The sequence below is a fragment of the Papaver somniferum genome, chromosome 7, assembly GCF_003573695.1.
Source record: "Papaver somniferum cultivar HN1 chromosome 7, ASM357369v1, whole genome shotgun sequence".
In the NCBI taxonomy this organism is placed as follows: Eukaryota; Viridiplantae; Streptophyta; class Magnoliopsida; order Ranunculales; family Papaveraceae; genus Papaver; species Papaver somniferum.
This window is the reverse complement of record NC_039364.1, coordinates 212,651,912-212,724,000: the sequence shown is the minus strand read 5'-3', so window position 1 is coordinate 212,724,000 and position 72,089 is coordinate 212,651,912. Positions and strand designations below refer to the sequence as shown.

The following is a 72,089-nucleotide window of genomic DNA, read 5'->3' as shown; positions in this document are numbered from 1 at the left end:
GAGTTCGCGGACTAAACACGCAAACGAGTTTTTGGAAAATCCCAGCAGAAATTCTCGGCAAGAGAACTTCCGTCAGTTCGCGGACTTGGCAAAGCCAATTCCTCCGGTTTCTCTCAATCAACAAAGTTCGAAAACTTCGTATTAAGGAATACATGGTTATGTAATCTAAACTCTCATTCCAATCATTGAGACATTCTCATAGGACGTTATATAGTCGTTATTCACAGACCGTTTCACGTCAGAGCAATTCTCAAAGTAATTGAAACTTTTCATGACTTTCGTCACTAGGTGAAGATAAACTTGATCAAAGCGAAACGCTTAACCAACACACGATTTCGAGAAAAAGACAAGTAGTGAATACTCAGCTCGACATGTCAAATGTGTATGATCCAGTCTATATAGCATACGACTTTTTATCTCATAAGAAGTAGGAGATATAATAGATAGACTTTTGAGTGATAGATAAGTTCAAGTCTCCACATATCTTTTTTTTGATGAAGTTCCTCGGTTCCTTGAGTAGATCTTCGTCGTTGTATGATGAATCTCCATGAAGTCCTTGAGCTCAACTACACTTTTGTATCCTAGTCCGAGACTTAGCTATAATATACTAGAAATCAAGACTCATAGTTTTGATCACTAACATTGACAAACATGCTTGATATAGCAACGCATGCGAGGTCGACCGAGCTATGCTCTAACAATATCCTAATCCGAGACTTAGCTATAAGTAGATTAGAAATTAAGACTTATATTTTTGGCAACTAAACTTGACAAACAAGCTTGAGATAGCAACGCTTTCGAGTTCGACCGAGCAATGCTCTAACATAAATTTCTTCTTTGTAAATCTACTCGAAGTCATACGGCATAGTCTCATAAGATAGAATGGTAATATCGTAAGTAAATAGAATGGTTCAGTCTTCACATACCTGAATTGATGAAGTTCTTCAAATACCTTCGTCGACCTTCAGTCTTCGAGGGTGATGTCTGATACTCAAAAACTGAATTCTAACCTAGTCCAAGACTTGACTTTGTAGACTAGGAAATAGTTTTGATCATTTAACATTAAAAACAAGACTAAAATAACAAAATTTGTGGGTTCAGTGACGAGGTGTCAAACTCGCAAAATATATATTCTTTACTTCTCTTTAAACTTACTGGTAGTGTTCGAATGAGAAGGTTCGTTCCTAAGGGAGAGTTGAGCTAGAGTTGTCAATTCAATTTATGAATAAGAATAATGCAAGACTATGGACACAAATATTAATGAAAATATGTGGGTGAGAATGATCAAGGACTTTTTCTCAGCCACTGAAAAAAAATCTTATTGACATAGCTATATTTCTGCAATTACCCATTACTAATAATCCTAAAATATTCCGCAATCTTATTAGCACTCATCTAGTAGTGACATTCAATACATATGAATACTTAGCAAAATCCCATCGTCAATACCCACATATTACTACTTGTACTCGAAACATCTAGACAATTTCGGGTCGAAGAGTTCTCGAATTAGCATGAGAATTATCAGTTAGCATCCAATCCGCGACTTAAACGATTCATAAACAATTCACATCAACAATATTGGCACAATATAGAATGAACAATAACAAGATAATTGCAAGAAAACTGGCTTTTTAAATATCAATTCATGCCCGGACGTCGAAATCGTCCCTAATCAAAATGCAATTAGCTACTGGAGTTCATGGCAAACAAAGAAGCAAATGGAAAACAAGAATACAAAACCAAACAATTGTAGGTGGAGTTGAATGTGGATAGATGTTGGCGAATGGTTTGGCCTGGTGATAACAGAATGGTGGTAGGGAAGTAGTAATGCTTCTAGCTTGGTATTGTATTTCCGAGCTCCCTACTGCCTGCATGCTGGTGATGGTAATGGTGCAACAGACTCCTCAAGTTGTTGTTGTACAAGATGACAGTGAGCTGGTGCTGTGGTGGTATTACGAATTTAGCTTTTTACAGCCTCTGGAGTCAAGATCACGCAAGGAAGGACTTTCTATTACAAATTTAGGTTCGGGTTTTCACTTACTCGCATACGCAACGGATCAAGCTAGGTTTTGCACTAATTAAAACTAATGATGGTCCCCTTCCTTTTCTAAATGCATATGATCGTCGTCGTATGCGTCAAAAATAAATTACTTTCTCACTACTCAAAATATATAATATAACAAGGTCAAGAAAGGATCGTTCTCACAGAGAGGACTTGGATTGTCAATATGTTTTGGTTTTCTATAAAGACCAATGGGGGGATTTTATGATTTTTATAAACTACAAACTAAAATAAAAGCAAACAAGAAAACAAATCACGCAAATCAAGGGTGTGAAAATATTGGATAAAGGTTTCATCTTCATTTGTAAACAAGTTTTGAATGTATGATTAGAATTCATATTTAATCTCGCTATCATCAAAAGCCCTAGAATACCTTATTGCAAGAATACTCCGTAAATTTCCTAAGTCATCACACTTCCATGTAAAACGATGCAAGTATGAATACTACCCAGAGAATAACCCGACACCTTGCGCTAATCAAGTTCATTTCCCAAAGGGCATTAAGATTTGTGAAATAGGCTAATCAATGCAATTGTCATACATTGCGCATGACAATTCGAACAAAGGTCAATTTCTACATATGATTACAAGAGTGTATCACTACAAACCGTACTCATATCATGTTACTCGTATTCAAGGTTATCGCTCGATGATAAACCCTAAATTAGCTATAGATATGGATGTAAGTTCAATCAATTCTAGACTTAACTAAACAAACATTCAATCATATTGAAATACGTCAATCATGCAATTATTATAAACGTAGAAAGTGAGCGATAATATGGAGAGAAAACTAATTCATCATATCAAAAAGCATGCTTGCAAAATACGACTACATCTTTAACCAATAACAATAAATTATCTACTCATAATCATGGAGTTCATAACAAGGAGAAAAAGAAGAGTTTCCCGGCAGCGGCGCCAAAATTTGATCGCTGTCGTATGCGTCAAAAATAATATTACTTTCTCACTGCTCAAAATATATTATATAGCATGGGGAAGAAAGGATCGTTCCCACAGAGAGGTCTAGGATTGTTAAGTTTTTCGATTTCTTATGTAAAACAAAGGGGGTTTTCTGATTTTAATGTATCTAAAGTAAAATAAAAGCAAACAAGAAAGTAAACACGCAAATCAAGGATATAAAGATATTAGTCAAGGATTCGTTTTTTTTCACAAACATGTTCTTGTCATAATAACTAGAATTGATATTTAATCTCTTTTTATCAAAATCCCTAAGATACCTAGTCGAAAGAATATCCCGCAAATTTCCTGATTTCATCACACATACATGTAAAACGATGCAAGTATGAATTTTATCAAAAAGAATAACCTAACGCCTTGCGCTAATCAAGTTCAATTCCTATGGAGCATTAAGATTCATGAAATTAGGCTAATCAATGCAATCGAAATACATTGCAAACGATTCAACAAAGTTCATGGTTCACATATGATTACAAGAATATATTACTATAAGTTATAACCATATTTATACTACTTGTGTTCAAGGATATCGCTCGATGATAAACCCTAAACTAGCTATAGATACGAATATGAGCTCTACCAATTTGCAACTTGACAAAACAAATATTCAAATCATCTGCAACAGCTTCTTGAACTCTCGGTAAACATCCACCTGTATCACCTAGTTTCATCTCAAACACCAGCTCACGCTCAATCAACAACACCAACAACCGCATCTTCTTAATCTCATGACTGCAACCAACCAAAACCCATTAGCTCAAACCTCCATTCATGTGACTTTACTAATCACCAATAGCAGCAGAAACCTATTCCTGGTTCTTGTTCGTTTTAAAGTGAATAGAAACAGCTTCAATATCTTCTTGCAATCTTAGCTCAGAAAACCCCCAAATTTCTGTTTCACAAACCCTAAATTCAGAGCGCTCAACTCTCAAATTCTTCCACAACCAACACACAATTATCTCAATCACTAACAGATACTGGGTTCAAACTCAAATCCAGTAAAACCCATTTTTTATTTCATGAATTTCTTCTTGCTTAAAACCTAACTTCTTCCATCACCAACAACAGTACCACCAAACCAAAATTCGAGTAAACATCAACCCATAATTTGAATTCCTGCTTTGATAGAAACCACCAGAAACACTCTCTCCGATCTGTTCATCATCATCACCACAGAGCAGCATCAGATTTTTCTGATTCTCAGACACCATGAGAGTGCGGCTGAGAAATGATTGTGAGAAAACTAATTTCTCTCAATTTTAGGTCTAGGTAATGATGAGAATTGCTATTTTACACCCATAATTTTGATAAAGGCCACCAGTTGTGTGTAGGAACGGGAATTTATGAAGACACCCGTCAAAACGATACAGGCCGCCATATGGCAGCCCATTAGCTTTCCTTTGAACCAGACTTCGACTCCGCATAGCACTCTCCCTTGAAATGATGCTTTTGCCCTTTCTCTCCTATTTCTCCTTCTTCGAATTCTTCCACCAGCAACATCCGTCTCTTACTTCTCAGATCCACTTCTTCTCTTCAATTTCTCTACATCACTAAAGTTGTCGTGCTTTTCAGACAATTAATTTGCATCAATAAAGCTGACATGCTTTTCAGACAGAGATGAAGAAATAAAAGCAAATAATGAGAAATAATTTCGCCTCTAACAGCATTTGCAGCTTTTTGCCTTTAAGCGACGTCTCTTCTTCTTTTGTCCCAAATGACCCCAAAATACCTAAAACTCAAAACTAAACATAAGATACACAATTTACAAGAAAACTTAGCAAAGAAAGCATCAACTATAGATAAATATTAAGGTGTTTTAGACACCTATCAAATTCCCCCACACTTAGACTTTGCTAGTCCTCTAGAAAATCAAACTTAACTGAATCTACAACAACTCCTTTTCGTCGAGGACACGATCACACTTAGAACGTATAACAAGCCTTTAAACCCCTAGGTGTCCCTAATGGACGAGTTATAGTCTTGTGAGGGTTTACAATAGGTATACCCACAAAACCTATATTTCCAAATCCAGTTACCTGTGTAAATTTAAGAACGACGGTACACAATTTCGTTAGTTGGAATACTATCAATGACTATAGGAGGAAGTACCCTGATGCGAACCCAAATTCATGTATAAATAGAGCTCTACTCAGAAAGTCGAACAAACCACAATACTTGGAATCTAACTAACCACAATCACATGAATAGATTAAGAAGATGGATATGGAGATAGATGTTTGCGATGTTAACTAAGGTGAACGGTGTTTCCTATATTTGTTTGAAGGTCACTGCCAAGATAACGCCTAAAAATCCTAATGGATTGAGATACTGGTCTGATTCTAATATCAACACACTGGCATATACAAGGGAACCAGCGGTTGACAATCTTAATTTTAGATCAACTCAGCTGGCATATACAAGGGAACCAGCGGTCGATTTTATTGAACAATAATAAATTATGATTCTTTTTTCTTTCTTTTTCTCTTTTTTTTTTCTTTTTTTTTGTTTTTTGAATTGACAACATGATTAGATCTTTTGGATCCAAGCGCATGCTTCTTGTCAGCAGATTGCATGTTAATTCCCATGGATCCTGCGTTCCACGCTTGTTTAGGCGACGGAGACAGGGAGAACACACATATATTGCTATCCAAATGTCAATCTTTTTTTCTTTTTTTTTTGTATATACTCCGGTTGGTCTAATTGGTCTGGTCTCTTTTTTTTTATTCTCTTTTAGTAACTCAATCACTCTATTTCATTCTAGCAGTGATAACAATTCGATGTTGGTACCCCACCAAATCACTTAGAGAAACAATAAAAATAGAAGGTGATATGGTGACGACTCCGAGATATGATGACAACAATCATGTTATTTCTCATACATGAGCTCTGTCCTTTTATGAATATACTCTAGTTAATGGGTCCGTAAAATCCTACATCCATGATGTTTCCATTAGTGTAATGCACAAGTTTCTAGACTTTGGAGTTTATATCGTGTATTTATTATTTATTTACAAAAAAAGTTCAAAATTTTCTACCTAAAAGTGGATACTTAAAAATACTATATGCTCAATCACTCCCCCACACTTAAACCTTACATTATCCTCAATGTAAATTGAGTCATCCAAGTAGAGTCAAGGTGGGAAATCCGACATGAAATGTGACAAGAAATCATAAAAAGTAAATACAAGACAAGAAAATAAAATAAAAGATAAGAGATAAGAGATACAAAACCAATGGGTTGCCTCCCATGCAGCGCTTGGTTTAAAGTGGTCAGCCCGACTATCTCCTTGTTTGTTACGCCTTAGCCGGCTTCCAACACATCATGGAAATGTGATTGAATGATACTTGGGTGTTTCATCGCATCAAATATGTTGAAGTGTATGACTTCTTCGTCGAACTCCATAGTCAAGGTGCCATTGTGGACATCAATCTGCGTTCTAGCGGTACTCATAGATGGTTTACCCAACAGTAAAGGTGTAGACGAGGATGAATTCACATCACTCATGTCTAAAACGTAGAAATCCACTGGAAATATTAGTCTTTTTACCTTCACCAAAACATCCTCAACAATCCCTTTCAGGTAAACATTAGATTTATCGGCAAGTTGAATAACTATGTCGGTTTCCTTAAGAGGACCAGGATTTAAAGCATCATAATTTGAAGTAGGCATGACATTAATAAAAGCTCCTAAATATAACATAGCTTTTGTAAACCTTGTATTACCAATAGTGCATGGAATAGTGAAACTACCGGGATCTTTTAATTTAGGTGGGAGTTTCTTTTTAAGATACGCCGAAGCGTTTTCCCCCACACTCATTACTTCATTACCGGTTAGCTTGTGCTTGTTAGTGCACAATTCCTTTACAAACTTTGCATAGCGAGGAGTTTTCCTAATTACTTCAATTAGTGGAATATTCACTTGAACCTTCTTAAAAACATCCCAAACATCTCTATCTTGTTCCACCTTCTTATTAGCTTTAGAGAACCTGCCAGGAAAAGGTAGAAGAGGAACATAAGTATACATAAGAGGTTTGGACTTATATTTAGTTACGTCGGGAGTTTGGGAAAAATTAGCGTTATTTTCCTCCAATACCGGTTCCTTTGAGACTTCTTCTTTACCCGAATCAGTAACTTCGGGTTGTACAAGTTGCGTACCACTTCCCAACGTAATAGCATTGAAACCCTCTATTGGGTTAGGAGGTTGGGAAGGGAGTTTCTCACCATTTTGTGCATCCAATTGACTCAGCTCGCTATCCAAAGAACCAACTTGTGGTTGTAATTCCTTAACGGCACTATCCGCGCTTTGGATAAAGGATTTTAGCAACTCTTCCATATTGGACCCCTGATTTTGAGGTTGTTGTTGTTGCTGCTGCGGTTGACCAACATGCATTTGCAACTCCTTAATTGCATTATCAGTTTTTTGCTGGTGTAATTCTGCTCGTTAATTTTGTTGTAACACATAAATTAAAGACTCCATCAAAGTAGCTGTCTTTTCCAATTCTAGATGATGCCCTTGTTGTAGTTGTTGCACTTGTTGTTGGAACTCACTCAGATGGTTGTAAACAGAACTTGTACTTCCAACTTGCTCGCAAGTGTTGGAGTAAGTACCATACGACTGAGTTGAGAAAATAGCATTGACTTTCTCCATATTCTCATAAGCTTGGTATGACGGTTTCACAACCACGATATCAATTTGTTGCATTATTGCCATCATATTGCTCATTTGTTGACGTAACTCAGTAATCTCATCAATTTGATTAACTCCCTTGATAGGTGGCTCTGATCCACGACTTGAAATTTTTTTAGAATTTGATGCCATACTCTCAATTAACTCTCTAGATTGTGTCACCTTCTTGTTCATAAGTGCACCACCACTTGTAGCATCAATAAGATTCTTATCACGTGCTTGAAAACCTTCATAGAAGTATTGGATAACCACTACGTCACTAAATTGGTAATGAGGGAAGCTTGCTACCAATCTCTTGTACCGTTCCCAACATTTATACAACGATTTCACTTTCTCACTTCAACTAGATATAAACATAGTATATGATAAGAAAGAGTTTGTTCCACAGGAGGCGATTGTTGTTATTGAAAAAGCGGGGGTCTAACAACCATACACAATATTTCTCTTAGCAATCTGTATGGGCTAAATCTGTCAGAGCACTGCTCGGTCGAACTCGCATGCGTTGCTATCTCAAGCATGTTTGTCAATGTTAGTGATCAAAACTATAAGTCTTGATTTCTAGCCTATTTATAGATGTCTCGGACTAGGACATAGATTGTGTAGTTGAGCTTAGACTTCACGGCTTCATCATTTGAAGACGAAGAACTACTAAGGGGAGCTTGTGGAACTTCATCGACAAAAGGTATGTGGAGACTCAAACTCATCTATCACTTGGAAAGTATATTTATACTATATCTCCTATATTGAGACATAAGTCGTATTACGATATAGTTTTCTATATACACATTTGAGATTTCGAGTTGAGTTTATCTCGCTTACACATTTCTCGAAATATGTGTTGGCATGATTTCGCTTCGACCAAGTTCATCTTATATCATGTGAAAATTTCCGAGTAACATATTACATGGTTTGTGTGATACAATCATTTGGTGTTTGTCTTGGAATATTTCGTTATGATTATTTCAATAAATTGAAAATTGCTTTGATGTTAATAGTGTGTGAAAACGGCTATTGTCATCCTCTAAGAAAGTTTCAATGATTGAAATAAGAGTTTGAACACTTAACCATTATTGGATATGTCATGTAGTGCACTCTTGCACATATGTAATCCATGTCCGGGAACCATAGTATGCGTACCCGTTTGAGTACCGGTTGGTTTGAGAAATCCGGGAACCTAAGTATGCGTACCCGTTTGCGTACTGGCGTACATGTTCATATCCAAGAATTTTTGCTGGGATTGAAAGTTCGCGTACCCGTTTGCGTACTGGCGAAACCCAATCTTAGTCCGGGTATTTCAAGTATGCGTACCCGTTTGCATACTTGAAGGTTAAAGTTCTAAAATCGGTTTTGCACATGAACATAAACTTTTATATAATAAGGAATGCAATCTTTGCAAACCGTGGCTATAATGTTCATGATTGATTCGAGTGAATCAAACCGATTTTGCCTCAATTGTGTTCTTGTATAATCTATGAGAATATAGCAATTGAAAAACTCTTTAAATAGTTTCATTTGAGTCATTTGAACTAGTTATGGTTAAGATGAATAAGGTTGATATGAGAGTAATCATATGGCTAACCTCGGTTAACTATTTGTGAACCAACATGGTGTACACATTTAGGTACGGTTACATAAACCTAAATGAGGGTACATTTCATTTGTGTGTAACAAGGTAAGTTCGATCTAACGGTTGAAAGATATTAGCTTGGTTGAATCAGATTTTTCATATAAAGGTGAATATTGAATGCTTTGTTACCAAGGTAACTTGGATTGCAAACCTTGATTTGAAAACTATATAAAGAAGAACTCTAGCAACTGGAAAAACTAATCCCCACACCTCCTGTGTGTTACTAGTTGCATAACTAGAGTCGATTCTCCTTTAACCTTAGGTTTCTATCGAGACTCTGTAGGTTAACGACTTCAAAGACTTTATTGGGATTGTGAATCCAGACCCAACTATTTTCTTTGTAGTTGTGTGTTCTGATCTTGCCCGATTCTATCGTATTGAGTACAATTGAAATAATTGACTTGAGATTAATTTCTCCGATAGGCAAGATAAAAGTAATCACAAACATATTTGTCTCGTCGTTTGTGATTCCACAATATATCTTGTTTCGCTAGTCGATTAAGATTATTGTGAGGTGATTAATAATACTAGGCTGTTCTTCGGGAATATAAGTCTGGTTTATCAATTGGTTCTTGTTCACCTTGATTTATCAAAAGACGGAACAAAAACCCTTGGGTATTTTTGTGGGAGACATATTTATTCAATCTATAGACTTTTCTGTGTGAGACAGATTTGTTTATCAAGTCTTCGACTTTGGGTCGTAGCAACTCTTGATTGTGGGTGAGATCAACTAAGGGAATCAAGTGCGTAGTATCCAGCTGGGATCAGAGACGTAAGGAATGCAACTGTACCTTGAATCAGTGTGAGATTGATTAGGGTTCAACTACATTCCAGTCCGAAGTTAATTGGTAGTAGGCTAGAGTTTGTAGCGGCTTAATACAATGTGGTGTTCAATCTGGACTAAGTCCCGGGGTTGTAGATGGGGAAAAATGATTTGCTGGTTTTTAAGGAATTGAGGAGATGACCGTACGGAGGAGACTCCTCGAACCGAGCGAAATGTTAAACCTCACATAGATGCACCGCTGCAAAGGGGGTGCTTTAGATTCGAGAGATCAATCTGTAGTACTCCGGCCTTAATCAAGACAATGACCGTTCCAGAGTAAATTCGGTCACAAGAGAGGATGGGTTGATATGTAGGAGGGAAGCTGAGAAATGTGTGGAATCGATGGTAATCAAAGATTGTGGGTGTGTGAATTCCGAATACGATAAGCTCTGAGTGATTGAAATTGCTCAATTGAGAGTAGTTGCTCAATTGATGAGTTGATGATCTCGTGTTCTCGATGAGACGTGAGATTGATGATACTGATGATGATTCAATCATGATTCAGAGACTTATTTATATTGCTGGAATTGTAGACACCATGATTCCATGAAGTGTGACAGTTGATGGAATCAAGGAGTGGGGAAGTGGAGATCGTGTTTTAAACCAGTTGATCAACGTGTGGAGACTTGGTCGATTTTCCACCCACTACCTCGTGAATTCCTTCAAATGATTGCACGACTTTCTCACATTCCATCGTGTGTTTGAACACACGTGCCGTAGACCGCCAGACCAAAACCATAAGTGATATCCCCCCAAGTGACACGATTGACGTCTCGTGGTTTGTTAGTCAATTGATGACTTCGTGGTTTGATGGGACGATGAGTCCATGTAGTCTTTGAGTTGAACATAATGTTCTGAAACTCATGAATTGAACATGTCATGAGACAGAGCTATAGTTCTCACGATGAAGTGAGCAAGTATTGCTCATTCGATGGATCGTTGAATATTGATTGTTGAACCAATATTGAGCAAATATTCCTCATCCGAGCAAGTGCTGCTCATGTGATGAATTGTTGAATATTTGATCGTCTGAGCATGTGTTGCTCATCTGATGGATTATTGGCAGCGTACCAGAATATTAATTAGAATACTGGTCGTTGAACCGAGCATAATTAATGAAATTAATGACCATGAGGCCGTCGTAAAATTATTAAGGTTGGAATCTGGAATGATGATCCTTGGATTCAGAAACCCTAATTTGATCAATTGATGATCAATTCATGGTTGTCAGAATTTCAACCATGGGACGAAGGAGGGAGCGACTACATGGGACCGTGGATCAACCATGTAGTGTCCATATGCTCACGTGAGCAAATACAAAGAACTCCTGAAGAGTTGACGATTTGTTGGTGAAAAAATGATTAAATGCTGGTTTAATCATTTATTCAAAAAATGCTCGTCTGAGCCTTAGGTGAGAAAACCTAATTAATTATGACGGGGCGAGGGACCGACCATGGAGTCATGAAACCGGCCCTGGGTTATCCCGTGACCGCCTGACGATCACTTCATGAAAATCCAAAGTGTTTGGGAGAGTTTTGGACCTAATACGAGCAATTGTGCAAATTAGGTCAAAACTGTGAAAATTGATGGGACCGGCTTCCGTGAGCCAAAGATCCAATCTTGGTCGGTCAAGATAGCGTGCTCGTGTCCCCAAGGCGTCCGCATCTCAGTCCTGAGAATTTTGATATTTTCTGGCGTGCGATTGAGCATCCATTCGAGAAAATATGCCAAAATTAGGGTTTCGACGAAACTGAGGAAAAACACCATGAGATGATGAAAAATAATTATAAAATAAGGAATGAGGAGGCGTGGGATCACCGTGGTCAAGGCATGGTCGGCCGGTCGTGACCACGGTCCCGTGGTGCCTTTTCCTCAATTTTATAATATTTTGATGATTTTATGAAAAATTCATTAATTTTGAGAAATTTGATGAATTTTGGGAGTTTCCATGAACTGAAGGAGTTTTCATGAGTTCAGAGAAGCAAAAAATATTAAAATAATAAAAACAAGGGCGTGTGGGACCGTGGAAGGCATGACCGGCCGGCCAGGGCCCGGTCCCACAAGTTTTCCTAATTTTATAATGATTTTATGAAAAATTCATGAATTTTGAGAAATTTGATGAATTTTGGGAGTTTCCATGAACTGAATGAGTTTTCATGAGTTCAGGGAAGCAAAAAATATTAAAATAATAAAAACAAGGGTGTGTGGGACCGTGGAGGCATGGCCGGTCGGCTTGGGCCCGGCCCCACGAGTTTTCATAATTTTTTAATATTTTTTAGGTATTTTTGATGATTTAAGAAAAATTTTCCTAATTTGAGAGAAATACCATGAAATCAAGGAATTTGATGAATTCAAGGAAAACTAATAATAAAATAATAAAACAAAGGGGCGTGTGGGACCGGATAGGGCATGGCCGTCCGGCCAAGGCCCGGTCCCACAAGTTTTCATAATTTATATTATTTTATTATTATTTGATGATTTGTGCAAAAATACCATGAAATCAAGGAGTTTTTTCATGAAATTAGAGAAAAAATAATAATAATAATAATAATAAAATAATAAGAAACCATGGGTTTGTGGCCGGTTGGGACCAAGGCATGGCCGGTTGGCCAATGGTCACTCCCCACACTCCTTTCCTTAATTTTATATTATTTTTTATGTATTTATGGAAGTACCATGAAACCGAGGAGTTTCCTCGAGACGAAGGAGATCTGATAAAATGAGAGGATTTTCATCAAATCATGGAAAATAATAAAAATGCATTAAAAATATAAAACTGGCGTGGGATTGACCACGACACGGTCGGTCGGTCGTGTGTCCGTCCTCCCAGCACCCTGGTCAATATTTTTAATTATTTATTATTTTCTTCTCTATTTTGCATAGGTTCATCGTTTCGTAGTATTTTTGAAATACTCGTTCGTGCGGTGACTGTTAGTGTATCATCGTTGAATACACCTTCACCATTTGAATCGGGGCTTACTTAGAGGTAGCTCAGACGCCCGGTTGTTGATTATTTATTACTAATTGTGGAATTTGATGTAGAATAATTCACAAAACTGAGCAATAAGATGTTTATTATTAATTCATAGGATCAGCTGAGGATTCGACTACGAATTCAGAATAATAAAGTGAGCATTACCATTATATGGGATCGTAGATTCAACCATAGAATCGGAGTAATTAAGATTTATCTATTACCATTTATGAGACCAGTTGTGGATTCGATCATGAAATCGGAGTAATGAGATAATATAGTTATTGCTATTCTATGAGATCAAGCCGTGGATTCGATCATAGAATCAAAACAATTGTTATCGCCATTCCATGGGACCAGTCGTGGATTCGACCATGGAATAAGAGCAATTAGGAATAATTAACTTTGTGGCTCCATACTGTAGAGCAAGATGTCTAGAAGCATTAATCATCCCGATATGAGCTTGTCGGTAAGTCATATGTTTTATATAGTCAGGGTAATCTCGTTGTTTGTTCCTGAAGACGTTATCGCTCTATACTAGCAGAGCAAGCTGTCTAGGAGCCGTCCATCGTGATGCTATATAGAAATAATCACTGAAAGTATTCAGTATTCATGAGATATGTCGTTTTCCAGTCGCGAGACTTCATATCTACATGTACTCTGAGAGAAAGTACTCTCTGTTGAGAATTCGATGAGAGACTCGTGTCTCGATACTCACGTCCGATTGCTGAATCAGAGTTTCGTATGATTATGAGTTTACGAATTTAGCCTTTGTCGAAAATCCACCATCTACAGGGGTTTTTCTGCATTTGCGGTTTCCTCGTTAACAAAATTCTGGCGTCTGTGTTATTTCTTTTCCGCATTATATTTTGTTATATAATTGAAATGTCACAGGTTGTGCGTTTAGATCAATCAATTAGAATATCCAACCTTTGGTTGTTGATTTACATTGATTGACACTTGAGCATTGGTCTTTGGTACTGTTCAAGTTGTTTCACATAATAATCAGGCTCACGGATTTCTATCTGTTTGATTTGTTGATTACACTGTGAAACAGAGATATTAAACTCTTTGATATACTTTACTCTAGATTGAGTCTGACTATCTAGTTGATTCTCTAGAAAGTGTATTGGAGTAAGTCTTCTCAGATTTCCAAACGAATAGTTGGGTGTGGTTGTTGGACCCCCACATTTTCAAAATCCAATATACTTTCAAGATAATAAACTAAACAGTCAGACTCAATCTTAAGAAAAGTATATCAAAGAGTTATATAGCTATTTCTTAATTCAATCCGCAATCAAATAAATAGGAATTTACGAGCCCGATTGAATATAAGAAATAACTTGGACGGTATCAAAAACCAATATCCAAGTGTCAATCAATATAATCAACAACCAGAGGTTGGATTCACAATTGATTGAACTTGCGCACAACCTGTGATATTTCAATTATATAGAAAATATAATGCGGAAAAGAAATAACACAGACACCAGAAATTTTGTTAACGAGGAAACCGCAAATGCAGAAAAATCCCGGGACCTAGTCCAGATTTGAACACCATACTGTATTAAGCCACTACAGACACTAGACTACTCCAAGTTAACTTAGGACTGGAATGTAGTTGAGCCCTCACCAATCTCACACTGATCAAGGTATAGACGCGTTCCTTATGCCTCTAGAACCACGCCGGATTCTGCACACTTGATTCCCTTAGCTGATCTCACCCACAACTAAGAGTTGCTACGACCCAGAGTCGAAGACTTGATAAACCAATATGTCTCACAAAGGAAAGTCTATTGTATAGATAAATCTGTCTCCCACGGATATACCTATGAGTTTTGTCCCGTCTTTTAATAAATCAAGGTGAATAGAAACCAATTGATATACCAGACTTATATTCCCGAAGAACAACCTAGAAATATCAATCACCTCATGATAATCTTAATGTATGGTAGCGAAACAAGATATTGTGGAATCACAAACGATGAGACGAAGATATTTTTGACTACTTTTTATCTTGTCTATCAGAGATTAAATCTCGAGCAAATCTTAGAGAAGATAGTACTCAATCACGATAGAAACATCAAGATCAGAACACGCAACTACAGAGAAAATAGTTGGGTCTGGCTTCACAATCACAATGAAGTCTTCAAGTCGTTAACCTACAGGGTTTTGGAAAAACCTAAGGTTAAAGGAGAATCGACTCTTGTCACAACTAGAATCACACAGGAGGTGTGGGGATTAGGTTTCCCAGTTGCTAGAGTTCTCCCTTATATAGTCTTCAAATTAGGGTTTGCAATCAATGTTACCTTGGTAACAAAGCATTCAATATTCGCCGTTAGATTAAAACCTGATTAGACTCAAGCTAATATCCTTCAACCGTTATATCGAACTTAGCCTGTTACACACAAATAAAAAGTGAATTCATTTAGATATGAGTAGCCGTACCTAAACGTGTGCACCTTTGTTGGCTCAACAATAGTTAACCGAAGTTAGCATATGAACACTTTCATATCGACCTTATTCATCTTAACCATAATTAGTTCAAATGACTCAAATGAAACTAGTTCTAGAGTTGTTCAATTGTTTATATTCCCATAGAAGTATACAAGACACAATTGAAGCAAAATCGATTTTGATTCACTCAAATCAATTCATGAAAATATAGCCACGGTTTGCAAAATATTTCATTCCTTAATATATAAATGTATTAGTTCATGAAAAACCGATTTTAGAACATAACCTACTAAAGTATGCATATGGGTACGCATACCTAAGTAGCCGGACATGGACTGTGTTCGCCAGTATGCAAACGGGTACGCATACTGTCATACACTTCCAAACTTCAGTTGATTCCAGTACGCGTACAGGTACGCATACTATAGTACCCGGACTTCAACTGACTTCGCCAGTACGCGTACAGGTACTCATGCTCTAGCTCCCGGACTTTACCTTACCTCGCCACTACGCATACGGTTATGCATACTACATTGCGGTCTTGGACCAGCACATATGCAAGTATGCATACTGTGCTTAAATCCAATTATGTTTAAGTGTTCTAAACTCCCATTTCAATCATTGAAACATTCTTAGAAGACGACAATAGCTGTCTCACACAAACTATTAGCTTCAAAGAAATTTTCAAGTGATCGAATGACAAGGCTTGCTAGGAAGATCTTAGACATGAACATTCCTTTTATAGGAGAGGATACTTAAATATGTGAGCCAAACATGAAAGACACCTTCTATGTGAAAAGTTCCTACAATACCCTTAGTAACTTTGACACAAACAATAACATTTATGAGGTAATCTAGTCATAGGTTTCATATTTTTGGTCAGGAGTGCCTTAAGAATATTATCCCAACCATAGACAAGATAACTAGATATAAACAAGATATTGATCTTCATTGTAGTTTATGTAATTATAACTATGAATTTGTTGATCATTTATTTCTTAAATATCCTTAAGCTAAGTGTGTCTGGCTTGGTAAGAATGTGGATGTTATGCAGGTTTATAGTCATAGTACCAATTTTCTAACATGGATAATTGGTTGGTTTGATTCCAATACATTTTGAAAATGCAAGGGATACCAAATACACCCAACTTTTTCGTTCGACAACATGTATAGACAAAACTTAATACAATAGCAAGTATACTAACTGAAAGATCCTTGATAATATGTATACAGAGTTTATTTCTCAACCTCTACTCAATAAGTATGTATATAGACACAGGGTCCGTGAACCTGATTGTTAAGATGAGTACTTGGCCGATCTCAAAGATCAATATCCAAGATTAATATAGTCGTATCCAAATAATTCAATTAGAATTCTTCCAAGTGATTAAACTTGTTTATCTATCTTTCGAGATACGAATTCTACAAGAAACAAGTCTCATAATCGATTACAATTAAGCGGAGTATCTACTTAGATTGAATACGTACAAACCTAGGAAAATCCAATTATAAAGATAAACAATATAACGCGAAATAGGAAAAACACAAGACAACAGAGATTTTGTTAACTAGGAAATCGCAATAGCAGAAAAACTCCGAGACTTCGTCCAGATTTGAATACCATACAGTATTAAGCCGCTACAAACACTAGCATACTATCAGACTTTGAACTGGAATGTAGTTGAGACCGAATCCACCCTCCAAGTGATTCAGTTACAGTCGCGCTCCTTACATCTCTTGAACCTGGCAAGGCTCCACGCACTTGATTCCCTTAGCTAACGTCCTTTACAGCCTAAGAGTTGCTTCAGCCACAGTGAACACTTTTGATACCAATCTGCCTCTAACAGATAAGCCTATTTGATTTCCGTTTATATTAAAGATCAAGGTGCAAAAATCTGTTTGCAATGGACAAAGCTAGCAAACCTCATAAATCCGGAACTTACGACTCCCGAAGAGCAGCCTAGATTCTTAACCACCTCTCAAGAACAATCTTCAAATGATCAACTAAGATCAGTTTTTAGATATCTATCTTGAGGAATCACAAAAGTTCGAGACGAAGAAAACTTTATGATTTCTATTTATCTTGCCTGAAAGAGATTATTGAAAAGACGAGGGTACCGAAATACACCACAATCTTTTAATATCAACTAGGGCTGTCAATGACACTTATCCAAATGAATAGTGGCTCAGCCGCTTCCGTTACGTTAAGAATTATTGGATATCAGATTTTCGATAATTTTCGACGGAAAATCTGAAATTCAATTCTGATTCCATTACGTTAGAGTTATCGGATATCTGATAATTTTCCGATAAATTCTGGTATCTGACAGAAAGTTAAAAAAACCTGTTTTTCAGACCCAAATTCATCTCAAAGAGGTTGTTTTCAGTTCAAAATCCATGCCACACAAAGTAAAGACATATAGATGTTCCAAATTACTTAGTTACATTACACGTTCTTTCAAAATAAAAACAAAAAAACTCAAAAAAGTTGGATTCTTGGACTGAGATGTGGATTCTTGTAAGCAACTTGTTGCAGTGCAACTGCAGATGCATTCCTTCTTGGTCCTTTCTTACTCTTTAGTCCTTATACATTTGCATTTCAAAGAAAATGTAATTTGTTAGTTTAGTTGGCAATGGAAATGCAATAAATATAAAAGGAAATGAAAGGAAAGGATCAAAGGAAAGTTACCAACCAGTAATACAACTATCATTGAGATCTGGCAGCCAAACACTCAAGCAAACAAATGCATTAACACATTCTGGAGCTAATGAACTCTTGTGAGTTGTAAGATCCCTAACACCAGTACTGAACATTGATTCTGATGATACACTTGTCATTGGAACAACCAATACATCTCTTGCAATCTTTGCAAGAGTTGGGAACTTAGAGCATGATTCTTCCACCAACTCAATATATCAAACCTCAATTCTTCAGTGGTTGTGCCTCTAGGAAGAACTGGTTCATCTAAGTATCTCTCCAACTCTGACTTCTGAGCCTCAAACATGTTGTTTTCCATTATAAACTCATCATAACTAAAATCACTTCTTGTTGTTGTAGTTGTAGAAATCTCAAATCCAGCTGAACTCATTCCACTAGCTGAATTATCAAAATAATCTGAAGCTGTAGTGCTGGTTTCATAAGAAGAGAAAAGTGCATTGGGTGATATATGAATTTTTTTATAGTGAGTTTGATAGTTGGGCACACCATGTACTCTCCTAAGAACAAACTCTACCCATATAGCCTTATACCTAGGATCTAAAACAATTCCAATGCCCATCAACAAGTTACTTTATTTCCAATATCTTTCAAACTTTGACCTCATCTGCAATCCCATGTTTCTGATATACTCATGCTCACTAGTTTCCCATCCCTTAATGTATTTATTAACCTCTTTCACCCAATTATGATACAAATTTGTTGAGGAATACTTAATCCCTGCAAATTTGGTTGAAATGACATCAAATAATTCCAAACAATCATATATATGCATTCCTTATTGCCACTCAATTTTTTTTGGTAGTATAGTGAAGTCAGTATCCAATTCAGCTAGCCTAACAAATGCTTGTCTCAAAACAATTGCATCCTTAAGCATCTTAAAGGTGGAGTTCCATCTGGTATCCACATATAAACTAAAAGACCTTCCATGAAGCTTAACTTGGGCTATATCATTTTCAAACCTCTCTTTTCTAGCCTGACTTGACCTGACATATTTCACACACTCTTTAATTGCATCTATAAATGGAGCAGCTAATTTCATTCCACATAATACAATTAAACGCAATACATGATTGCTACACCTCGTTTGGAACAAATCCCCCTCAAGAACTAGACAATCCTTGCTATTAAGCCAAGTCTTCAAATTTTCCATCATAACATCATTGGATCTAGCATTGTCACCAACTACACCAAAAAGCTTATCATCTATGTTCCACTATAGAGCTACTGATTCACAAAATATGCTGGAACTTCTCCGGTATGTGGTGATGGCACTAAAATGTATGCTAGTGTTTTCTTAATCAGTTTCCAATCATCATCTATGTAATGCATTGTCACATAACAATAACCATCTTTTATATGTTTACACGTGCACATATCTGTTGTTAAAAACTACATTTAGATGTTATTGTGTCAAATAGTTCTTTTAATTGCAGTTTGAACTTAGCAAAAAGTTTCATGATATCTTCCCTGACTGTATTCCTAGTGTAACACTTAGCATCAGGATTCAGAGACTTAACAAACTCTTTAAAATATGGATGCTCAACTATATTGATTGGATAACCATGCTTAGCAATCATCTTGGCAAAAAGTATCCTAGTAGCATCATGATCATATTTCCAATTAGCTAACTTAATTTGTGCATTACCTGTTTTGGTTGCAGTAATATTTCTTTGTCCAAGCTTATTCTCTGGCTTATCTTTGCAGGTAGCTACATGAGACTTCAAGCGGCTGGTTCCTTGGTTACTCGGTGCTTCAATCTTACAATGTTTGCATTCGGCAAAAATTATCCCAACCTTCTTCCCATCTGGTCCTTTATCCTTTCTAACCATTCTTTCAAATTCAAGCCATACATCAGACCTTGTTGAACGTAGTTTTTTCTTTTCTTCAGCTACAACTGGATCTTCCTCTACTTCTCCTTCTTCTCTGGGACGAGTCGCAAGTGTAACAGGTGTTGAGTTAATTCCTGAACCTTGAACACCTGTATGTTCTTGTAATTGTGATGCTACTGAAAATGAGGGATTGATTAAGGAACCAACATGATTGGATGCTCTTTCGCCTTGGTACATGATTAATTTCACGAATCAATTCTGAAAATCCTAATTTCAGAAACCCTAAATTGAAAATTTAGTTTTTAAGATCGAAATTGAACTCATAAGAAATAGAAGAAGAAAACCCTAGTTTTAATCAGTAATCACTCATGCATAGATACCCTAATTTGATTGAATAAAATAAGATGATTATAAGAATCAGGGGAGGTGAGTTTTTTCTATCTTTTTCTCTTTTTCCCTCTCTAGTTTGTGTCAAAGAAATGAGAGAATAATGTACACTGAAGGGGATATATGGATTTTGGTACGTGTAGACCACACATTAACGATATCAGATATTATTATAACGGAAACTGCCTCAGCCGGTTCCGTTACGATAATGCATAAAATTCCGGTAAGTTTTCCGGTTCCGATATCCGATAACCGTTAGTCGAAAATTAACCTACCGAAATCCGAATATTCGGAAATGGCTATCGGATATCGGATCTCCATTGACAACCCTAATATCAACCTATAAGTCTGATACCAAGTGTGATCGTCTATGGACAAAGTCAAGACAATACGACAACTTGATATTCACTTGATAATACTTATGGTCCGAAACTGTTTTTCTATAGGATCAGTATCAAGTGATTAGGATTAACGCACAATGGTAAAATAAATAACACACACAAAATTTTGTTAACGAGGAAACCGCAAATACAGAAAAATCCCGGACCTTGTCCAATTTTGAACTCAGAATTACATCGCTATTCAGAACTACAATAGTTGGATAAGAGGTTTTTTATTTTACTTCAAAATATCTCTTTTTGTCGTTGTATTGGTAGGCCTCAAACTAGATACACACACCTCTCATAAATCTGCAGCTGGTCAGTGTATCGGTCGAGTCATTACATATCGTACTAATTCGGTGACCCATTGATCTGCGGTCAAGGAAACATTTTTAGTGGCGATTTACGAGAGGAAAAGAAAAATACCTATGAAGCTCATTCAATCAATAAATAAATTCCTCAAAGAAAAATAGAAATTGAACTCTCCCTTTGTAAACCTAAAACCCCTTTTCTACAGAAGCGAGAAAGGGTTTATCTACCTATGAAGCTCATTCAATCAATAATTGTTCAACATGGAAGATCATCATTAGTTAGACTGATCGGTGTTAGAAACTTCTCCGCTGCTGCTACACCTGAACAATATGATAGAAGAAACTACGCCATTAATCTTGCTGAATACAACACTGTCTTCTCTTCGTTAACTTCTCAGAGAAAGTAAGTAGGATTTCATCATTATTCATTCATTTGCTTCTCAATTTTCATTTTGGGCTTAATTCGTGCAATTTTTTGGTTTTAGGGCGTTTTTGTTGAGAGATGCATATAACGATATGCTACTGGATGGTATACAGCCATCAAGAGAATCATTTCATTCGTTGATTATTGGGTCAATGAAAGGAGCGAGGTTGCAAGATGCTTTCTATTTTAGAGATCAGATGAAAGCTATGGGTTTAGTCCCAGACGTAAGTATCACCAGTAATAATAATTCTTTTACTTTTAGGTTTGTGATATATAGAATCCGGGTTACATGTTTAGAGAAGCAACGTTGGGATACTCTCATTTGCATAGAGCAATGGACTGAACTATCCGAACAAGAGGCAATTCAAGAAATTTATAGATGTTCTTCCATTACATTGAATTTCTCAGTTGCTATGCTTCCTTTTTTAGCTTGTGCCTATATTAATCTTTGTGTTAGTTGCCTTTAATTTTTCTAATAATCTGTATCGTCTTTTGGTTGTTACTTATCCCAATCTTAATTTGTTCTTCTTTTTATATTTTAGGTTGCTTTATACAATTTCTTAATCTCATTATGCGGGAAATGCGGGAATTCTGAGCCTGCAATCCGAGTGAGATTTCATTTCTATAACTAACAAAATTTCAAATGTTTACTTCATCTTTTGTTATTTAGATTTTCTGCTGCAGAATGAAGCATTGAGTTTCTAAACCTTTCCTTTTTTCTTTGAAACTAAAGATATTGGAAGAAATGAAGATTAATAATGTCAAACTAAATGGGCAAACATTTATTTGTCTACTAAACACATGTGCATCAAGCGGCCGAATAGATCAAGTGTATGTAATCTGTTGTCTAATCTTAAACTGTTACTTTTGATTACTGGAGTTAATCGAGGACTCTTGGGATAGAATTTCCATGACCCCTTGTCCGTGGGGGATGTTAATTGAGAATCGAGGCTTTAACTCTATGATATTGTTTTACCAAGTAGATGATTCTGAATATATTGCAGGAAAGGTATTGTCCGTGATATGACTGCAGCTGGTCTTGCTTTGAACAAGTACTGCTACGCTGGACTTGTAACAGCACATAAAAACAAGAAACCTGTAACAGACAAGACCATTGCTAAAGTATGTGGCATGTAGTACCGTTTAGTTGCTTTAGTTCTGCCCTTTAATCTCAATTATTCTGTGTTTTCTGATGGTTTACTTTCACGCAAGAAGATTATCGAGCTTGTGGAGCAGTCAAAAGGTGCACGGTCATCTATGGAATCGTCGAGTACCTCCGCAGAGAACCAGATGAATAACATTTCTGAGGAAGAGTTATACAACATTCCTACTTCTGATTTTGTTAATAGGGGAGGATTCCTGTTTAAGCCACTAACAGTTTATCATGTTGCACTTCATGCATGCGCTGATCTTAAGAATAAACAGGTATATATATGTATATATATTATACGTTTTTCCGTGCTATTTAATCCAAGAATGAGATGAGATATATAAACGCTAATGTATATAGTAGAAATAGCCTAGGTGTCTTTGGGATCTAAGTGGACTGAATCCAAGGTTGGGTTCTACAAATCTTGTCTGGTATGATCTGTTAACTTCATTTTGGAATTAGGGAAAAATCATGCTTGAGTCTTACGATGTAATAGTTGTCTAAAACAGATGCTTTGAGGTGCAATTAATACTACCAAACTAATATAATCCTTATATTGTCCAATGCTTTATAAGTTGACTTGTTTTGTGGGCTTTTTCCATCACTCTAAATGTAAGTTTTGTGTTTCAATTTATTAACTTTTACATGTGTATACAATATACGTTTTTTTAATCCGTGCTCATTTCAGGCAATGGAGACCATTCTGGAAATGCTCAAGAAGGATGGAAAAGATCGTGATGGCTATATTACAATGCAGGCAGTGAGGTAATTTTTAACTGCTTTTAGTTTCCAAAATAATAAATAAATATATTTATGTAAGCGTGAATGTTAGTGAATAATGATGAGAAACCAAGTCGTCTGTGGAATTCGTTTATAGAGCGTTCCTTTTGTTGCATCAAGCTTAGTCCACATGATTTCAGTTGTCATATGCCTTTATTTCTGATTTACCAGTCTGTCTTCCTGGTGTTCATTTAACAGTTCTTATTTGCGGACATGACAGTTACATAGCCTCTCTAATGCTTAACACCATTTCAAGCAGGTGCTACATGAACTGTGGAGACTTCGATGCTGGTGTTAAGGCATTTGAGGACCATATCAGCTCTAAAATGCCCGCTATAGAACTCTATGTGGTTAGTTAATCGCTTCTGGTTTCTTATCAATCACTTACTAAAGCTCAGAGCGTCTGTCGAACATGCACTTGTTATGTATCTCAGTACGGACATGTTGATCCCCTAAAATAAAGTTTAATATTGTAGGAACATAAAATTGTTTGTGCATACATCTTCAATGCAAGTATGTCAACTTATTTAGTGGAGCAGAGAATGTATGTATCTTCTGCGAAGAAAGTTGGGGTCTAGGGGTTCGGCACTGTTTTACATTGTTTAGCTGTGGGATTCGAAAGATAAGCCTTCCTTTAAATTGTATAAGCTAATAATGGAACTTATGTTGTGTTGATGTAGACACTAACTGAGGGAGCCATGATTGGACATACCCCAAAAGGGATGCAACTTGCTACAGAGACACTGGTATAGTTATCTTCTATTCATATAAACAGTATGATCTCTAAATATCTCATGTCATACTGCCAATCTTGCCTTGAGCTCCATAACACTTTTGCTCTATTTATATACAGGAAAAGATGAATGCTAGAAATTTCTTCTTGAACTCAAAGATGGGAAGTGAGCTTCTTTTTGCAGCCTCTGGCGAAAAGGTGAGCTAGTGATTGTCTGTATATGCTCTTATAATGCTATCGGAAATCATATAATCAGTTTCCTTCCTCCTAAAAAAAGTAACTATTGTCACATTATCTGTGATTTTAATTGGTTCCTGATTCACAATAGCTTCTATTTATTTTGGCCATTTTCTTTCTACCTAACCCCACCCCCCCCCCCCCCCCCCCCCCCCCCCCCCCCCCCCCCCACAACCCAACCCAACCCAAAAAAAAAAAGAAGAAGAGCAATCCTCTTTACGGGGGTAAGACTGGTCAACTGATTAAGGTTTGGGTATGGTCTACAGACGGGAGGATATGCCACTGCAAATTACATTTGGGATCTGATGCAAGCTCGCCAAGTGTATGTTAACCTCCCTGCTGTTGAAGCATATCACAAAGGTTTAAAAGTGAGTCTGTTTGCCCTTTCTCGCTTGATGAGTGCTTTTTTATTGCATCTTGTTGTTACCAGTTTATTTGTGGCATCATTTAATTTCTTGTGACAATTAACTCTGTGAAACTAATCAAATATCAGGACCGAGAAATACCCGCAGATGACCCAAGACTGATGCTCGTTGCTAGGACTTTGGACAATCTGCGGTCTGAAAGGGAAAGAAACCCGCCACGAGGAGGATAAATATGTTTGTGCTAGCTAGTAGAATTTTCTTATTCTTTTTGGTCTGACGGTGCTGCTATTTGGAAAGTGACTAAATAATTTAAACTAAAGAATCAGGTAATGCGATATGTATGAAGGCTGTTTTCTAAATTATCCATTTTCCATTTCCTCCTTTGGAACAGTTGAAGCCTTCTTGGAGAGGCATTTTTACAGTTTTATGTTTTCCGAGATAAAATATCATTGATTTTGCACATCAATGATCCGTTTGGCACGGATGAAGTTTAAATTCTAGGGAGTTTCACCTAGAAAATAAATTTCATCCTTCTAAATTTTTGTGTTTGGCATGTTTTGAATATATTTCATTTTTTCAATACTTATTTGTTTAAATTTAATTCTCTATCAAGTTTATTTCGAAAATTGTTAATTGTTTATAAAAAATTATAATTTATTAATTTTAGTTAATTTATAAAATTAATTTTAATTAACAGAAACTAATTTTTATCTTTTAATAGAAATATTTTTCTATTAAAAGATAAACTAATAAAACTGTATAAAAAAATAATGCTTCTAAAGATCAAAATAATATTAAAGTACTTTGTTTTCCTTCAATATATAAATAATCTATTAAATTATAATTGTTGTTACATAATTATAAAATAATATTAAAGTAATTTAACTTTTTTATAATTTTTTTTTGAAAGTTATTAGTGGATTAATTCCCTACAGCCGACAAGAAACTAATATATCTGATTGTATGTAAATTTAAGGAAATACATATTTTATATTTTAAATATAAAAACAATTATTTATTATTAATACCAGTATTTATTAGTATAAAGTTAATTTTTATTTTTAAATACGATTTAAAATCAAATTTATATATCTTAAGAAATAGATTTTATAATAAATTATTAAAGTAATCATGAAGTAATAATATTTATTTATTTATTTAATCTTTTAAGTAAGTAAAATTTTAAAGAATTTTATTTAATATTTTAAAATGATAATATTTTTTTTTAAATAACAACTTAATTAATATGAGACATTAACTAGTTGGAAGCCTAACAAGCTAAGCTCCAACAACATACTACTATATTAATTGAACAGGTTGTTGTGCTAGCACACCAGCGAGCCTCATTGGTAACCTAGCCAAGGGAACCGAAGCGGATGGGGACTGAGATAGTGTCACAAGGGGCAAGCTAACTCTATCTTCCATGTTAATTTCTTCAATATTGCGCCATTGGGGGCTCGAACCTGGGACCTCCTGAAGCGCATGAATCTTGGGAAACGGGGATGACCAGCTGAGTTAGGTGCCCGTTTGTATTAATAATAATTATTTTTATTCATAAAAGTATTACTTTTGATTTTTAAATATGAGACGAAACTCAATTTATATATACTCAAATACATTAAATTATATGTTAAGTAAAATATAATTTTAATGAAAAGCAATAATTAAGATTTTGAATTAAATAGTATTTTTTAATTAGAATATAAAAAATATTCTATTAATAAAAAAAAATCTATTAGTAGGGAGTTTGCTTTTCCATAGGGTAGGTTTGGCTATCCAAAAGGGCGTTGGTGCACAAATTGTTACCCGACTCCCGCCCATTCATGTGTAACTTGTACTGTTTGTTTCTTTTCAATAAAGGCCCTTTATGGCATCTTTTTTTTTAATAAAAAAAAACTAGGTATCACCGGGTTCTTACGACCCCGGCTCAACCTCCCATGTTAGTGTCAGTTTACATAATCTATTTCTTTCTCATTCCAGGGTATACTCATAATTTTATAACATTAGTAAACACCTAATAATATCAGTACTAATCAAATCATTCTTCATTTAGGCACGCATTTCCAGCAAAAAATAATCAATCACTTGATTTAATTTCATCAATACTCCAATAATTGTTATTATTACTGGAGAATTTGTAATCGAGTTTCGAGGTTAGTGGTCTGTTTCTAATTAACCAAGACATGTGCCGACAACTGTATTTTTTTGTTACTTAACAGACTATTATCCCTTGCAAAAGGTGCACTTGCATTGGGAACTACAAATGCCTTTAAGAGTATTGATCAATTTGGAGGTATATCAATGAATTCAAGAAGAAGTAAGTTCCCAGAACAAAAAATAGTACCATGTTTTTTTGACTGCTAAAACCACGACATAAATTTACACGGGTTCAAATCCGGGGACAACTGAGTCACAATGACCGGCGTGCCACAACCGGATGATCCCAGTGAAAATAGGAAGACTATTTTAGGAAGCAACTTAGTTTAGTTTAGAATGTAATGATGATAACGAAGAGAGAGCAACAAATGAGATGCCTTTTTTCTCTACCAAACATATAGCTAGAACAGAAGTGCTCAAATTGGGTCCATGAAAGATTAAATTGCTGGTAATTTACTTTGAAAGTACAATATGCTAGTCTTTTACTTAACAAAAGACATGTAATAGAGCGTAAGAGCTACAACAACGTGATACTAAAGCATCAATTTGGTAAAAAAAAAGGTATAAGCCTGCTAAATTTGGTAAACAATATTTTTTAGCAAATAAGATTCTAATACGTTGTTACTTGTTTTTCTAATCATCTGATTTAGTATATGTAACCAAGTTGATTGCTTACAAATTTTCCGAGCAGTTGCACGTTGATAAATTCTCTTGAACAATTGTATCAAGTTTTTAATGAAACTTCTAGAATTCATTCGTGTATCTACTAATAACAATAACAATGTAACACAATGTACAGGTTTGGATTACGTTATGTTGTTTATTCTGTTTTCGTTGTACATATATATGATTCTATTGTATTGATCTTTAATCCGATCTTATTTATATTCGTTAAACTCAATCGGATAATACTGGAAAACCTCTTCTCGTAGAATACTTTTCCTTTGGCGGTTTTGATCCTTTTCATTCACTAAGTTCGATCTATTTACATGTGCATGAATTGTAAATTTTTACTTGGTATTTGATACACTTATCATAACGTCAAAATATTAAAAATAAAATTAACAACTAAATATTAAATATGTATCCTAATTAAGTGAATCCCATAATTCTCTAAAGTGAACTCAATAAAGGACATCAAGTTCAGGACAATGAGGGTTGACGTTGCGCACCTCATCATTGTATATACAGTCTCAAATTCTTAATATTTTTGAAATTCTTGTAGCTCACTTGTTATAATACATGCAATTGTTCCAAGTCCTAAATGATCGCGACGTCTCATATATTTGTTCTTGTAAGACCGGATTTTCTTTTACTTCGCAAGACGGAAAACAAATTTATTTGATCTACATGCTATAAAAAATAGTGTTTGGTACTTCTCCATCAGCTACCTCAACAACTTCTTCAAATATTAAGCAGCATTAATCTCTTTCTCTTCCCAAACTTTGTTGTTTATTTCCGTTGATTTTGGTTCATCTACATCAGCAAAGTCTTTATTAATATGATCCGCATCATATGGAAACTAATAATGATCAAATTAATGTCATTGAATTCTAATCTTTCTCCTGTTAAATTTTTTGCAGACCATATTCATGTTTTTTGTGAAGTCTTCATATGTTTCTCAGTCCATTTTTGAGGTTCCAACAATTTTTCTTCAAACTAATTATAATCAATTCAAATATTAAAAAATTCTCCAAAAAAATCTTGAATCTTCGTCAGTTAAAAGGAAGTTTTGTCGGGGATTTTTTTTTTTTTTGTAATGGTTTTCATTTTCTTTTTTTTTTGGTTTATTCCAATAGGATATAAATATATCTTCTTAAGACATCACGTTTCTTTCTCTTCATAGGTAGTCCAATATATAATCCTTATCGTAATATATAGGTGTGGAGTTTATGTAAAAAATAAATTGTTATGTTTTTACAATATATTCTAAGTAATTAAAAATATGTGCACATATATAAAAGAAATTGACAAAATGATGTACGATCAACAATAATTGACATAAATATCACGATCTTCTAAAAGAGTTTTATGAATTATTTTAACAATATCACTATCTGATTAGGAAAGAGCATATATATTCCATACATAAGAAACTGAGAATAAATTGGTTGTTTCATTACATATGGTAATAACATTCTTGTTCTATGTCGAAGTTCACCATGTATTAAAAAGCACCTTTGGTCTTTATCTTTTAAAACTCTTTTATCCAATTTATATCCAAGACGGTAAATGCATTCGATGCATTATACTCTTTAATGTCTTTTCAATAATCTTGAACGTTCTTCACCACCAATCATATAAATTCACCGTGGCATGAGGATGTTCACGCATTTGTATAGCAAAATTTTGCTAATTTTAGTTAAGTCGTGGATATAATGGTCCGTCTTTTAATCCAATACAATGTTCCACAATATGAGCACGAATTATCCATTGCTCCAAAGTACCGACGAACAACTATGTTTAGAGTAAAAATTTGATTTCCAACATTGTACATAATTTTTGTATCTCCATCACTATAACTATTTGATAAGTCACAAAAATTATTTGAAGCGTCTGATGAAAAATCTTAATTGTTGCCTAATATGTCCACAAATAGAATTGTGTGCAATTAATCTATACATTCCATGTACGTAAAAGTAGTTTAAAACGTAATAAAACTATTATATTTGCATGTCTGGTATGTCTGATGTACCGACAATTGAATTTGCTAGCTCTATGCTAGTGTTCGAAACTATTATCGATGTTTGTAAGCTTCATTCTCATAATGTGCTATTAGGGGATACAACCCGCTTATCCTGGTGATTCGTCAAATAGGTTGTTCAAGAATTTGTTTTAAAGATAGAATAATATTAATCCACTCATATCACTCTAAGATAAAAATATTTTAAGAAGAAAATACATGATATTGTTTATTTTATCTCTCGCAAGACTAATGTTCTTGCCATTAATAAACAACGAAATCTATTTCTCTTGCGATTACAATTTATCATATATTATAATGGTATTTATCATTGTGCGTATCTGATATAAAACCTTGTAATTTAGCATGTTGGATATTTATATATAATTTAGTCTAGTTTTTTTCATTTTGTTCCTACATAAAATGTTCGTTATATATGATTAAGTAAAATACTGTACGGTTTAGTACATCAAGATAAATAAAAGCTGCAATGACATCCAATGTTCAATAACAACCAACGTGCAATGAAAATCAATGCGATTAATGTGCAATGTGGTTCCGATTTTCAATGAGAGTTCAGGTTGGCCATGGCTCTATAATGTTTTCCCAAGATATTAATTATTCAATGTGGATTGGTATCCATGCATTTAATTGCAAAACTTAGTGCTTCCTAATTTTTAATTTGTAGCCAAGTAAGTCGTTATGGTGTATGAAGTAAAAAGTCAATAGTTTGGTAACTTGATTGTAACAAATTGTGTTGGAACATACAAATTATAACTAAATTGTATGAAAATTGAGTAAAATGTACTGATCCAACTAATGTTGTTCTTCTACCAAAGTTACATTAAAAGGGAAAACAACTTGGTGGATAGTATTGTTTATTTCGTAAACAATGCAATCTATAATTGACATGTTTTCGTGTATTTCTTCCATGATTTCAGTTTCTGTAAAATATTTTTTGTCTTCTTTAGTTAGTGAAATTTTATTTTAAAGCATAAGAGTCCAATCTTAGTTCCACATGAAAAATCTTCTAGAGCATAAGCAATTATTGTGTACATATACCATGTGATGTTATCTGTATATACCGTGTTAATGCTTTCTCAAAGCCAACACAAATTCATATAGATGAAAATAACTCAATCATAAGAAGGCAACCGTACTTTATGCAGTAGCAGTGGCAATGCATCTGTACTTTTATTTCATTCATAAGATTATTGACACATGATTGTTTCAGATATAGGGAACCCGCGGTCCGTAAATAAATTCGTAATCCATTATATTAAGTGATAACTGGATAAAGAAAAACGATTACATAACATGGGAGGATCTTCGTTTACGTTCAAATTATACAACGAAAGCAAGACTAATACAAAAATATCAAAATCTTACTACGAAATATTTTTATAACAATTGAAAAGTTTTATGTACATATGTTATTTATTCGAAGTCATCACGCATAGATTATGCACATACCAATGTTTAAACCCTAAAAAAATTGCAAATCTTCAAAAATAAACAAATATTACCTGCCCATAGGAAATTATCAACATCCCGACACCTTGGAGACCCTAATCTTCAAACATTGTCATCCTCATTGAGAAGTACATCTTCATTAGAGCTTGTATGCGAGCTATCTCCACTTTTTCTTTATTGTATGTTATTTTTCTCACTTTTTAAATGTTCACAACTTTTCTAAATCGAATACTTGTTTTTATCTCAGCCTCAATTGTTGTTGTATCAAACTTTCTCACTTGGCACAATAATTTTCAGTTTTATCTTATGGCTTTGGAAATCCTGCAAATTTTAGTTAATTTGAACATTGTTGATAATAATAGAACTCAATTGTTTCGAAGATTTTTATAGACTCTTCACTATTTGAGTATTCGCTTAAATACATTGTATTGTGGTCGCATAACATGAAGTACAACATGTTAGAGTTTATTTTTCCCATATTGTCAATGGTATATGCCAAGATAATTCTCTTTTAATAACTATTACTACCTTCATTTCTAAAAAAGAGGTACTATCAATTTTTCGTTTTAGCCTAAAAATAGGCCAGATTGGATAGTAACACTTTTTCAGAAACGAAAATTTTGATGATTCCACTTGTGAATTGTTATTATATTCTCAATTTCTATTTCACTTTCTTCTATGACAACGAGAGGTTTTTTGGCCACTGCTTATATATCGAAAAAAGTGTTTTTCCAGCATGATTCGGCGAATTGTGGTCTCATCGTTCCGCCTATCTATACATATAGTAAAAGCCAAATTGATTTTTTTTTTAATGTTTAAACGAAATATTTGTATGACTTTGGATGTTGTATTTTCTTATTTCCTGTAAGATATTCATTATATTTTTATCTTTTCCGAGGGGGAATAAAACTGTCACTCCATTACTGTCACCTAGGTAAGAAAAAATTCACATTCATGGACATTCTAAAGAATTCATTAATATTTCTCACTATTTGCATCAACTTATAATCCCTGTATTTTCAAGTGCCAGTAGGAGATGTTCTAACTTAAGCATATCACCAACTACGCTACTCTAATTTTGTTTGGCCTTGGTAGCACAAACAACTATTCAAGCGCATAAATTCACGTTGATGCTCGTCCAAAAGATATCCATTACTAAGGTAAATAATCACATACATATAACTTAAACTTTGACCACAAACTTTGGGTTGTGTTGGATGCATTGTAACCAATCACGATCGTCTATTATCATGCGTAATACACATTGGTTTGGATATATCACACAGTATAGGACACTTCAGTTTTACCATCTTTAACAGTACGTAAGAAAACTTAAGTTAACCATATATAAAAGTACGCAAGGATTGGACTAAAACTTCACCTTCCACAATAGTTATTAGTAATAAGCATAATTAGTACAACTCACGACGATGGAAATAACTAATTGTTCAGTGAGCAGCTGTTTTTTAGCAAAATACTCAAAGTAAGTCATTAGCATTTATTTATGGATTATTATAGACTACTTACATGCCTTTATTGATTTTGCTGAATTACATAATTCTTTGAAGTCCAGCAGGATAAATGATCCACTAAACGCCAAACAACCTTGGGTAGTCCGATGTATCTTGCGCGAGTCTTGGATAATATTTTTTGTGCTATCATGACCTTTGTAAATAGTTTTTCTCTTACACCTTCTCAAACCACCACAGAATGTGACAAATGAAGATTCTTGACATGTATGGGTTGTAAGGAACAAGATCAGTGTTGTTCGCCTTGCTGGGACTTACTTCTTTTCCGTCATTTAATAAACATCCATTTTCATCCAAACATGCACTATTAGTGTGTTTATTCATATAACTTTTAGTACAACGCTACTTTTTCATCCATGGAGACTCGAAAGTCCTGCTATCACATGGACCAAGTACCATACATATATTTATGGTTATGGTTTGAAAGAGAACGAGGTCATTAGCAATATCTGATATATTTCCTATGCCAACTTAGTTAATCACTCGCACTGTCTCCGGGTTATGTTTGAGATAGTATGAATGTTTTTGTTCATTTGATGCCTATACGTCTAGCAAAAATTATTGAAAATGTTTTCTTGCTCTCAATATAGTAGAATACTCAATTGAGCGAGAGAGCATTGAGGAAACAGAATGTATCTGAGTTAATTGGTAAATTATTAAATTATTTTTCCGTTCTTCCACTCTTTCATTTCAGGTTGCCAATCTAACTCACCGTTATTTCATTCAAATTAATAATTTGATAATAGATAAAAAAATTATGGCCTAGAAAAACAACTTAGATATACTTTAATATTGCAATTTACATTGGTTTTGAACATCTACATGCACAAATCTAATTCATATACCAAAAACATCTAAATCACCATCATTTGTAAATTTAATAATATATCATCCAACAGTAAAGTTTCTGCCGATTTCTTAGGCATCAGTCAGCACAACCCAAATCGGCATGTAGATATCATCATAAACTATTAGTACATTAAACCTTAACTTGATCTTAAATATTAACACAAACCTAAAAAATTTAAAAATCCCTTCAAATAGAAACCAAGCAAATCAAAATAATGTAAAACCCACGGACAAAAAAGCAAAAAAAATCAATAAAAACCCTTAAAACCTAACCATTAGTGGATATGAAACACGTCATCAGTAAATATAAAAAGATGACGACACTTAAGATCACTGAGCCTGTGATTTTTATATACTGGCGTGGACAATCATCTCACTATCCCTGAACCTGTGATTTTATGTATCTCGTGCATATTATCTCACTCAATCTGTGATTTGCACTACTAAAATAAACTGCAGGCGCGTAAAACAGCACCCAATATCATATTTCATGCAAGCAGCTGAGTGGAGCTAGGGATGTTCCGTTGTTGTAAGTTTTGACGGGAAACTATAATATCAATCTTAATATGAAGTTAGGCTAGATACTTGATTTTTTTTAGAAATTACCAACCAAGAGACTACTGCGTCGATTTTGAATTATTGTCCTATGCATTATTGTATCCGTGAAATATATATATGCAGAAATAACCATTAACTAAAAGCTCTTATCAACAAACAACCAAATACCCGAAGCAGCATAGGCTACACACATGTATACTTCACTTTAAAACAGATAATACCAGTGAGTAAATTTCTCTTAACTGGAATTATGATAATTATTACCTATGACCACCACAACATACTATGTCCATGCATGAATCATTCACTTATTGCAGAAACAGTTTAAGATGCTTACACTCGGTTATACCCTGAAAACCCATGGATATTTTGGCATCAATGGTGATCTTTCTAATATCCCTTAAACACTTTTCTCTTATGTTCAAGACTGTAAAAACATATCAACTTTGTTAGGTGGTTCATTATGTAAATATGTGTCGCGTAAAATGAATGAAGCAGCAGATATTCTGGCTAAGTTAGCTAGGAAATCCCATGTATCTAGTGTTTGGGATAACACACCACCTGTATGTATTAAGGATAAGCTGCTTCCTGTGTTGTAATCTTTGTACTCTGTGTTTGGTTCGGTTTTAATATAATGTTACCTTCAAAAAAACAAAAACAAAAAACAAAGAAAAAAAAACCGGCAAAAAAATACCAAAAAAAGTAATGTTCAGCTATTAGACATAGAATTTACATAATTTTTGCTAATTGTTAGATTCCTTGCGACCATGTCCACCCATGCCCACGGTCTTTGAGAACCCACCAGTGACATTTTTACCTGTAAAGGATTAAAAAAAAGAAGTTAAACGTTTGAGTACCTCTGAAAACAATCCAAGATGCCTCAATTCGATAAGAAGTCCACTTCAATATAAGAAGTATAAGTGGCCTGATAAAATGAATAAAACTAAGGTAACTAATGAACTACCTCAGTGGTTATCTATCGACCTATCAATTTCCAGTGAAGCCCACTTCAATATAAATGTGGTACGTAATAAGATTTGGTACCGCAGGAAGAACCATGTTAGAGTAGTTGCACCCTAAAATGCGTACAACTATAGGGTCCCTCAGCCATCTGTGGGAATCGAACCCACGACCACATGGTTCAAGCCCATGCGCTCTTCCAGCTGAGCTAAGATGGCAAGTGCGAAACTGAATGAGCTCTGCTAGAGCAATGAGATTCATAATCATATATCATCTTGGGTTACTATATTGTAGTATATTCACGGAACAAAAAATCATTATGAATTATATATTAATGAACTTATCTAACAAACAAAGGATCCGCACTCTTGGTAATTTCATTTAGCAAAATTAGTTCTGAGTTGTTAAAAGACATCACAATTCATACCATCAGTGGAATTTTGATCCATTACAACCATGAAAATGACATGGCTTTCTGGATGGTCTAGGAAGTTGAACGTATTTAATACAAAAAGTAAGTTTTTAAGGAAAAACGGGATTCTCATATCTAGGAGATGCAAATGAAAAGTCATCTGTTCATGGATCTAGAGTTAACTATACCAATCAACCATACTTGTAAAAGAAATTTGCCAATTTGGCATACCTTGGCTATTGAGAGATAATTTTGCTTCTCGAACATATGCTACCAAGCCTTCCAGGGATTAGTCCTTGGTTGAATACCACCAACGAATCGAGAAATCTCCGTTGCAACGGCAATTGAAATTAGGTTGGTTCACCTGCTTCAACCATTGAGCACATTAGTTACGATAAATAGAGAACAATTAAGGACAATTTGAGTTCAAATGTGAAAATGGAATTCCCTGAGAAGGAACTTGATGCTCCTGCAAAGAAATAAAAATCCCAATTCAGTTATTCATCTTAATATATCGACTATGTTTCCAATTTCAGTTGCTAATTTTAAGAAGTGTGTCCCACACATTTGCTAAAACATGAACCGATTTGCTCGTTATGGAAGCCTTGTAAGATCCTTCATGGGTTAGTTGTACACACTCGCAAAGTTCAGATCATAATAGATACTGGCATTCCTAGGGATAATACATTTATGCCATCAGTTTGATGACCAAACGTAAAAGGAATTTACCTAATCATCTCCTCATTATATCCAATACTGAAAAATATTGGAAAAAAAAATATGAGGGAAAAGAATAACAAAAACGAAGGATTTCTTCAGGGCATCAGATCTCCAAGTTGTTAACATCAATGAAGCACTCAGACGCACATTATCCATTTACCAATATAATTTCCTCATTTGCGCCTGTCACATCCAACACTCAAAGACATCCACCATTATCATTCAAAAAAAGCTAATAAAAGCTATGCAAAAAGGAAAGAAAAATAGTGTAAATAATAATAGAGGTCTACAAACTAACCTCGCTTGAAAACACAATAGAAGGACGTGCCTGACAGCTGAGGTGCAAAGTCAATGAAATGCAAGGATGGATACATGAGATAGAGCAACTCAGAAAACACATTACTATATTATCATAAAGGCAAAAGCCATTCTTAAAGAATAACATGAGCGTACAGTTTATATGTCAGTGGAAATATCCTGACATAACCAAAAAGAACTAATTTGTACTTGCAAAAACATGCAACAACCCTATGGCAGTGTGAATCACAGAAGATTCCTAACACCACTAACAATACATTGGAATGTTGTTGTGCATGTGAACCTGTTTTTCAGCCAAGGATTCCGACTCATTCTACTTTTGTGCAAATACACATCGTGAGCACCATATCCTTGTTGGCCATAATGCCACTCCTGATCTTACTTATTCAGCAAAATCCATATCGCCAGAGCATAACACGTGAAGTAAAAAAATTATACCTTTTGCTTACGTCGAGAGGTAAGGTCCCGTTGTGTTCCTACAAAGAAACTCCAGGGATTTTAGGGGAAATATCGACAAAATATTTATATATTTTTTTAATTTGGCATATAAAGTATAAACGAATTTTAATTTTAAAAACCAAAAAGTTATGTATGGCATTGATAATCATTTTCCCACCCATTGTGATCATGTTCGTTCTTAAACTGCCAAGTACTCATTTTCTTAAAATATGCAACTACAAAGTGTAGGAACTTACTTGTGATGTGGGATGCAATTTGAAATGCTAATGGATTTCAGTTTATGTTCATTCATAACCTTAAACGCAATCTCCTCATTCCCCAATTAATGGGTTGCCATATACATATCAAGGACAAAATACTAAATTCAGAACTTAATAGGGAAGTAAGAACAATAAAAAAAAATAAAAAAATTGTCACATGGGCAGTAGTAATCTTACAACGTTTGTAGTGATTTCAAGTTCAGTCCATGACTTGCAATCTTCCCTTGCATCAGCTCTCAAATGATATAAACAAAATGATAAGTTGGTGATGTTGATGATCAAACATCGCCATCGAACACTGTAAAAAAAGAAAAAAATTAAAAAAAAACCAACCAAAGATTTATAGTTTATTATAACCCTCACTATAAAATTAAAATAAAAAATCGAAAGAAATCTATTACCTGATTAACGAAGGATGGAAAAAATGGTAAGGAAATCATTATACCAATGAAATTTAATATAAAAGCCCTTATCAACAAACAACTAAGTACCCAACATCGGCTAAATATATATTAAAATTTTATGGATAACATATACAAAATAAAAATTTCAATTTGAAAATGTTATAATCCAAAGCATGCTAATTCCATATATGGATCTTAATTCCCAGGTAAGATTACGATGCTAAGCCCATAAATTGCACAGACAACTTAAGAAGCTCACGCTCGGCTGTACCCTCCAGACCCTGCAAAAGATACAAAGAAAAGTAATGTTCAACTTTTAGGCATATAACAAAGCTTGCAATTCTGTTCTATACCTCCTTTTTATCATAATAAACCTATATCAGTAGTCTTAGGGAACAAATTAGTTACCATCAAAAAGTCTAGGAACTTGGGAGAAAACTCATCAAATTCAACTGAGATGAAGGCATGCCTGACATTACTTCAAGTTGAACTTCTTAGGTTTGTACCAACTCTCGTACAGAACCCGAGAAGCTTTTGGAGGAACAAAAAGAACAGCCTCGAACTCGACATCGCCTTCGGCAGTGAACTGACTCAAAGACATGGATGGTCCCCACTTAAAATCTTTTCAAGAAAATAATAATTCATCATTTGAATCAACAACTTATATAGAATCAATACACTTCTAGCAAGTAAATTGAAGAGTCACCTCATTAAGACTGCACAACCATACAACCTTAAGTCATTAAGAACTTTCCACTCAGAATCCTTCACTGTCTCTATCTTTGGTGTTTCTCACGATCTTCCTCTTGTTTTTCATCCTCTGTGGAACTCTTTGCAAAAGTAAACCATGTGAGCAGAGTTCAATTATGAGCATCAGGTAAAAGTTAAATGACCAAGTACGTACGTGATTTATCTTCGATGTTAGAACTTGAACAATATTTCCCTGGCTGGGAGGCTGATGAATTTAGACTATATACTAAATCCCATAACTTAAAGCGTCATGCAGAAGACAAAGGGATCAGAGAGACTAAAAGAAATGAGGAGGAACATGATCTCGAATATTGTTTCTTTGGCACGCTAAAGAGATGAAATAAAAATTTTATACATAAAATTCTCAAGTGTTCACTTTCAGTTTACCTTCTTCCGAGTACTCCCCTGCTTCCTCTCTGGAGTACTCCCCACTATTAGGCTTGGTTCATTGTTTTATCTCTTAGCACCTGGAACTCAGCAACTAATGCGGAGGGTAGAGAAGAATCAGCAGATAAGTACCACTTTGCAAGAAGTCAAGAGAACCTGGAAAAGATATGATGAGATTTAACATGATCAACAACAAAAAAAAGGAAGGAAAAATAATGCATGTTAATGGGGCAAATAACCCTTGAAATCAAAATAACAACGTTAGTCGGTGCTTCTGCAAAGCTCTCTCTACATTTTTGTCTTCCCTATGAGCGAGATTCGTTAACTTGCAATCATTGCGACTCCCAGATTTAGACGCCAATCTTTTTGAGGCTCGAGATACTTTGCATCCAACACCATCAAGGTCAGAAACGTAGTTAAATCCACAAATGAGAAGGAATTTAAACACTGCTTCCAACAATGACATATTTTGCCTGTCGTCCCTGCACCAGTACATTGGTGAAGCTGACTTTCTCCACGACTACCTAAATTAGTGATAGAGTCAGATAATAAGCCGTTAATGTTTTGCCAGTAATGCGTTGCAATCGATGAATTATACATCTCAGAAAATTATAATTTAACAAATCGAATTATATAGATTAATACATTCTAATTTAACCAACTGGAGTTACTGAAGCTTTATCTAGATTTGGTCAGTTCCATATGCTCCATTATTCAATAGTTTAGATACTTAAATTTCAATATGATGAATGGTTTGGATTTCAACAATTATTTTATTGCATGATATATACAGAGAAGACGTGAAATCAACACAATCCAAAATTCATGGAATCAGCATAAAATTGATGACAAACCAAGTTCAAGGAGAAGTGTCACCTTTCTTCTCAATTTCAATGCAGAGTCTTCTGATTCTTCTTATTACTCTCGAGTGGATGGATAAACGCAAAAAGGCGAGAATACAAAGATGTTGCAGGAATTGATTGATCAGTTGTTCTGCAAAAATATCCCATAACAGATGAAGTAAAGATACGTCAACGTATGTAGGTTCAATTCTTCCTACTTATGGAAGGGGAGTGTCATACTGAAACCTGGTGCAGAATAAGGATGCAAAATACCCCGTTTTTTTGTTAAATATACAACCAAACGGCCAAAGAGAAGAAATAATCTAGGGTTCCTTTCAAAAATATATATGTGATGCGTGTCGTAACCACAACAAATTAATTAATATTTTTCCACCTAATTAACAAGTAATATAGTGTATTCAAGTTCGTTCCCAAGAGGAGCAAGAGATTTTTAGTTGTAAAATTGTCACAAAAGGGGGAAAATTATTGGTTTAGATAAAAGCAAAAGAAAGTAAAGATAAAGGAAAATCAATAAAAGAAGTTAGATCAAGGAATCCTTCTTCGTTGCAAAACAATGAATCGAGTTATGTTTTTCATCCACATGTTATTAGTCACAGATTATCACCAACCGTAGGATAGCAGGTTCGCTTAGCTAACCCCAAAATCCCTTGTATCACTGAGTAACAGTTCCGTTTAGTTATCAGATTCTATTCAAAAGAACCACCTTGAGGTTTGCTTACAAGAAGTAATTCCCCGAACGCATTAAGATTTATGAATTTAGGTTTAGTACTAGTAGTTAGACTCGGTTCGCTTGGTCCACTTTCTAGCGTTGTTTTCACACACAATTGCTCCACGGAATCCCTCCGCAAGGTCTCGTGTTTTCTACTTGTGTAAAGTGTCGAGAACGATTACGTATTCCCTAACTTATACTAGATTTAGGTTGAGTTAACAAATCAATTCAGCGTGCACTCTAAATAATCTATCAAACAACCATGAATGTATAAACATTCCAATTAGTAAAAACAAACGATAATCATGTGAAAAACTTCAAGGTAGATTTTAAAACAAAAACTCAAATCATGTCAAGAACTAGGAATTCATCCTCAATCAATAAGAAAATTATCTACTCATGTTTTTGAAATTCACACAAATAATTAAAAGGAGAATTTTGAAGTTCACACAAATAACTAAAAGAAGAATTTTGAAAAGCAAGCAAAAACACAAGTGTTGTGTGTGTAAAAAGTGTGCAAAAGGTTAAAAAAAAGTGTGTAGATAAAAGTAGAGAACTTCTCTATTCATAGGCTTCAATTTCCTAGCAATCCTCTTAGGAATAGAATCCCTTTCCCTTTGTAAGTCTTCTTTCCAAGTCCTTGTCTTTCTCAAATCTTCCATCTTCACTTTCCCAATTCAAGTCCAATTCCTCAAACCCATGAGTCTAGATTAGTCTATAGAATTCTTCAAAAATTTCTGTATTTTGGTCACCTGAAAAGTCCTCGGGATCACCGGAAAACGGCCTGAAAAGTCACCCCCGGCCACCTGAGTTCTGTCGCCGTCGACCGAATATTCCATCACAGCACCGTCCAAGTTAACGGTCAAACGGGTCAAGTTGTTAGTCAAGAAAGTCAAGTAAGAGGTAGTCAGCCGAGACAGCTGGTCTGACTCGGTCTAACTAGCTGATTTATTACGGCTCATCGAACTCACTGAGTTGACTCGTCGGCAAGGAAATCCGACAGAGTTTCGTTTGTTTCTTCGACATCTCCAGGCCAAATGCAGGCCATTCTTCACTGCAGAGCTTCACTTGTCTTCTGCTATTCAGCACAATGAGCTTAGATTCTGCACCACCAACACATAACAATGGTCTGCATTCTTCTTCTCTGTTGAACTCGAGCCTCAGATGCCACCCATCTCCATCGATCCGATTCATCTTCATCAGCAGCTCTATTTCCTCTTTGTTCATTACAGCTGCAATAATAAATCCAGGGTAAACCCATTCTTACTAATTAATCCAGGATCCTCTTATCACAGTCAAACCCTACAAACTCGATCTGATTCAACCCATCAATTACCCATATCAACAGCACAGAAACTCTTTGCTTCGAACCCAATCTCCACCTTTTCCAGCAATCCACCACCAACCCATCTTCTCAACTTCACAGTGAAACCTTAAATCAGCACCTCCATCATCGTTCTAACTCAATCCCATCTCTCCTGTAAATCTCGATATCTTCACAAACCCTATCATTTCTTCTTAATTTCATCAATTCGAACCCAATAGCAGCCTCAGTTCCTTCTCGATCTAATTTCTCCATTACCAGCACCATCTTCTTCGTCTTACACTTTCCTCTCGAATTGAATCAGCAGATGAGCTGCCGTTTTCTCCTTCTTTATTTCAGGTGGATGGAACAGAAATGAGAGAATACTCTCTCGATTTTAGGGTTAAAGAAACGGGGTTGGATATTCATCACCCAGTCACCTTGATAAGGGATACCCAGCTGGCAGCCCCTTAACCTGTGGTCGCTGTCTTTTAATACTTCTCCATAAGATAGTTACCCCTTAACCTTTGGTCGGCTCCAGATAGTTTGCCCTGGAAATGACAGTTTTGTCCTTTTTGCTTAAATTGAGTGATTTCTCCTTCTTTTCCTCCGTGCGACTCCATAGTAGCTATAAAACTCAAAACACGCGTAAAATACATAATTTACAAGAAAAACAACAGAGAAAGCATAAACAATAGATAATAAATACGGTGTATTCTGCACCCTATAAATATGTGTTTGATTAATTAGGGATTGATAAGAAGAAAACAATAAAGCACCAAATTAGAACAGGAGATAGCTAAAAACTAAAAAGAAAACCCTAGAATTTGTGCTTACGAACCTAGTCTCGATCTTTCTTCTCATATTAATTCTTCACATCTCTTATCTTCAACAGAATTTTTAAAAGGAGCGCAGAACTCATTGACGGAGATGATTATAGCTAGTTTTGGAGTTCCTAAAAGAGATTGTGGAAAAAAAATGAATAAGATGGGAATTGCGACATAGAATATGGGAATATGTACTGTATAAGGTCAATACAGTTCCTTTACCTTCGAAACTCTTGTCGAGACTCGAGATTACCAGTTCGTTTGAAGGTTTGATCAAAGTGAGGCCTGCAGTAAAGCACTCCTCCTTCAAAGGAATTGAAGTTGCCAAGCTACATATAACACAAAACAAGCAATTCAGATTAAAATTTGAAACAAAATGAGACAACTTGATGATTAAAATTAACAATGCTTAAGAGAATAGTGCACCTACCGGGTTCAATTCACAAAACTAATAATATCATTGAATTCCAAAAGAGAAGAAAATATTTTAAGGTATCCTAGGATGCACTCTCTTTACTGATATAAATCAAATGTCCTACGATCCCACAAAATTAATCGCAGAATAACAAATCAATAATACCTTAAGGCGAAACATATTTTTCAATTGAAGATCATTATGCGTGTGTGTTTATATTACCTTAAGGGTGCCTTTGCAGTGGTGGCATCCAAAGCAAGCCACCAATTGCACATCAGTAAATCAAAAATTTAACAATCCAGATGATGAAATCCAGGAATCTATCACTCAATTGCACTAAAGGTATGAATCATTCCAGTTCCTTGACGTCGATGATTTGAGTTGTTGAGGAAAAACTGATGGAAACCCATATTTGGGCCCTTTACATGGTGAAATCTGCATAATACACACTGAAATCATTCAGGACTATGAAATAATCATTATCGACCTGTGATAAAACCAAATAAACAACAAAAAAAGGTTAAACTATATTAATGTAAGATAAGATCAAATATACCCTGCATCTTGCTTCAATCTTTGTGTTTTAGGTCTGAACAACTCCCAAATCATTCCCTGTTAGATTTTGATTTGGGAATTTTGTTAAGAGTTGAGCAAAGAACCCTAAACGAAATCAAAGATTATCTGAAATTAAAAAGAAAAAAATCAAAGAATATCTGAAATTGAAACGACAAAAAAGTTAACCTATACAGATTTAAGAGAAAATCAAACAAACCCCAGGTCTTGCTTCAAACTTTGCGTTTTAGTTCTTAACAACGCCGGAAGATCAGATCCAACGCCATGCCTATCATCACTACTTTACGAATTTCAATTTCATGTTTATTACACTTTGATTTGGATTTTTTTTTAAGAAAAATGGTTTTGGTTGAAGCAGAGATAGAGAGGAACATACCGAGAAAGATGAAAGAAAGAAGAGAAAGAGGAGAGGGAAGTTTGATAGTTTGATTTTTTTTTCTCCCATCGTTTTAAATAACTGTGGCTCCTATTATTCCCAGCCGTCCAAATCAAACGAAATCAGGACGATAATGACCGTGAGATGACCCTTTTCGGCCAATCCTGTCCACTCTTTGACTCTTTGATCAAGGAACATTCTCAAATATTTCTAAGCAAACTCTCAAATCTTAGGTTTTTCTCGTTGAGCTAGAATGACATTCTATTGGATTTAATGTGCATACTGCACTTTAAAATATAACTTAGTTTAGGAAGAATTTATCCTTCATTGCAGATTTATCCCTGGGTTCGGAAGAAGTTCTGTTATGGTAATGCAAGTCTATCACATGTATGTAGCCTATGAAACAATTAATTATACTATCAATTTTAGACTTGAGTATCACTCGAGTTGTATTGTTGTAAGTGCCTCATCTGAAACAATTAATTATACTATCAATTTTAGACTTGAGTATCATTCAAGTTGTATTGTTGTAAGCGCCTCACCTGTATTCTAGGTAGATATTGCTATAGGCATATTTATGGTTTTTCCTTTTCATGCATGTTTTCTTTTATTATTTTTGGTTTCTTTGTAGGACGGTGATGCTAACGACTTCGCGAGAGTTTCAGTAAGCAAGTATGTCTAAGCACGTCTACAAATTTCAAGTGTTTTATGATAATGATTCATATCTTAAAATACAGATATTTCATCATAATATTCATGGAGACATAATGGGTCGGTCTATCTTTTTTTGGGTGGGCGCAACTCTTTTAGAGCAATGCTTACATGATTTAAAGCAGGGCGTTAGGTAGCTAACCCCTTATGCCATTTAATCCTATGAACAAACGATTATAATTGTACTTGTTGTCTTAGTTCAAATGGCAGAACACATGGTTTATACCCATGTATTTGTGGGTTCGACTCCCACATATGGCACAGCTATTTGAGTAACCCAATACGTTTATATGTTTTATAATACCACTATGTAGTTAGTATGACAACTGAATATTGTTTTCTATTTCAAACTAGGTATCAACGGGGTCCTATGTACGGTCCCGGCTCAACCTCTCCTTTTAGTATTAAGTGTATACATATTTTATTTCTAGGTGTAGGATTTTTTCCCTGCATTATTGAATTTGTCAGTGTCGTCCAATTTTAAAAACTCCAATGGAATCATAGGCTACACATTTTCCCCTGGATATTTTACATGCAGTTTGGACATAGAATGGCTTGATTAATTGTTGTAAAATGCATAGGTTTAACTTCAACAGTATTCTGAATTGGTAATTCCATATAGTTTATTTACACAAACATCAAGCTCACGACATATTTTGTTTTATTATAATTCTGGAAGTTTGGTAATTTCATATAGCAGGTCCAGCATGCTCAGGTTGTGTAAGTCATGATGGTGGAGAACGAATTGCGCGTTCTAATGTTTGTGAACAAGACATGTTCAGAGTGAAGGAAAATGAATTTGGAACTATGTGCTGATTCAAAGCCTCCGTCTCAGTATCCAAGTAAGATGATGCCGAAGTGGATAAAAGAGAGATGAGATGCTCGAGAATCTCCAAAGCAAACAAAGGGAATGTTCCAGGAACACGGTATTTTATTACTTCTGTTGCTTTCCCCATCTGCAAGTTATATATATTGGCATATATCCTTCACTCCCTAGGTATATGTAAATCCACTATTATGTAACTGCAATGGCATACCGTACCGACATTACCGTTGTACCCGATGACAATAACTAAAGCCGCAGAGGGAATACCTGATGTTTTTCAGCAGGTTCGAGTTGTATTCGACAAGGTAGAGTTGAACTGTGTTTATATATTTCAGTCTCGGATCGTGAAACAATTGTTTCGTTAACAAGGAGAGATTTTGTTAACAAGAATGTCCGTTGTCACTATATTAGAGCTGTATGTGATCTATTAGTAGATAGATCTCATTTTCTGCCCTGCATATTATGCTTTTAACTATCCGGGTCCTTAGGATCCCTCTCTCATTCGTGGAAGTTTCAAAATGAATCATTCTTACTTACTGCATAATTGGATTTGCACATATAACCAGTACGTAAGCACACTTCGTCTCTTACTTTGAAATGGTTGCTTGATCCACTGACAGAGTTTTGTGCTTACTTATTTGACCCTTTAAAAAAAAAAGATTGCGCAGGTTCCTCCAGCAGTTTCGACACTGTTTAGTATTCATCAGATCGCTTTATCTATTTTCCGTTCCATAGCAGCACCTGGACAAACGACAGTTGCTGCGAACACATTGGGAACCTTCATCTTGCTGTCAGTTTTTTTGCTTGAGGGATACATTGTATCTGAAGGTAAAGGTTTCATACGTTTAAATGTTTTAGTATTTGCATTACAAGTTTTATTCAAGAATTTATATAACAAAGGAATCATAGTGAGAACAAAAAATAGGTTAGTGTTGACAATTTAGAAGTACTGTAAATGTCACATTGTTTACCTTAAGAGCTGCAACATATTTTATCTTCCCCAATTCAGTTACAATTTTCAGTCCTCAATCGGTTATTACCATCATATATATATATATATCTTTCGGGTACTCATCGCCATATTTGGTTCAAGAAGACAACTCTCAGAATTGCCTTTTAAAATTTTGTCGTTTTTTTTTTTTTTTTTTTTTTTTTTTTTTTTTTTTTTTTTTTTTTTTTTGCAAAACCGTGTATGCATCTAATACTGCATTGAGCCTGTAGCACACTTACGGACCTACAGCTGGGCTAACCCGGGCTTTAGTCCAGGTAGTCGTCACAATCCAACAACCTAAAAATTGAAATGCTATACTGGGCCAAGGCTATTAGCCCAGACTGAGAAAAAATTAAAACTTGTTAGCATATAGCACATCCAAGTTAGTGGCTAAAACGAGGATAAAATCTTTACTCTTTTTCAATCTTGAGAAGATATTTGTAGGAAATGCTTTTCATATCTTTCTTGGATAAAATTACGGTATGAATGGATTAAGATCGATTAATTTGTTCCTGATAATGATTTGAACTAAAAGATGACTTCAATTTTATTTTAGATGAGTGAGATTTTTATTTATTTTTATTTTAGAACTGATTGGTCGGAGAAGCAATTGGGGATGCTGAACTTTATAAAGTGCTTCCAATGACCTGGAACTTCAGTTTCGAGTATCTTATCTTGGCCCGACTTGAGGTAGGACAATTTGGTTCTTCTATCTAGTATTTAATACTCCCTTTGTTTCTGGAAAAATGTTACTTTCATTTTTTCAATTTAGCCTAAATTTTAAGTTTCCAGCAGAAATGATTCAACCTGCAAAAACATAGCAGGTTGAGTTAATCCTCAATGATTAACTACCACCGCGTATGTACTTACGTCGAAAAAATATGTATGACTCCATCTTCCGATTGTTTTTGGCCATTTCTATAAGGTTGCAGTACATGTGTACTGTACTAGGCAACGTAGGCGGCCGCCTAAAGTCCCAAATTATTGGGGGCCAAGCCTTATCTTGAGTTATTAGTGATACGTGACATTGTAAGTGTTACAAAGTTACAGTTATTTAAATTATAAATATGACCAACTAACACACTAATATTAATATGGACACTATATCTGTCTTAAAATTTTCTCCACCGTCGGGTACGTAGGACCCAACCCTATCCGATCCTTATCCGATTTTTATGATCCAACTAATTAAACACGCTATTGTGACCCGACTAACTAACACACTATAATATGACACAACCAACTAAATATTTGGACCGTTCTGCTAATACTAAAGGCAGATGTATGGTTGTAGGTCCCGTCCCTATCCGGCTACTATGGCCCACTAATTGAACACGCTACTATGACCCGACTAACTAACACACTATAATATGACACGACCAACTAAATACTGGGACCGTTCTGTTATAACCCGACTAACTAAATACTCTCCCGACTATTATAGACAGGACCAACTAACACTAATTTTAAAGTGGGCACTACATCTGCTTTGAAATTGAAAAATTAGCTAGCGAGACTACATGTTTTAGATTTATTTATTTTTCTGTTTCTTTTGTATTTGAGGTCTGCAAATGTTTTGGATATAGGTTTATGCATATTTTTTCCTTCTCCTTGCAATTGTGCATATAGGTTCTTGTGTTTATTGTTGATTGCATAAACATCTTTGACTGCGTGGATTTTCCACCTAGAAAGTTTCTAGCTCTTGCACTTCTTGCTACTTAACTAAGATTTAGTTTATACACCTTGACCTCTGTGTTGTTAACATGTTATCAAATCTTATGGTAATTTAATTTAGTTATTCTTTCTGCTCCTCGATATTTCATTTGAATGATGACAGATGTTGATAATGACTTATTACCCAAAACAATGGTTTCCAAACATCGTATTGGCAACAATAGTGATGATAAAATTGTTGCTTCTAATAGCTAGCGTTATTGTTTCTAACAAAACCGTTTTACTGCACTCCTCAGATTGTACTCTCCTCGATTATAATATCAACAAATCTAAGGTTGATCAACGTGCATCCTTCCATTTGTAAGGTAATATGTGTAAGTTTTAACTATTAGTTTGTGTTTTTCATTTCAAAAATAATTTAAATCATACCATCAGTTGTACCCACCTGAAAGTATGATATCCCCATTAGCCTTCCATTTTTAACTATTGTAAAATCCTGTCAGAAAACAGACTTTCCTGGATACTCTATGAGAAATGATGTCCCCGGTTTCTCATATTTCCGTTCTTGGTGGCGGATACTTGGTCGAAGAGTTTCACCTTCCTTGGAAGTAATTTTGATGATCCTCCAATGAGCTATATATTTTATTAAGCTTATGGAAGATACGATGAATTACTTTTACAATAAAGAGAATATGATGATGCGAAATATAAAAATAAGAAAAATAGAAGAGAGAACAACATTGCCTCCAGGACTTTTTGGTAGCTGAAGTTGTTCATTATGTGAGATGTGACAGTGAAAGTGCACGAAAGATGATATTGTTGATTAAGTTTTCTTTTTTTCCTTTGTATATGTTATTTGTGTTTGTGCTTTATGTTTCTCTTGGACTAGGAAGTTCTTCTGAGTTACTAACTGCCTCTGAAATTCATTTCTGTAAGCAAACTACATTTATGTTATTTGCATCTTTTGATTCAAGGTTACTTCTGCGGCATAATACTAAGTTCAAGAATTCTGCCTTAATGGCTAATTGAGCAAAAGTACTGACTGAGAGAGCAATAAAACGAAAAAAGTGATGAATATCAATTCTCTGACTACATTTATGTTGTTTGCATCTTTTAATTCAGGGTTACTTCTGTTATTTGCATCTTTGAATTACATCTTTTAATTCAGGGTTATCATGATGAAGTTGATGCAGAAGTACTGACTGGGAGAGCAATAATACAAAAAAAGTGATGAATATCAATTCTCTGTCAAAGGTTGTTTCGGGATGAAGATGGATGAAATCAGGGAACAAAGCCTACTTTTTGGGTATACAACAGTAGAAACTTGAACATAACATGATGAAATACTCTTACAACACTACTTCTTGGACCAGGTGCAGTGCACCTTACCTTGGTAAGTTATGATTATTTCAACTTCTTTATGCACATGTGACGTGTGAACTTAATTTTATTCACTAAACAAATAACAAGTTTTCCTTGCAAATAATGCCAATAACGTAGACATGAGGAAATCGTGATGGTCTTACCAATCAGAGAAAAAGGAAGCGTGATGGTCTTACTCGACAGTACTACATGGAGTCTGCTAATACACAACATTTATGCTGACAAGGTAAATGTGAATTTCTACTTGATAGTCGTACAAAGAATGAAATGTCTTTTCAATGTTGTATGCATTGTAAATAAGCGATCTCATTGCTACAACTGTGGTGCAAGAGTAATTAGTAAACAGGGAAATCTTGGAGATTTGCGATACATAACACCATTTAAATTAATTAGACATATGAAATATGTATAATTTGGAATTTGAAATGTTCAAGTTCTACTGCACATTAATTTCTTGCATGCTATCTTAACTCAATTACTAGAGCACATGGCCTTCAACCATGTAGTTGTGGGGTCGATTCCCACAGATGGCATATAATTGATATGTTAATTCTTTCTCCTTAATTTTATTACAATGACAAATGATTACAATGGGTTGTTTGTAATGAAAGTACTCTTCTTGGTTATGTGATTTGTTATGCATTGGGTGATTTTTTGTTCTTAGTGCAGATCTCAAGGGATGCCCATGATCACCCTTTAGTTCGGGGTATTATCTTGTGGGCAACAAGGTCTATAGTGGGATGTTGTCGGATGTGTTTGGCAGATGAAAAAATACAACAACCTTCCAACTGGTGATGTGGTGGACAAGCTGATTAATGAATGGAAAAATTATAACTCGGGAAAATCGATAGTAACAGTGAGTGGAAATTAACCTTATATCTATTCCATGGGGATTTCGCTTTGATGATCAATCACACGTCCATGAAATTCCTCGGAGGTTCGAAGTGACACACCAGAAACTTCGAAACAAAACTCGGAGGATATTTCATGTGCAAGTTGATGTATGAGTTCATATACATAAGTTCCAATGCATTCATTCACAAGGGTTGGTATATTGTTTCGATGCACCGTAAGTTTGTGAAAACCAATCCGAACCAACAAAACACGCTATGTTAATTGAACACGGGCCCAACCATTACAGAATGACTAAATTTTTGTGGGAAAATACTGACCGTCCATCCTAACAATAAACAAAATCCGGAAAAGATTGAACCCGACCATAATTTGATGCAGTCAATAAAATACCGAATAACTTATAGGTTTAACTTCCTAGATTTCAACCTTAATCAGGACAATTTAAATGTGGGGACTATGTTTAACCGTATATTTTATGAGCCACAGCCGAGACCTAATTGACGCGACCAACATAATATCGGGACCGCGATGAATACAAAATACTAAACAGCTACATTGACTTTTTTATGGGAAAACCCAAGATTTATTAGAATGCCTAACCATTCGTTCAAATAGAATGTAGTTTTTATTGGTTACCCCAAAATAATCCCGGCTAATTTGACTCGACTAACAAAACATTAGAATTACTTAAGTGGTCACGGTCGGGCTGTAGGCCCGGACTAATTTGATCCGACTAACAAAACACAGGGAATTGCTAAAGTGGCCACAACTGGGGCTGTAGGTCCAGGCCAATTTGACCCTACTAACAAATCACTGGGAATTGCTTTAGTTGACATGTCCGGGGATACTAATTTGACTCGCCTAACAAAACACCGGGGATTGCTTAAGTGGCCACGGTTAGGGCTGTAGGACCCGACTAACTTGACCCGACTAATAAAATACTAAGAACTACTTAAATGGTCTACAATCCCGACTAATTTTACCCGACTAACAAAACACTGGGAACCGCTTAAGTGGTTACGGTTGGGGATCTAGACCCCAACTAATTTGACCCGACTAACAAAACACTGAAAACTGCTTAAATGGTCCACAATCCCGACTAATTTGACCCGACTAACCAATGAAATAATCTAAAAATAATCAAAATTTTGATTTGTTTTTTGCTGGAAATGAGTGCCTAAATGCAGACTGATTCGATTAGTACTGATATTATTAGGTGTTTACTAATGTTATAAACTTATGAGTATACCCTGGAATGAAAAAGAAATAAATTATGTAAACTGACACTAACATGGGAGATTGAGCCGGGGCCGTAAGGCCCAGTGATACCTAGTATTTACATATAGAAAAAGATGTCGGCTTTTGTTAACGTGTATACCCTATACACGGTAAAAAGATTATTTAATTATTATAAAGACATGTGGCAATTTGGGATCCCTTATTATAAAGAAAGATTGGATTTTCAATGTTTTTTGGGATTGTTATTTTATCGGAAAAATAAAATCCAATCGATTTCTCTTAAATACCCTTACAGGACAATTAAGTTTATGCTTGGAGAAGTAGAACAGAACCCATTAAATTTCTATCTCGTTCTCTCACCATTAGTCTTGTACGGAACCCATTACTAATCCTCTCACCATCACAACAAGCTTGAGCTACGGGTCTAACTTTCCATTTGATTAAAAGATTTTGCAACATTTATTATCCTGTACCACATGATCATCATCCATCGATGTGACATTTTCACTCCTGCTACATCAATGTTCTTAGAAAACTCAAACAATTATTCCACTTATAACCAATTTTCAAACAACCAGAAGGAAAAAAAAAACCCAACATCCATGACTTAATTATCTTCTTTGAGCATCAAATGCACTGGATCGCAGATTTGAGGCATTTGTTCTGTTAGTTTTCCATCGTCGATTATATATCTTGTTTGTTTGCAGCTGACTCGACGTCTGGATCTGAGTCAACCTCTTACTCGGGCCGAGTCAGTAGTCAGACTGTTTGTTTTGCATTTTGAGTCAGATCTGACTCGACCTATGACTCAGACATAACCCCTGACTCGGACCCATTTGAGTCAGGTAACAAAATACCCCTGACTCACGGGACCAAACCACTGACTCGCATTTTTTGAGTCAGATGAGTCAGATCTGACTCAAAACAAACATATTGAGTCAGATCCAGATGAGTCAGGTGATTTCACTCAGATCCAGATGACTCAGATCCAGACGACTCAGACGAGTCAGGAGTAAACAAACATAGTCTTAATCTTACACCTTTACAAAGAAAAATTGTGCTCTAATTTTTTGTGGAGAATTTCAGTGGTATAGAATTCCCCATTATCGTCGATCATACTTATATTGTATCAAAATCCTTTCAATCCAACGTTATCTTTGTTACAAAATAAAAAAAGCAAAACTTTAGCAGAGAGAAAAAAATGGAACAAGATCGAAGTTGAAACAGAGAGAAGTAGTATATCAATGGTCAATTTAGGAAATAATTTTTTTACCCATCTAAAAGTCTGTTTTGGTCCCACTGTTTATAATTTCGGCAAGTGACTCCAAAGTTGATGAGGAAAAAATACCTAAATACCCCTGTTAACGTGTATACGGGTATACATGTTAACAGGGCCCAAAGATATCTAGGAAGGCGATTCCACTGACGGTAAACATATATATGGAAACAGGATAAACGAATATCTTAGGCATTCTCTAATACCTTTCCTCAAGTTAGTGTGCGAATTTTCTTGCGAAAATCTTAGATATTCTCTCTAATACTTCCTTCAAGTTAGTGCACGAATATTCATTGTTCCCGACTTGGTTAAAAACTTAAAATTTGGCAGCGGAAAGTTCTTTTGTTAATATGTCAGCTAACTGTAGAGCACTCGGAATATAAAAAGGATAGAGATAACATTATTCTTAGAGTTTTTTTCTCTCTCACTAGAAAAAACGCATGTGCGATGCACCTGCCACGCCGTTCTGCAGGCACATGCGATAAACGGAAGAAAAAATCTACTTCACATCGATATTGTTTTTGCAATTCATGATCAGATTCTCTTTCACACACATATACGCCTGTTGTTCCACTCCTAAACCTGTAAAATATATCGTTCATTGATTATCTCTTGAATTCAAACTTGTTGTGGAATTATAGGTGTTCCACCGAGTTCTGGATCTCTATTGTGCTCCACTGATGTTTCTATCTACTTTAGAGCTTGCTCTATGCTTCTAGGGGTACGACGGAAAATGAAGACTTCATTGTCTTCAATTGCTAGAAAGACTTATATGCTCCTGCCGCTTGAAGACTTCATTGTCTTCCATTGCTATAAAGACTTCTATGCTCCTCTCGCTTGTTAAAAGTGATTTGACATTCTGAAAGGGTCCTACAACATTAATGTACTTGAAACCTATAAATCACAATAAGAAATATACATTAGTTTTTATATACACAAATGACTTCTTTACGAACCAAAGCAAAACAAACATTCATACCTGATAGGTGTCTAAAACACCTTGATATTTATCTATTGTTTATGCTTTCTTTGCTAAATGTTCTTGGAAATTATGTATCTTATGTTTTTTTTGAGTATTTAGGTACTTTGGAGTCATTTGTAACAAAAGAAGAAGAAACAGCGCAAAAGCCTCATCTCATGTGCAACTGCTTTTGAAGGTGGATTATTTCTCATTATTTGCTTTTATTTCTTCATCTCTGTCTGAAAAGCGTGTCGGCTTTAGTGATGAAGAGACACTGAAGAGAAGAAGTGGATCTGAGAAGTAAGAGACGGCTGTTGTTAGGCAAAGCATTCATTTGGAGCAAGGAGGGTGAAAGTGTTCAACGATGAGTGTTATGCGGAGTCAAGTCAACGATAAGGGGCCGTTAGTTCTGGTTCAAAGGAAAGCTAAAGGACTGCCAGATGGTGGTTTGTATTAATATGCTGGGTGCCTATAACAATTCTTATCACTACACCTATCCCTAAAAGCGACAAGGAATGTATTTTCTCTTCTCATTACCTACCATTTGCCTGAAATTCAGAGAGATACACAGAAAGTGAGATGTGAAATTCAGAGGAAATTCGGAGAGGAATCGAAGCAGAAGAAGGTGGTGAATCAAGGGTCAGAAAACAAAAGATATTGTTGCTCGAATAAGGAAGTTAGGGTTCTTATGGAATTGATTTTATTGGGAGAACTGAAGATGGAGATTAATTGAAGAAATTTTTTGCAGTTCGATTGATTGCCACATGAATATTTAGGGTCTGAAACTCTGTAACTGAAGGTGAAAGCTTTGATTCGAGACAGGGAGGAAACTCGGTGGAATCTGATGTATCTGGTGATGAAGTTAATGGCTGCCGGAGATCGACGGAGTTTGGCTACTACTGTTGTTTTCACCTGAGAAGAACGAATGATGGCAGTGACGGGAGAACAGGGAAGTCTATAATGCTTTTGACTCGAATCTTGGTGCACTGATGATGCTGGTTTACTGTTAAAGTCAGGGTAGAGTTTATACAGGGAAGAATGGCGTGCTCCCGTTGCTGCCATTAATGATTATAATATGGTGATTTACGAATGGCAGAGAGCTTGGTAGTGATAATGGGTTGTCAATAGAGCTGACTGAGGCTGCGGAGAAGGTGAACTGAATCTGGGTAGATGAATGTCTAGGTATAAGATTATGGAGTTGATGATGCTGGTGCTTTAGGTGTTGGCTTGGGGTGTTGTTGAATTAAAGATGTTAGAAGCTAATGGAAGATATGGCCTGAGCCTGGTGGGTGTTGCTTCTATGACAGTGAGATGGAACTGAGACTGCAATGAATTGCAATTGCAGGTACTGAAACGGGTTTGCTGAATGTTGGTGTTTGAACTCAGGTGATAGAATGAGTCTGTGAAGGGTTGGAAGTGGTTGGTTGGCTGTGCCTGTGACAGAATGGCTCAAGGTAGATGGAATCAATAGTGTTGAGATATGGGTTTCACTTGGATTTGGTTTTTACAGCAAGAACTGGTGCACAAGAAGGAAATGGAACTGAGTCGAGGCAATGGAACGGTGTTGTTGCTGTTGAGAGAATGGAATAGCAGTTGCAATGCAACTGGTTCTGGTGGGTTGAGTTGTTTGAGCTGATGCTGCAATGGAATGTGTGGATTAATGGCTTGAAGCAAAGCTGCAACTGGTGTTGGCTTGGGTCTGTGAAGAACAATGGGTGTGCTGATGGGGATGCAGTGAAGAAATTGAGCAGTGTGCTTGCTGCCAGGGATTTAGTAGAGCTACAGTTTATGGTGGTACTGAATTCAAAGAATGGAGAGAGAGAGCAGGGAGTGAAGTTGAAATAGATGTATGTTAGGTTGCAGGGAAGCTGCGGAAATTGTGCGAAAACACAGCGAGAATGGTGAGTTGGTGAGCATAGGCCGGGATGTCAGATTTTGGAGCTTGAAGCATGGATCATAATGTTTCACTGAATCATGAAAGGGGTATGAGTCGGATGTAAGAATCGACTGCCGGATATATGAGCTACGAGTCACGCTTTTGACCACGTTTTCGCAAGAACAAAGAATTGGCTTAGATGGTATTTTGTGAATGTTTGAACTGCAGAGAAGTAGAGTTGAGGTGCTGGAAGGATACAATTGCCTGGTGACAGTTTCAGATATCTCAGGTGGCCTGAGTAGTTTTTCCGATGACCGGAAACCGGCGACTGTGACCGAATTCCGGCGATGACATCAGCAATCCGGCGACCAGTTTTGGACCCAAAATTCCAGAGACATATTTCTCACACATGGGCTTGGTGGACCACTTGGAGATGGGTTTTGGAGAAGACCTAATATTGGAAAGAGTATCCTTTTGGATGGAAGAAACATATAAATAGAAAAACTCTTTCTCTAAACCTAAGATATATCTACAGATCTTATCTTCTCTTCTATTTTTTCCTAGGGTTTTGAAACATGATAGGTTTTCTTTTCCTTCTTGTTATGAACTCCACTCACATGTTTAGATAATTCTCTTTTGGTTAAGGAATAAGTTGGAGTTCCAACCATGATATTTATGCAATGAATTAGTTTTGTCTCCATATTTTGTTGCTTATGATTCACTTTTAATATTGTTATATGATTTGAATGCATGTTTAGATGAGTCGCGAATCGATTGAATTAGTTTTCATCTCTATTGCTAGATTAGGGTTATTATACGCAAAAGTGATAATTCCTGATTGCAAGTAGCATAATTGTGAGTATTGCTTGTAGTGATACATCCTAGTAGTCACAAGTGGATCATAACCTTTGTTAAAACGGATTAGTGCTTTTACACGTTCGTTTGCATTGATTAGTCTTATTTCATAGAACTTAGTACTCTTAGGGAGTTACACTTAATTGTGCCTTTACACTTTAGGTTTCTTTCTAGGTAGAATTCACATTCGCATCTTTTAATGTGTTTGTTGATGACAAGAGGAAATTAGCGGGATATTCTTGCGATCAAGGTATCCTAGGACTTTTAATAAATTGAGATTAAATATAAATTCTAGTTATTGTTACAAATTCATGTTTGTGAATGAAAACTAATCCTTGACCAATATCTTCATCTTATTGATTTGCTTGTTTATTTCATTATTTGCTTTTAGTTTATTTTCCTTTACATAAAAATCAGAAATCCCCCTTGTTTATATAGGAAACCAAAACAATTTGACAACCTAGATCCTCTCTGTGGGAACAATCCTTTCTTACCCTTTCTATATTATTTATTTTGAGTTGTGAGAAAGTGTAATTTATTTTTGACGCATAGACAGCGATCAAATTTTGGCGCCGCTGCCGGGGAGGCAGCGGTTGTCACTTGTTTTTGGTTTCTTATTTTCTTGTGTTTTAATTTTGTTTTATTTTTTGGTTTTTAACATTGTTTTGAGAATTGTGTTTCAGGTACTTATTTCTCATGGATGGATCATATTGGAACAATGGATACGGTTTCCAACAATCTCAACAACATGACAACTTCCAACAATTCCAGGGGTATAATCAAAACCAATTCATTGGCTATGACCAATATTCCATGGATCCTTATGGTTTTCCTCAACAATCTTATGACGGGTATGTGTGTGAACAACCACAATGATGGGAGGATTCTTATGCTCGTGAACAAAAAGTCTCTGACTTTCTAGACGAAGTTTCCAAATTTGTATAACAAGAGTTCCAAAAAGATAAAGAGGCTACAGAAGAGCAACTCCAAGAACTTCGTGAAGGTATTGCTAACTTACAAAGAGGTATTGATCAAATCAAAAAAGAAAGGTATGAGGAAGAACTTTGCTTTAAAAACAATAACTATTCTAATGTACCTATGGTTTGTGATGAATATTTGATTGATGCTAATGTTGAAAAGGGCCAACCTTTGGGGACTTTCGTTGATAATTGTGTAGCTAACTCAACTCTTGATCTTAATAATGATCATTATACTATTCAAAAGGATGAGTTTGAGGTTAGCAACACTAAATTCAGCGACAACCAATCTTATGTTAACTATGAAAGTGATGATGATTATGAAGATACGTCGCTTGAACCAACCCATGATGACATTTCCCAAAGGTGTACAACGAAATCTTTTTGGGATCAGAATGAAGACGAAGAGGAATATGTTGACACTTGTGTAGATTACTCAAACATTGATCTTAATAATTATCAAGAGCCTATTCAAAGGGTGGAGCTTGAGGATGTGCATTTTTGAGTCTTCTAAAAAAGTTCCTTATAGCGAAATTTGCAGCCGCAAAAGAGTTTGAGCATAATGATGACGAGTATGTTGAGAATGTGACCGTTATGACCAATATTATGGAAGACCCAATTGATCTTGCAAAGGATTATAATGATGATGTTAATGCCGAGACTTTAGTTAAGGTAGAAACGGATGAAGAATGGTTGCAAGGTTTGATAGAGGACCATGATATAAAAGAGGTGAGTAATTCACTTGAATTTTTGAAGGATGACGAGGATTATGTGATACAAGAGATTGTGCAAGGTTTGTCTAACCCTTTGCATATTGTTTCTTCTTCTTTACCTCTTATTTGTTTGAATGTATGTGCTTCGAGAATGTTGTTGAATGACTTTGTTTCTAGATTTCCCCCATTAAAGATACTTGATTCTCAAAGTATGCAGGTCTTGGAACAAGAAACCGTGGAAGTACCCGACTTCTACATTCTTTATATACTTCCAAGTGTGGACAAGAATAAGTGTGGGGGAAACTTTTATCATTTAATAGCTTAGTTTCTATTTTATTGTGCTAATATGTGTGTGAATCTAGTGTTTGTAAAACAGGTGCTATGGGTGGATCCCCAACTTTTCCGATTATTGGTGTATGGGGAATTCGTCGTGCAAGTCGGGCTAAAGACGTTAAACTAAGCGCTAAATGGGAGGCAACCCACTGAGTTTGTATTTCTATCTTTCGTTTTTCGTATCATATTTGCATACCCATGTTTAACTTCCTTGAGTCGATAATCTATTTTAGAAGAAAATGATGACGAATACCTTTTCGTCAGAAAATTTCAGACTGCGCGTAGTTCAGTCCAGAGACCATAACTGTCAGACCGTTTATCGAAACACTGTGCCATTTTGACACTGTATAGAAAAGACGTATACGAACAACTTTTGTGAAATAGTGTTTTGCCAAATTCCTTACCAATTTGTACAGTTTTTGTGTTTTATCTGATGGTACGTCAGAATTCAGAATTTTCGGTTTTTCACATTGAGGACAATGTGAAGTTTAAGTGTGGGGGAGTCTTTTGCATATAGAGTTTTTAGCCTTGTTAAGAAAAACTAAAAAAAAAAAAACGAAGAAGAGAAAGTCTAGCAACTTGTGCCTTACACTACTGGAAACATCGTGGTTGTAGGAGTTGAGGAACCCATTAGTAGAGTCTATTCATATGAAAACGAACAAAATATAAAATAACATGTTAGTTGTCACCATATCTCAGAGTCGTCACCATATCACGTTCTATTTTTATTTTTCCATATTTATTTATTGTTTCTCTAAGTGAATTGGTGGGGCACAAACATCGAATTGTTGTCACTGCTAGGATGAAATAGAGTGATTGAGTTACTAAAAAAAAAGGAAAAAAACAAAGAAAAAGAGACCGACCAATTGACCAAAAGGAATAAATATGACACTTGGATAAATCAATATGTGTGTGTTCTCCCTGTCTCCGTCGCCTAAGCAAGCGTGTAGTGCAGGATCCAAGGGAACTATCATGTAATCTGCTGACAAGAAACATGCGCTTGGATCCACAAGATCCAATCATGATGTCAAAAAAAAAATGGAAAAAAGAAAAGAAAAAAAAGATATATTATTATTGTGTTGAATAAAATCGATTACTGGTTCCCTTGTATATGCCGGTGAATTGATCTAGAGTTAAGTTTGTCGACCGCTGGTTCCCTTGTATATGCCAGCTGTGTTGATATTAGAATCATACCAGTAGATCAATCCAATAGGGTTTTTAGGTTTGTTTTGGCAGTGACCTTCAGAAAGATATGGGAAACATCGTTCACCTTAGTCAACAGTTCGCCACCATCTACTTTGTATATCCATCTTGTTAATCTTTTCATATGATTGCGGTTGTTTCGATTCCGAGTATTGTGGTTGTGTTCAACTTTCTGATAAAGCTGTATTAATAATTTATGAATTGGATTTGAAAGTGGGTACTTCCTCCTGTAATCATTGATTGTATGCCATCGAATAAAAAATATTTAGTGTCATTAAATTGTCACTAGTAGCTGGATTTTGGAAGTAAAGGTTTTGTAGGTACACCTCTTGTAAACCTTCACGAGACTATAACTCGTCCACTAGGGACACCTAGGGGTTCAAAGGCCTGTTATTCATGCTAAGAGTAACCGTATCCTCGGCGAGACGGAGTTGTATGTATATGTTTTTTGAATTTATTTTTGTTTGATTTGCTCGAGGACTAGCAAAGTCTAAGTGTGGGGGACTTTTATAGGTGTCTAAAACACCTTGATATTTATCTATTTTTTATGCTTTCTTTGCTAAGTGTTCTTGTAAATTATGTATCTTATGTTTGTTTTTGAGTATTTAGGTACTTTGGAGTCATTTGTAACAAAAGAAGAAGAAACAGCGCAAAAGCCTCATCTCATGTGCAACTGCTTTTGAAGGTGGATTATTTCTCATTATTTGCTTTTATTTCTTCATCTCTGTCTGAAAAGCGTGTCGGCTTTAGTGATGAAGAGACACTGAAGAGAAGAAGTGGATCTGAGAAGTAAGAGACGGCTGTTGTTAGGCAAAGCATTCATTTGGAGCAAGGAGGGTGAAAGTGTTCAACGACGAGTGTTATGCGGAGTCAAGTCAACGATAAGGGGCCGTTAGTTCTGGTTCAAAGGAAAGCTAAAGGACTGCCAGATGGTGGTTTGTATTAATATGCTGGGTGCCTATAACAATTCTTATCACTATACCTATCCCTAAAAGCGAGAAGGAATGTATTTTCTCTTCTCATTACCTACCATTTGCCTGAAATTCAGAGAGATACACAGAAAGTGAGATGTGAAATTCAGAGGAAATTCGGAGAGGAATCGAAGCAGAAGAAGGTGGTGAATCAAGGGTCAGAAAACAAAAGATATTGCTGCTCGAATAAGGAAGTTAGGGTTCTTATGGAATTGATTTTATTGGGAGAACTGAAGATGGAGATTAATTGAAGAAATTTTTGCAGTTCGATTGATTGCCACATGAATATTTAGGGTCTGAAACTCTGTAACTGAAGGTGAAAGCTTTGATTCGAGACAGGGAGGAAACTCGGTGGAATCTGATATATCTGGTGATGAAGTTAATGGCTGCCAGAGATCGACGGAGTTTGGCTACTACTGTTGTTTTCACCTGAGAAGAACGAATGATGGCAGTGACGGGAGAACAGGGAAGTCTATAATGCTTTTGACTCGAATCTTGGTGCACTGATGATGCTGGTTCACTGTTAAAGTCAGGCTAGAGTTTATACATGGAAGAATGGCGTGCTCCCGTTGCTGCCATTAATGATTATAAGATGGTGATTTACGAATGGCAGAGAGCTTGGTAGTGATAATGGGTTGTCAATAGAGCTGACTGAGGCTGCGGAGAAGGTGAACTGAATCTGGGTAGATGAATGTCTAGGTATAAGATTATGGAGTTGATGATGCTGGTGCTTCAGGTGTTGTCTTGGGGTGTTGTTGAATTAAAGATGTTAGAAGCTAATGGAAGATATGGCCTGAGCCTGGTGGGTGTTGTTTCTATGGCAGTGAGATGGAACTGAGACTGCAATGAATTGCAATTGCAGGTACCGAAACGGGTTTGCTGAATGTTGGTGTTTGAACTCAGGTGATAGAATGAGTCTGTGAAGGGTTGGAAGTGGTTGGTTGGCTGTGCCTGTGACAGAATGGCTCAAGGTAGATGGAATCAATAGTGTTGAGAGATGGGTTTCACTTGGATTTGGTTTTTACAGCAAGAACTGGTGCAAAAGAAGGAAATGGAACTGAGTCGAGGCAATGGAACGGTGTTGTTGCTGCTGAGAGAATGGAATAGCAGTTGCAATGCAACTGGTTCTGGTGGGTTGAGTTGTTTGAGCTGATGCTGCAATGGAATGTGTGGATTAATGGCTTGAAGCAAAGCTGCAACTGGTGTTGGCTTGGGTCTGTGAAGAACAATGGGTGTGCTGATGGGGATGCAGTGAAGAAATTGAGCAGTGTGCTTGCTGCCAGGGATTTAGTAGAGCTACAGTTTATGGTGGTACTGAATTCAAAGAATGGAGAGAGAGAGCAGGGAGTGAAGTTGAAATAGATGTATGTTAGGTTGCAGGGAAGCTGCGGAAATTGTGCGAAAACACAGCGAGAATGGTGAGCTGGTGAGCATAGGTCGGGATGTCAGATTTTGGAGCTTGAAGCATGGATCATATTGTTTCACTGAATCATGAAAGGGGTATGAGTCAGATGCAAGAATCGACTGCAGGATATATGAGCTACGAGTCACGCTTTTGACCACGTTTTCGCAAGAACAAAGAATTGGCTTAGATGGTATTTTGTGAATGTTTGAACTGCAGAGAAGTAGAGTTGAGGTGCTGGAAGGATACAATTGCCTGGTGACAGTTTCAGATATCTCAGGTGGCCTGAGTAGTTTTTCCGATGACCGGAAACCGGCGACTGTGACCGAATTCCGACGATGACATCAGCAATCCGGCGACCAGTTTTGGACCCAAAATTCTAGAGACATATTTCTCACACATGGGCTTGGTGGACCACTTGGAGATGGGTTTTGGAGAAGACCTAATATTGGAAAGAGTATCCTTTTGGATGGAAGAAGCATATAAATAGAAAAATCTTTCTCTAAACCTAAGATATATCTCCAGATCTTATCTTCTCTTCTATTTTTGCCTAGGGTTTAGAAACATGATAGGTTTTCTTTTCCATCTTATGCTTACCTTGCAACAAGGCCCATGTTCCAAGCTAAGGAGGGGACTTAATGTTGATGGTAGTTTTTAGACAAGGGGTAAAATCGTAAAACCTTACGCATAACATGACGTCACCGGTGACGCTAAACACATTTATTAGAACATTTAATGCACTTATGTAAAAAATTACCAGGGTATCTTTTTTTTTCAAATGCTAAACTAGGGTTTCGACACACAAAATCCTAAGCCGCACAATCGCTGCGCATCATGGCAAATATGCCAAAACCAAAGCCGCACAATCGTTGCGCATCATGACAACTATGCCAAAACCAAAGCCGCACAATCGTTGCGCATCATGACAACTATGCCAAAACCAAAGCCGCACAACCGCTGTGCATCATGGCAACTATGCCCAAAACTAAAGCCACACAATCGTTGCGCATCATGGCAACTATGCCAAAACCAAAGCCGCACAATCGTTTCGCATCATGGCAACCATGCCAAAACCAAGACGCAAAATCATTGCGCTTCACGACAACCGTGCCAAATTCGAGCTGCACAATCATTGCGTTGCACGACAACCGTGCCAAATTCGAGCTACACAATCATTGCGCCACACGCGCCATTGGCACATGCCAAGCGACGCTTGCGACCTAGCATACCAAGCCGTGCAAACCTAGGGCCAAGCTGCCACATGTGCCATTGGCACATGCCAAGCGACGCTTGCGACCTAGCATGCCAAGCCGTGAAAACCTAGGCCAAGCCGCCACACGAGCCATTGGCACATGCCAAGCGACGCTTGCGACCTAACATGCCAAGCCGTGCCAACCTAGGGCCAAGCTGCCACACGCGCCATTGGCAGATGCCAAGCGACACTTGCGACCTAGCATGCCAAGCCGTGCAAACCTAGGGCCAAGCTGCCACACGTGTCATTGGCACATGCCAAGCGACGCTTGCGACCTATCATGCCAAGCCTCTACACGCGCCATTGGAACATTCCCAGCGACGCTTGCGACCTCGTATGCCAAGCCGTGCAAACCTAGGGCCAAGCCGCCACACGCGCCATTGGCACGTGCCAAGCGACGCTTGCGACCTAGCATGCCAAGCCGTGCAAACCTAGGGCCAAGCATCCACACGCGCCATTGGCACCTGCCAAGCGACGCTTGCGAACTAGCATGCCAAGCCGTGCAAACCTAGGGCCAAGCCGCCACACGCGCCATTGACACATGCCAAGCGACGCTTGTGACCTAGCATGCCAAGCCGTGCAAACCTAGGGCCAAGCCGCCACACGCGCCATTGGCACATGTCAAGCGACGCTTGCGACCTAGCATGCCAATCCGTGCAAACCTAGGGTCAAGCCGCCACACGCGCCATTGGCACATGCCAAGCGACGCTTGTGACCTAGCATGCCAAGCCGTGCAAACTTAGGTCCAAGCTGCCACACGCGCCATTGGCACATGCCAAGCGACGCTTGCGACCTAGCATGCCAATCCGTGCAAACCTAGGGCCAAGCCGCCACACGCGCATTGGCACATGCCAAGCGACGCTTGCGACCTAGCATGCCAAGCCGTGCAAACTTAGGGCCAAGCTGCCACACGCGCCATTGGCACATGCCAAGCGACGCTTGCGACCTAGCATGCCAAGCCGTGTAAACTTAGGGCCAAGCCGCCACATGCGCCATTGGCACATGCCAAGCGACGCTTGCTCCCTAGCATGACAAGCCATGCAAACCTAGTGCCAAGCCGCCACACGCGCTATTGGCACATGCCAAGCGACGCTTGCAACCTAGCATGCCAAGTCGTGCAAACCTAGTGCCAAGCCGCCACACGCGCCATTGACACATGCCAAGCGACCCTTGCAACCTAGCATGCCAAGCCGTGCAAACCTAGGGCCAAGCTTCCACACGTGTCATTGGCACATTCCAAGCGACGCTTGCGACCTATCATGCCAAGCCTCTACACGCGCCATTGGCACATGCCCATCGACGCTTGCGACCTAGCATGCCAAGCCGTGCAAACCTAGGGCCAAGCAGCCACACGCGCCATTGGCACGTGCCAAGCGACGCTTGCGACCTAGCATGCCAAGCCGTGCAAACCTAGGGCCAAGCAGCCACACGCGCTATTGGCACGTGCCAAGCGACGCTTGCGACCTAGCATGCCAAGCCGTGCAAACCTAGGGCCAAGCCTCCACACGCGCCATTGGCACATACCAAGCGACGCTTGCGACCTAGCATGCCAAGCCGTGCAAACCTAGGGCCAAGCCGCCACACGTGCCATTGGCACATGCCAAGCGACGCATGCGACCTAGCATGCCAAGCCGTGCAAACCTAGGCAAAGCCGCCACACGAGCCATTGGCACATGCCAAGCCGTGCCAACCTAGGGCCAAGACTCCACACGCGCCATTGGCACATGCCAAGCGACACTTGCGACCTAACATGCCAAGCCGTGCAAACCTTGGGCCAAGCTGCCACACGTGTCATTGGCACATGCCAAGCGACGCTTGCGACCTATCATGCCAAGCCTCTACACGCGCCATTGCCACATGCCCAGCGACGCTTGCGACCGCATGCCAAGCCGTGCAAACCTAGGGCCAAGCCGCCACACGCACCATTGGCACATGCCAAGCGACACTTGCGACCTAGCATGCCAAGCCGTGCAAACCTAGGGCCAAGCCGCCACACGCGCCATTGGCACATCCAAGCGACGCTTGCGACCTAGCATGCCAAGCCGTGCAAACCTAGGGCCAAGCCGCCACACGCGCCATTGGCACATGCCAAGCGACGCTTGCGACCTATGCCAAGCCGTGCAAACTAGGGCCAAGCCGCCACACGCGCCATTGGCACATGCCAAGCGACGCTTGCGACCTAGCATGCCAACGTGCAAACCTAGGGCCAAGCCGCCACACGCGCCATTGGCACATGCCAAGCGACGCTTGCGACCTAGCATGCCAAGCCGTGCAACCTAGGGCCAAGACGCCACGCGCCATTGGGCACATGCCAAGCGACGCTTGCGACCTACATGCCAACCCGGCAAACCTAGGGCCAAGCCGCCACACGCCATTGGCACATGCCAAGCGACGCTTGCGACCTAGCATGCCAAGCCGTGCAAACCTAGGGCCAAGCCGCCACACGCCATTGGCACATGCCAAGCGACGCTTGCGACCATGGCATGCCAAGCCATGCAAACCTAGGCCAAGCCGCCACACGCGCCATTGGCACATGCCAAGCGACGCTTGCGACCTAGCATGCCAAGCCGTGCAAACCTAGGGCCAAGCCGCCACACGCGCCATTGGCACATGCCAAGCGACGCTTGCGACCTAGCATGCCAAGCCGTGCAAACCTAGGGCCAAGCCGCCACACGCGCCATTGGCACATGCCAAGCGACGCTTGCGACCTAGCATGCCAAGCCCTACACGCGCCATTGGCACATGCCAAGCGACGCTTGCGACCTAGCATGCCAAGCCGTGCAAACCTAGGGCCAAGCCGCCACACGCGCCATTGGCACATGCCAAGCGACGCTTGCGACCTAGCATGCCAAGCCGTGCAAACCTAGGGCCAAGCCGCCACACGCGCCATTGGCACATGCTTAGCGACGCTTGCGACCTAGCATGCCAAGCCGTGCAAACTTAGGGCCAAGCTGCCACATGCGCCATTGGCACATGCCAAGCGACGCTTGCGACCTAGCATGCCAAGCCATACAAACCTAGTTCCAAGCCGCCACACTCGCTATTGGCACATGCCAAGCGACGCTTGCAACCTAGCATGCTAAGCCGTGCAAACCTAGTGCCAAGCCGCCACACGCGCCATTGACACATGCCAAGCGACCCTTGCAACCTAGCATGCCAAGCCGTGCAAACCTAGGGCCAAAGCCGCTACGCGTGCTATTGGCACATGCCATGCAACACTTGCATTTTGGCATTACCACCTGCACCCGATGCGCAACCTACAGCCAAGGCATTCCACACAAGCCATTGGCACATGCCATGAAACACTTGCACTTTGGCATGTCACGCCTACATCATAGGCCACGATTCCTCTCAAGATGCAAAATCTCGACCGTCTAAGGTCGCCACTGAGCCGGAAATCTCTCAAGCTCAACTTATCAAACACCAGCGACATGCTACACGTTTTCCACGAAAACACTCGAGACATCAATACATGTCACAAACTGGGGGATGCTCTTTAGGGTTTTGGTTTGGCGGTTTACAGCGTGCAGCATACATAAATGCTCGTCTCAAGACAGTGTATTAAGAATAAAATGGTTAGTAAATGCAGGAAGTAATGGTGAAACGCTCTTTCATTATGGAACATCAATTCCATAAAATTCCATCATTACCAGGCGTTACCATCTCTTCCCATTTAACTCATCTGTTTCTTTTTCTTACGAGGCCAGAGTACGTTTCACTTAGACTTGTATAAATAGGTCTTACCTATTTTCACCAAGACAACAAGTTTTTGGTCAGGAGAAATACAATACTCATAAAGGAGACTTTGCTAGCTTTCCCAAAAGCTTTCACCTTCTGATACAAGTCAAGTACTACTCTTCCAGAACTATTCTGGTCTCAACACTCTCTTCGCTTCCCTCCCTAAACCAGCCATTCTCCTCCTCTTTGTGACCGAAGCAAATCCGGAATGGCCATTTCTTGGTTTAGGACGGAGTTGTACAGATTGATCTCTCGAATCTAAAGTACTCCCGTGCAGTACATTTATTTAGGGTTTAGATTTGTTTCTCACTCACCTACCGAAATTACCAATATCGGCAGAAACGATTTTCACCCATAAACCATTGGCGACCATAGTGGGAGATCAATATCTCAGTTGAAAAGTTAATTCACGGTTCCGATATTGCCTTCCTGGTTCTATTCTTTCAACATGGTAGAACTAAGGTCTGGATCCGCGACAAACTCCGAAAACATCAGTATGGAGATCGCTCCTGGCACTGACGGTTCTTCCAACGGCACTGCTACATCACTTGCCGACCTTAGCAACACGGAAAACACCCCTTTCAGCGTTACACCACCCGTCATCAGAGCCAGAGCCGCCTCCATTCTGAATGCTCCTGCGCAATCCGCTAACCTGAGTGGTATAGAAGGTACTCCTTCAAGTGTTACACCACCAGTCACCAGAGCTCGAGCCGCCGCTACTACCCATAACGCTTTAGCAAGCGCGACACCTCTGACCGCCACCCGAACAACGTCTACTCCACCACCAGGGCGAGAAAACAGGGGAGGAAGACCTTGCATCACCATCGCCGATTTGATGGAGAGACAAGAAGTTCTTGCTAGGGCCCAGACAGACATGGTTTCAACCCAGAAAGAGGTGCTTGTTTTTATCAAAGCCTTAACGGAACGGCTGCCACGGGAATTACGTCAACCCGAGTCAAGGACAGACACTCCCAACAACCCCGAGGTCAACACCTCAACCCTGTGGGGACTACGCCAACCTGAGTCAAGGACAGATACTCCCAATGACCCAGGAGCCGGCACCTCAGCAGAGCGCACTGACACAGGCGAATAAATTCGTGTTGGAGCCTCAATAGCAAGAAATCATCCGTCCAACTTTGTCACACGAGAAGATTTGGAACGACTTCTCCAGAATCGGATCAAAAACGACGATACGGATACGCATCAACACCAACCTCCTTACCCAATCGAGATCCAGAGAATTCCTCTCCCAAGAGGGTACTCGTCCCCTCAATTCGCTTTATATGATGGAACCGGAAATGCACGGGAACATATCTCGCGATTCCTGGAGGCCTTGGGAGAACATGAGTACAACCACGTTCTCCGCCTAAGAGAGTTTTCAAATTCGCTTACCGGAAGAGCATACACATGGTACAACAGTATCACGCCAGGCAGCATCCGCAATTGGGGTGAAATGGTTACGTCATTCTACGGGAAATATTTCTTCGTGTCTGAACAAGTCACTCTCTCGGATCTAGGGAGGATGTTCCAACAAAATGACGAACATCCAAATGATTTTGTCAAGAAATTCAGGATCCAAGCACTGGACTGCCACGATCTGAATGTGACTGAACAACAACTGGTGAATTCATGCATCAACGGCATGACTCCCATCTACCGCGCCTTGCTGTAGAACCTACGATTCCAGACGTTCTCCGAACTCCATGAAGCTGCCAAACGATCAGCCATGACAACACCGGCTTTATTAGAAAGAACCAGACCATCCAGAGGTGAAGAGGTGCGTGAAGTTCGGAGAAGTGCGCTCCTCCTCAACAAGCCATACAACATCGGCCCCTCCTCTGTAAGCGTGGTGGACGAAAGAGGGAAGAGGAAGGCGCCGATGATGGACCAACACCCTAAACGCGCGACCCCGGCACAACGGGCAGCTCCGCCACGGAAAGCTACGACTAAAGCTCCCGGATCCCGTCATGAAACAAGAGAGGACGAACTAGACTTCCCGTTTCCAGTCGAGGAAGTAATCGAACTCTTAGAAGCATGGGTTCAAGATGATGTCATCAGAATGCCACCACTCAGACGCCCACCAATGGAGGCTGAAATGGCAAATCCCAAATACTGCCACTACCATAGATTCGTCAGTCACCCGACCAGCGACTACAACAAATTGAAGCACATTTTCAAGGAAAAGGTGGAAGCAGGAGAGCTTTGTCTAGGAAACGAAGGAGTACATAGGGACCCGCTCCCCGTAAGGAATTGTGGAATCTCTGGGGACTCCGTACATGAAACTGTGCAGTCCATAATGTAGCACGTATGTGAAATCCTCTATTTCTCCATGGCTCAACGCCAAGACATTTTCGCGGCCCTCAACCACGTAGTATCTGGAAAATGGCTTATTCCCGCTACAGAAGCCGCACCAAAGGCGCAAGTCTTCCCCAATGATGCTACTGAGAAGCGCAACTGGGGACTTCTAATTACGGTCCATTTGAAGAACACCGAGTTCAACAACACACTAATCGACGCGGCCTCAGGATTCAACATTGTTGCTTTCAAGACCCTGAAAGCAGCAGGAATAACAAAGCAATAGGTTGTCCATTCCCCATCAGTTATCAAGGACCTTGAGGGAAGAAACCTAAACACACCCGGATACGTCAATCTCGAAGCCAGCGTGGGAAACACTGCAACATATGGGAGGTTCCACATTGTCAAAGAATTGAGTTACGACATGGTCCTGGGACGCCCGTGGATACTCGACAACAAGACAAAATTAGGGACATCCCCTCTGCCCGTATCGACGCCCGAAAGAGTATCCAACAAACCGTCTGACTTGTTGCTGTGTCAACAACCTACTGACGAAACTCAATTGCTTGGAGGAAGCCTGTCGTCACTATCTCACGAGCTCCAACCTCAAGTAAGTCTGACTGAACAGCCCTCTATACAGTCAGTCATTTCTCGTCATAACCCGTCATGGGGACTCGGCACGATTATTGAGCGTGATGCCGTCAAAAGGTGTGAATGGAACGCCGAGCCCTTCAAGCGTTTCTCCAAGGACTTGAAAATTTCCCTCGAAGATGACGAAAACAGGAACCGAGCGATTGCACAATAACCAAACCCGTTCCAGATCGGAGATATGGTGGTCGGGGCTTCCTCGTTTCAAGTCGGAAAGATGACAGTGAATATGACGGTTCGAAAGAGCCCTCCTGAAGGAAAGGAGGACGAACCATATCTGGTGGCCGACATCCTTCTAGGAGGTTATTGCAAGCTCATCAACACGGACAAACTGGAAGGTGTGGTGGTCCACTCACGATGGCTCGAACCCTTCAGTACCTGAAATGCCACACTACCTCACTTTTCGACATCCACTCTTTGATATTTCCTTCAGCAATTTCCCTTTTCACCATTACAATCGTATTCCCCCGAGATAAATGCACCACTTGCATTTATCCAGCAGGGTTCCAGTTTTCTTTTACTAAGCAATCTTATCTTTTCCCTCCAGTAAAATCTCCGAATCAAAAAACAAAATTTCCTTTTTACCCATCCAAACTAATCCGAAATCAAAACCATACCAAGAATACCACTTTCAGTCAACTGGATGCTCCAATAAAGACAACACGGAAATCAAGACAATCCTTTCCGATAGAAGTCTCGGGTTTATAAGTTTTATTCAGTATGAAGCCACAAGAAGTTCAGCATGAATACAAAAAGGGGGATTGCAAAACGTCAAAACAACTAAGCGACAAGAAAAAAAACAGCAAAAGAGAAAAACTATTCGCCAGCAAAGACTCGAATCCCTGGCGCTCCTATTTAAGATGCTTCAGACACTTTCCCCATCAATCCATCGGGCAACAAAGATTCCACAAGAAAGGCGTGTCAACAACAACTGCCTCCATGTCCCACCTGGACACCGTCCCAGCAGCAGCTATGTCCAATCCTTTCCTGGCTTCCCCTCCAGCAGTTGATCTGATATGCGCCACCATGATTTCCCCAGCATCACCAGCAAAATTTTCGCCGTACGTCTCAGAAACTTTCACAGTAGCCTTTTGAGGAAGATCCCCTGACTCACCCATTTCGGAATCCATAGAAGTCTGGGATTTCGCCTGTATCTCGCATGGGTAGACTGAAGGAATATCCTGGATGATTGCTCTGATTTTGCAAAACAGTGACCCGATCCTGTCCAACGACTCCTCATGATAGGAGGACCGGCCTCCATCAACCCCACGACATCTCTCCAAAGACCTGGCGGTGCCACCATTACTAGGAGACGCCATCACGGTATCAAGAGAAGAACAGGGTTTACCATACCTACAATCACTGGAAATAGGAAGACGACGCAATTTCACCAGCAGTATATATATATTATACAAACCCTAAAAAAGAAGAAAGGAAAGAAGAAATGACGGGTGTAACGCTTCCGGATTTTGAATAATGAAAGAATGTCTTGATTAAAGCCGTGCGTGAAGGAAGGAAATCAGGCCCACAAGGAAAAATCTCGCCACTCCCAAAGCATACGCATCTTCCTTGCTAACACCGGCTCTACCAAGCGTCTACTTTCCAAACACCAGCCATGCTCTCCTTTGCCAACGCCATGTCAGCCAGATGGCCCACACCCGTTTCAAGCTCCTTGATGCTGACAAGTCCCTCTCACACCAAGTCTATGCTAGCAGCTCCGCCTCGCACTCCAAAGCCTGACCACAAAGACATATAAGCGACTGGGATTTATACAAAGCTACCAGATGCAAGGATTGCGAATTCTACTTACATCTCGAAAAAGGCCAGACAAGTCTCCTTAACTCTTTTTCACGACTTACTGTCTCAGTTCTATCCTCGTCTGTCACCATCTTATGCTTACCTTGCAACAAGGCCCATGTTCCAAGCTAAGCAGGGGATTTAATGTTGATGGTAGTTTTTAGACAAGGGGTAAACCTTACGCATAACATGACGTCAC

General features: G+C 37.9%; 1 protein-coding gene, 1 long non-coding RNA gene and 2 other non-coding genes across 8 annotated transcripts; 1 reads left to right on the top strand and 3 right to left on the bottom strand.

Annotated features, from left to right (window-relative positions):
* Nucleotides 1–21,287: 21,287 nt before the first annotated feature.
* On the top strand, nt 21,288–25,511 carry LOC113299508 (pentatricopeptide repeat-containing protein At4g35850, mitochondrial-like). The gene is made up of 12 exons (XM_026548526.1): nt 21,288–21,643; nt 21,726–21,888; nt 22,207–22,272; nt 22,398–22,495; nt 22,669–22,786; nt 22,880–23,089; nt 23,503–23,579; nt 23,854–23,944; nt 24,275–24,340; nt 24,448–24,525; nt 24,831–24,932; nt 25,058–25,511. Exons 1-12 carry the CDS (start codon nt 21,471–21,473, stop codon nt 25,157–25,159), a joined length of 1,344 nt encoding a protein of 447 aa, XP_026404311.1. The 5' UTR covers nt 21,288–21,470; the 3' UTR covers nt 25,160–25,511.
* A 9,772-nt stretch (nt 25,512–35,283) lies between these two features.
* Nucleotides 35,284–35,356, bottom strand: TRNAQ-UUG. The gene has a single exon. It is a non-coding gene; the product is annotated as a tRNA-Gln (tRNA).
* Nucleotides 35,357–36,365: 1,009 nt separating this feature from the next.
* LOC113300869 lies at nt 36,366–36,456 on the bottom strand. Its single transcript, XR_003335976.1, has one exon. It is a non-coding gene; the product is annotated as a small nucleolar RNA Z101 (small nucleolar RNA).
* Nucleotides 36,457–37,771: 1,315 nt separating this feature from the next.
* Nucleotides 37,772–40,150, bottom strand: LOC113293333. Of its 5 annotated transcripts, none has more exons than XR_003332228.1 (6): nt 39,725–40,150; nt 38,849–39,372; nt 38,616–38,700; nt 38,418–38,531; nt 38,120–38,332; nt 37,772–37,992 (listed from the first exon to the last, which is right to left on the bottom strand). It is a non-coding gene; the product is annotated as an uncharacterized LOC113293333 (long non-coding RNA). The 5 variants fall into 5 exon arrangements; XR_003332229.1 differs by having other exon boundaries at nt 38,616–39,004; nt 39,141–39,372; XR_003332227.1 differs by having other exon boundaries at nt 38,616–39,372.
* Between the last annotated feature and the right edge of the window lie 31,939 nt (nt 40,151–72,089).

Excerpts from the sequence above, each read along its gene's own strand:
- LOC113299508 (XM_026548526.1), top strand. The coding sequence starts at position 21,471 with ATGAAGCTCATTCAATCAATAATTGTTCAACATGGAAGATCATCATTA. Across the intron at positions 22,273-22,397 it reads ATTCTGAGCCTGCAATCCGA|ATATTGGAAGAAATGAAGAT; the intron begins GTGAGATTTCAT and ends TTGAAACTAAAG. Across the intron at positions 23,580-23,853 it reads ATTACAATGCAGGCAGTGAG|GTGCTACATGAACTGTGGAG; the intron begins GTAATTTTTAAC and ends CATTTCAAGCAG.